We start from the raw sequence: 71269 nt of genomic DNA on the forward strand, positions 1-71269 counted from the left end.
AGTTTCACGAAGTTTGACTTAACAGTCGGCAAAAAATCCAAAATCCATCTGTATGTAAAATTCCACTTAAGTGATTGAAAGCTACCATCTTATTGATTGAAGAAACCCTGTATTACTTGTCTGCTTGCTGGACGACACACGAAGGGCTACGCGATCATGTACGATCATGTTTCGCGGGAGACACTTTGGGGGGAGGGTGCTTGCTGCGCTTAAGCGATTCCGCACAATTTCTCTCGGTCAGCCCACAACCACCCCCTCCCTCCTTCCTCCCTCCTTTCCCCTACCACCTCCAATCAGCAGCAGCAGACAGATGAGATAACGGCTTGTGTGCGTGTGTGCATTTGGCTTCTTTAGCTTTATCGGCTGGCCCGGTTTTCTTGGCGTTTTCGTGACGAAAATGGCAAAATTTGAGTAGAAAAGAGAGAAGCGAAACCAAAATTGCGTTCCGCGGTTTTTATTGTCCACACACACAGACGCATACGCACGGTACGGCAGAGTGAGCGAGAGAGAGAGAGGGAGAGAGAGATAGACACACACACAGGGGGAGCAGCAAAATACATAGGTCAGCATGTTGTTGACGGGCGTCGTAACATGCACCCCACAAACCCATTCCCAGCACAACGTTGGTGCAGAACGATCGCAACCAAATCCAACAACCGGCTGACCACAACAGACGTGTCTGTGCCAAACCAAACGGATGGATAGCTTTTTTTTTTGTCGTGTTTAGCCTCGGGCTGGCCTGTTGTCGATCGGTACCACCAATAACAGCAAAATTGGGCGTTGGGCTCCAATGGGGAGCCACAGTGAGAGAAAAGACCTACCAAAAGACACACACAGACAAAGAAACGTCCGGACGCCGGTAGTAACCACAGCGGAGCAAGGCAGACAAGAGCAAGTCAACGACGAAGGAAAAAAGCAAAACCAGTTTACACATCCTCCCCAAAATAGAGCCAACAAGAATACGAAGTAGAAGCGAAGGCCCAACACTTGGACGTCCTCCCCCCCAAATACTCTTCTTGGTTTTCTTTTTCTTTTTGGTTGGGTGGATGGATCTTCTGTATGGACCCTGATCCATACACACGGTACGAAGGCATCGTCAGCATGGGGTCGAGTGATGGGTTGGCTGGCACCCTTGGTACCTGGTCCTTTCGTCGAGAGTTGCAACGTGGTACAGCACACTCATTTTGGGTACGGAATTATAATTTACAAACTATTGAGTAAGGTTAATAAGAATCTCTTGTGGAGCTTAATCTGGTTATTCCTGGCAGTCACATTGATATAACAACACTCTAACAAATTATCGCTGAGCTTGGAAAATCGCACCAGCTGATATCACATTAGCATCCCGTTGCAGATGATGTCAAAATTGTGGCACATGATATCACATAACTGGTTAAAGATTTATGATATCATCTGACTGTCTTTTCGGGGGGGATCATACTTGGTACAAAATAAGGCAACGGCTAGCAGAAGGAAGTGTCATAAAGATGGCAAAATATGTTAGTTTGCTTTTGCTTCATTAGTTTCATCAATTTGGTTCGATTTGGTACAGTAAGCGTTTTGTTACTTAATACATTTGCTAGCACAGTGTGTAACACAAAGTTAAGCCTTTCGATAAAATTAACAAAAAAAAACCCTGGTAATGTATGAAGAATATGAAAAAAAGCTATTTTGTATGAGTTGAACTTATTTGTACAAAAAAAAACAAAAATCCACCATTAATATACAACCACCAACAAAAAAACACCATGATTGTCCTACTGCTAGTCTATTCTTCTGTGGCCTAACGACGACTTAGGTCATGCCATTTCTGGTTTACTGGACTAAACAACGATACCACGTAGTTGAATAGTCAGTCCTCACTACGGAGGAACGGTCGGAATGGGATTTGAACCCCGGTCCTGCCGTATGAAGACCGGCGCCGTTGTTGCCGATACCACCGGGCCGCCCCTTGGAACTCTATTAGTTGGTCTTTTATCGTCAATGATTATTGATCGATTGATATGTTAAGGGGCGGTCCGGTGGTAGATGCGACAGGGGCGCCGATCTTCCCACGGCAGGACCAATGTTTAAGTCTCATCCGAGCCGATCCCCCATAGCGAGGACTGACTATCCAACTATGCGGTATCGACAAGTCTAGTAAGCCAGAAATGGCAGACGTATGACCCAAGAGGTCGTTAGGCCAATAAGAGAGAGCGAGAACAGAGCCTGTGGCTGAGTGATTGATCAAGAAAAAATTAAAAGCTGTTCAAAAAACCATCTTATGAAAATCAATTATTATAATTAATAGTTCAGTTCTAAATTGACTTTAACACGGTGGGCCTGACATTTTGTCTTGTGATTTATAAGGACAAAATAGAAAGATTCATGTAGTATGGTTAAAATTTGGTTTATTTTAATTCTATTTATTTATTTATTTATATTTCTAGTTTGATTCTAGTAAATTTAAAATTTGCAAATTGGAGCGATCCGATGGCCGAGACGATAACGGCTTCACACGGCAGGACCGAAATTTACAATGCAATTAAAGCTATATAGCTCATGGTTTTATTAGAACATCATTCAATAAGATTATAAACTAAAAAACATACATATGCTGTCGTTATACTAATTATTTTAGGCTAAATATTACAAGGATAATTGATTGATAAGGTCTGTTGGCCGGTTTTCACATGGCAGGACCGGGGATCAAATCCCATTCAAACCGCCTCCACGTACGAAGAACTGATTACTTTAATACGGATAAATTCAAGTCACAGAAAGCCAGAAATGGCAGGCCGACCCCTTTGAAGGTTGTAGTGCCAAGCAAGAAGAAGAATTGATTCCTTGAAGGATAATTGATATTCCTTGAAATTTAAAAATTCAAGTAAATTTATAAATGTGAGTACAGTAAGTGTACAGTTTAATAATTAAGTATTATTATTTTATACGCAACTTCTCTTTTTTTGTCCCTTCAAAATCATACCACTCTTACTAGTTTTGGTAATTTAATCGTACCTTTTTTTCTGCAACTTTAGCCGAAACACATAACTTTTTGTCCACCACTGTGCCAGACAGGATGTATGGCTCCGGACCAACAAAACCCAATCCACTCACGAAACGATCATGACACAGTTTGGTGATTGGGAGCGAGCGAGCGAGTGAGAGAGAGACAGACAGGAATCGAAATTTGCCAAATGAAACCGATACGTTCCACCGCAACCGGACAATGATTTGGCTCGTTTTTTTTAATGCTCTCGACAGCATTAAAACCATGGCCCGAAAAAAAAACCAAGCATTAAACCCTCCAATAGCGTTGCCTCCCTGATTCGCCTGTTCGCTTGCTCAATAAATCGGCACCGGACAGAGCAGATATGCGAGTTGAAGCTGGAGCCCCCTGAAATGATGTGCGCGTCTGGAGATTGAAGGGGGGGTGTACTGCAAGTCCAGTTGTTCCAGGTGTAGCATGCGTCGTACCTTTCACCGGACACAGAAGAGACACCAGCGAAAAAAACCCATTTGCCAATCTTTGCCCAATAATCTTGCAAATATTCTTCCTGTGGATTTAACGATTTACACGTAAGACTGCTGAACAGCAGCAGTGAAATATGTGTACGCCAACAGTTGGGAATTAAGCGATGCAAGCGACCATAAAATATGAAGCATAAAACTATAAATTTTCCAACTTCCGCTAAGCTCCGCTAACTCCTCGGCTCCAATTCCAATGAATTATTCAAACAAGCGCTCTCTTCGCCAGCAGCTGCTTGTCCTTCAGTCATATTAAAGAGCAATTTGCAACTTCCCACCCGTTCTCGAGTCAAAACAAACACACAATCTTTGCGAAAACTCTCCCACTGCAAACAGGCCAATGTTTACCTTTTTTTTTGTTGTTGTCTGTGCCCTTGCTTGGGAGCAAAGCATGCTGGAAGGTGGAAAATGGCGATCCGGGTGTTCGCTTTTCCCAAGGGCAATCCTATCACTTTCACCTACTCGACGCGTATGCTTTATTGGGGCGAGAGTGCGAGCGCGCGCGCGCGTTCCTGCTCGTCCTCTTTCGTGGCGTCGTGGCATGAGAATGGGACAGACGAACAAGGACTTCGGGTGGCATCAGCCAGTTCTTCCAAGGATATTCAAGGTTTGCAAAGAAACGGGAACGACGGGTGTCCCGGGCAGGTACGCAGGTGCAGGAGTAAAGTGGGTAAAAAGGTTAAAGGATTACTTCATAGCCTTTGGTGCTGTTTGGGTTGCCACCAGGAGAACTTGAACTTGTTTCTCGGTGGAGAACTTTTGGACCGAATTCGTGTCCGTGCATGCGAAATTCCCGCTATTCTTTGAAGTGGAGGAAAGCTAGTTCAAAGGCTTTATAAATAAGTAATTTTTAATCTCGTCATAATTAACAGGATTGCCACTTAATAAATTCTAGAAGGACAAGCAAGTGCATGCCACCAAAATTTCCCATATTCTTATCCTTAAAGTTGTTGCAGCTTCAAATCCTTTAAGAAACGCTGTATCTCCTTTGTTTGTCCCTTAATGCGACAACCGGAGTTCTCCGGAGTAGAATCTTCGGACGACCAAAAGGAGGTTTGGTCCGCAAGAAGCGCCAACTTTGAAGTTATGGATATCCGCATGCAACTCTCTAGGGTCGATCTCTTAAGCACAAGAAATATGGTTCGGCTCGACAAAAAAAAAAGCCTGAAACTCCTTGAAAAGTTCATTTTCGTTGGCCTTGGAAGGTGCAGTAGATTGGAGGCTCTGCTTTTCCTCAATAAAACTGTATTACTCTAAGGTTACTTCCAGGAACAATTCACGCGTCCTGCCAGCACTAAAAGCCTCCGAATCCTTGGACGCTCCCTTCGAAATTAAGAGCTATAAAACTTCAAAATACTACTAACTATTCTAACAACTTGTTTGGCTCATGTTGGGCAATTGTTCGTGGTTCGCGAACGAGTCTGAGCCAATGCAAAAGACCGGCCGGTTAGCAAAATGGTCGTGTTTATGATGTGCAATGTTGGGTTAATGGTGGTTTGTGGTGGGTCGTTGTAAAATTTATTGCGTTGCAGAAAAACACATCGACACCCAGCACACACACACATTATGAGGGAGAGTGTGCAGACGGGCATGACTTCATCGTTGGGCGATGCGCTCCCGCCGGGTTTGCAAATTCCCGGTCATTGCTCAACGACGATTCGATTTCTGTATCACTCGGTGGGGAGATATGGGAAGGTAAGGGGGGGGGGGGGCAAGACGAGACTAGGTGGGGGAGATGCAACTGCATTTGCGGTACTCATTTGGTGCATTCGATTGAGAATGCATTCCATTGCTCTCGCGCTCAAATGCAACATCATCATCATCATCATCGTTGTTCTACGCGGTGAGAGAGCGTGTAGCTACACTGGAACGTTCACGCAATTTCTAGAAATTGTGGTAAGAATGTTTAAAACTAACTCCCTTTAACGAGTGAAATGATAGAATCAATGAAATGGGAAGAAAATATTCACATCTACATTATTGAGATTCAATAACACAAGCATTTCAACTCACTACAAAAAATTGCATATTGAGCTAAAACTGAGCTTAGTTGAGGCAAAAAATAAAATAATAAAATGCTTCTGAATAATGTATTTTCACATCAGAAATTGCTAATCTGATTAAAAATGTTTTTTAGCCCAAAATTTCCTAATTTATTTTAATTTATTATGGACTGATAGTATTTCTTAATGTCTTAATTTACAACTAAAAATAAGGAAAACGATGCTGAACACAGTGGCGTCATCGATCGTTTTAAGAATGAATCTTCGTACCTTGACTCTCCTGATGTTCTCTAAGAATTGAATACTGCTGTTTACCGTGCTTTTGAGTGCCTACATCAATTTTCCTCATATTAATGTAATAATGTAATTTTTTGAAACAATCCTCGATACCGCTCACGGTCCAGCGCCATCGGCTGCCAATCGACTATCCAGGCCGGTCAGGCAGACGCAGCAACACCATCACTCCATCTTATTTTGGGCCTACCACGCCTCCCAGTCGCCTCCTCGGACGTCAGCCTAAAAGGAGTTTACGGGCTGGGTCGTCCGGTGTCATTCTCAAGACCTGTCCAGCCCACCAGAGCCTGGCGGCTCTTATTCGCTACCTATTTCACAATTCTACTATTACCAATCGTCAAATTAAAGCATCCGATGGGCAAGCCTCTCATCACTCAACAGAACGAGTATCGAATCTCGATCGGACTGCTTCCCCTCTGATATGGACTGATTATTCAACTACGTCCTACAACTCTCATAGTTGTGGCGTCAATTGAGAGGAGAAAAAGAAGAAGGAGATTATCATGTTTTATCATCAGGGACGGTCTGGCCGTATTGCTAAAAGTTAATCATTTAAAGGTCCCAAAAAAGACTGTAAATCGCAGTAAGACTTCAAACCTCTCTTTGGTTTTATTTAAAATTGTCCTATAGTGATTCTTTTCCTTCCTCATACAAAACAACAACTTCACGCTCGCTCTCTCACTCTCGCTCTCATCTCACCACCCTCAGTGAAACACTCACTGACGCTCTTTCTCACCCCACTGGGCAGTGCGTTCGCTCCGGTCTTCTCACTTTTAAAACATTCCCATTCAGCTGGAGCATAAACCTACACCCAACCAACCCTCTTAGTGTGGGAAGAAAGGGGGTGGAGTGGTGGTAGGGATGGCGATGATGATGATGATGGGGGGATGCTTTTGGTCAAAACAGTTCGGTTTCGCTCTGAGAAGAGCAACGGGCAACCTCCCGCCCCAAACAGAGTCGGCGCATGTAAGTGTAGTGCTTTGGCTTGACATTGAACTTGAGACGCCATTTCCCAAATACACACTGTTTCTCTGGGTTGTGTTATTGTTATTGCTCCACCGTACCGGAAACCGTGTGTGCGTGTGTGTGTGCATGCACGAACCGTTGTGTGTGCGTATGTGCACAAATTTTGGTGCCGTAAAACATACTAACAGTGCCGCTGGCCGTTTCTGTCCCATAACACACGACCAGCAACCGGACCGCGAGCTGTTCCGAACTGTTGGTGAATCGAAGTAAGCTGGAAGTTTTTCCAGGCCCCGTTTGCCCCGGTTTGCAGTTTGTGTTGTGTGGGCTGTGCTGTGACGGGGTTTCTCCCCGTGCGCTTCTGTAAGGGTGATGTACGTGGCCAGAACCCGCGGAGTGCATGGGTCAGATCACGGGTAAAAAAAGGGTGCATTTAATATTTAACACCTTGTGAGTGCAGTTTACACCTGTGATGTGAAAAATCGCTCCTAAAGCAGGCACGCACACCTGTGAACCCAGTGCGGGGGAAACGTGGCGGAGAAAAGAGGCAAGAAAAGGGTTTTCAATCAAGTAGTCGTAGATTTTTGCAAAGTGTTTTTGCTGCTGTTAATGTGTGTGAGTGTGTGTGTGACACTGAAAAGTGAAGACAAAACACTTTACAATTTGTGGTGTAAAATTTGGATTTATAAAGTTAAATAAAATCTCTGTTTTTGTGGCAAAGCAAATGAAAAGTTTGATGAACAATCTTCAATCGATATCGGCCACCACTCGCACGGGTGATGATGATGTTGGGAGTGCACCGTCGTCGTTGCAGGTAATCCTTATCGGGCAGGTAAAGGAAATGGGTAGTTTTGTTTTGTTGTTTTTTTACACAGCTCAACACGAATCGATGTGTGCGTGCGCTTGATAAGATAATGCCATCCTTGCCGATTGTGATATAAGAAAGCAAACGAGTACTCAACGTTTCTCAATGCTCTCGTTCTAAACCCCCCAAAAACGCATTCATTCATTCTGGTCAGTTTTGAAGAGCTTTGCAAGCTTTATCTGCCTAGAATTTACTTACATTTCTCTCCTCCGCTTTCAGTCAATTGCAATAGGTAAAAGGGGGTTGAAAACCAAAACGACTAATCGACCGGCTTGAGCGTTATGAACCGGGACAGTACAAACACGACGGCTATGGTGGCGAGCACAAAGCAGACGGCAAACATGTAGAAACTTTCCTCCGTAAACACGTCCGTAAATGCCGGTATCTGATGGTACCAGTTCTCGATGATGGCCATATGGCCGCCCTTGAGCTTCTTGTGCGACATGTTCGACGCTCCGATGTACGGGCGGTTATACTTGACCTTCCTCGCTTTACCGACGCTTGCCACCACCGCTTCCACCGGCCTTTTTCTCCGACTTGGTCTTTACTACGCTGGTCGCGATTTCCTTCGGTGCCAGGGCGCTCACGTGCTTGTTGCAAAGCTTAAGCAGCTCGAGCGTGGACAGGTTGGCGCTGCTCAGTTCAATCTTTTTAAGCTTAGCTTCGGCTGGAACAAGGAAACAAATTTAGATTAGCTTGTTGTTGGTATGGGATGGATGCTTTCAAAGGACACTTACCCTGTACCGAGGGGATAAGCTGAAAAACTACGGACGGTGGCCTTCGATCGCACACTACCTCCGTCTTGAGCACGCAGGTTGGGTTGGTTTGCGATATTTTCGGTGCGGAAAGATGATGCACAAATTCCCTGTTGGAAGATCGAAAGCAAGATACGCGATTATTAAAGGATTGTATGTTATATGCCTGCGTGTGTGTGTGTGTGTGTGTGTGTGTGTGAGTGTATCTCTGCGCGAATCGAACGTTCTGGATTTCTGCGTTTTTAACGGCTGGTTCTCCTATTGCTCACAAACAATCCCTGCGCCATCGTTGCAGTCTCTCTTTCTCATACGCTCGCACGCACAGCCCCATGACCGTTTCCTATGCTTTTTTCCCTCTTTCAGACGGCGCACGATTGAAGTGAAGCAGCAGCAATGTCCACGGAAAGGGAACTAACTCCCGGAACGACGCAGCAGCTGCACCCACTGTCCTACTCGGATATGGCCACACACATTCAACTGAACGGAGTAATAATGGGCAAATCGTTTAATGGTAAGCTAAAGGCCGTCGTCTGATGGCCCGGTTTCCTCTGCCGTACCACATTTCATTTGTAAATACTTTCTCCCGTTGCAAAGGATGCTACACAGTTCCGAATCACTACGGCCCGATTTCTACTCTACCTGGTTAAAGATTTATGTAGCAAATGGACACCCGGAACGCACTGAAAATTGGTAGCAAAACGGCACGTTATGCAGCTGCTCGTGTAAATGGGCTTCCCAGCAGCTATCGTCGTTCTCAAAATACTTCATCGGTGCGTTATTTCATGTTTTTCGCAGTGTGTGACACACGCTTGCGCAGTGAGCACCAACTTCAACCATATTTTCCTGGCGCGTCGTCTTCGAACATGGGACACCACGGTTGGCACGGTTCTTACCTCGTTGCGATGGTGCTCTGGTCGAACGGATCGAAGGAAACGGTGATTCGTTGAACCGCTTTCAGGTTGACCAGCTTCAGCTGTTTTCCGATGGCCGATACAATGCCTCCCGAGCGCCGGAATGCTCCACCAACCTTAATGGACATGATGGCCGGGTTTTTATCGGTCCTTGAGAATTAACAAACAGGGAATGTTTTTGCCAAGTGCGGCTAGTTTCATAACAATTTGTATTGTGCAAAGGAGATTGACATTTCGCACTTGACAGCTGGAAGTTTCGCTCGAACTCGTGGCGAAACGTCAAGGCGAAAGCAATGTTCGAAAGTATAATATTTTGATTCAAACGCGATGTTCGAAAACCGGTAAAAACGATGTAATGTTGTAATGGATCCATTACAGCATTGTCGCTTACGGTTGGTTTGATTGCTCTGAGAGTTCGAACTGCATTGTGTGAGTTATAAAATGTTTGCTAGTGGCGAAACTCCATGATATACTAATTGTTCTTGTTTGAACTCAATCTTATGACGTCATTTAATGTAGTTTTGTTTATTTCATTCATAATTCCATTAGTTTCGGCTATACAAAGGCAAAGGAATGTTATTATATTGAGTGGAACCAAAAGCAACATCAAACCCATAGTAACGTGATGGTGTTTACTAAATCTAGTTTGATATACCGACTCTTACAGAATGTTAAATGTTCAATAGTTTTTCTGAAAAATTCACGTATAGTGGGAAATTTCTGGAATGCACACAATCCGATGTCTTAAAATAACAACTAATTGCATTTGAAATTCTTTTTTTTTATAAAGTCATAATGAAATAAGTGTCTTTTGCTTTATGGAAAGATCAATGCATAGATCTCCATGTTTAATAGTAACTCCAACAACGAAATTTTTTATTTGTTATAAATTTAGCCACCGGGTAAAATAAAACATAAAAATCTTTAAAAAATGCAATTCGATATTCGAAAACCACCTCAATTCGAAACTGCATGTGTTCGCACTTCGAACAACTTCGGCTGCCGTTCGGGTGGCGTTCCGTTTACAATGTGCACGTTCACAGATCCAGCGCTTAAGGGTGTTTGTGCGGAAAGAGAAAAGTTGTGGCGGATGCATCATTCTTTTTCTTCTTTCGATTGCTCAACGAAACGCGCGCTGTTTGCGGAGTGGTATCTAAGAAAACTGGTGAAAACTTAACCATCCCGCATCGGTCTGGGGCTGGGTGTCGCGTTTGCACAATTCCGTGCCGTGCGTGAAGTGTGGTCGTCGTGTGGTTCGCTTTTTTGGGGTCGCGCACTGGGCCCGTGTGGGGAACGGCTGTAGGCCCGTGTGCGTGTGTGTATGTGTGTGCGTGCGTCAGTGTGTGCAGCGAGTTCGAACGGGAAAAGAAGACAAGACCCCTGTCTAGTGCCGTGTGGCCCCGTAATTGAGTGAAATAAGGTGGTGTGTTGTGTCCCCACGGTGGAGGACGTGTAAGCGCAACCAGAGAGCCTGCCAGCCAGCCAACAACAACAACGGGAATTAGTAACAGCAGCACAACGTACATCTCACAATGTATCCAGTAGGCCAACGTAAGTAAAATGCTTCCGAAGGGTAAAGAAGCAATCAGCATTTCAGCCATCAGGAATCATTCACCATCATCTTCCCGAGAAGCAGTAACAGCAGCAGCAGCAGAATAAGCAGAATAAGGCGGTGTAGTGGTGTTGGTGTACCGTAGCATTAGTGTGGTGGTGGGCTAATTGTGTGTAGAAGATTCTTTCCGTCCCGTCCCCTGGCCGTCGTTGCCCTTCGTTTTACAGCAAAAAGAGAAAAAAGAAAAAGAATCTAAATCGGAAGATGTGTAATGGGGAATGGAAAATATTGGTGGAAAATCGTGGCAAAAGGAAATTGCTGTGAATCGGTGTGACGAAATAGATGTGGAATGAGCGATGCATGCAATTGCTGTGTGAGAAAATGTCCCTTTTTTCCACACACATTAGACGGGATTAGAGTTGCCATGGTATAGGAGTACGTGTGTATGTGTGTGCCGTCCGACTTGTGAAGAAAACCGTCAGTTGTGCGCAAGTGGCTGTTTGCTAACGTGTGTGTGTGTGTGTATGTGCGTGCGTGTGTTTTGAAACTCATTTGTGTGTGTGTGTGTGTGTGTGTGTGTGTATGCGTACGTCTTCTTCTTCGCTACTAATCAGAGCAAATGTAAAGTAACCAACAAAAAAAAACACATACACATACCCCCACCGAATGGGGTCGTCGTCGTCACACAAGGGAAAGAATTTATGCTTTCCAACATTGAGGAAAAATTCTGCCACTTTATTAGCATATGTTGCGCGTCCTGTTTGTAAAAGCGTGTAACACCACATGCGCTTGGAATTGCTGCACAATGTCGAAAGTGTGTGGTGTGTCACCTGCCCTGTGTGATTTGGATTTGTGTGCGTGTTTATGTTGTTGATAGGCATTCGGTGGACGTCGAAATGTGTGAAAACCGCCTCTGGAATGGTGCTGTGCGAGTGTGTGTGATTGGTGCTAACCACTTGCATATTACGCGGAATGAGTGTGTGTGTGTGTGGGAGCGTTGTCGAGTGGTTGCGAGCGAGAGAGCGAGTGACCGTGTGTGTAGGGCAGACAGAGAGAGCTAATCGGCTTTGAATAATACATCGCAAAACATCGAACGTGTGTGTACACGAGAAAACATAGCCCCCCGCACACACACACACCACCGTAAACACATTTTACGGATACGCACATTGATGATGGCGCCGCTTTGACAAAGCACAACATAGAATGTGTAGTTCGTCTCTTGTGTGTGCCGTTTGTTAATTTATTGGTTCGTTTCAACGCAAGCGACGACGAGTTTCTCTCTTCCGCTCAAAACGGTTCATGTTGATTGGATATTTAGCACAGTGCGCCGGATCTGGATATGGACTTTCAGGGAAAACAAAGATGGAGATAGGCAGCAGCGTGTGTGTTGCGCTCCCGGAGAATGTGAAATTCGTCGGCAAATGTCAACAACCTGCCGTTGTTGGGGGAGGCTTGATCACAGCATATGCCGGATAAAAGCGCCAAACTTTGTTGTCATGTCACTTTTTTATCCAGAATCCGGTGCGGAGTGCATTATGGTTGTGGTTCCGTTGTAATTATGATGCAATTATGTTGTGCATTTTGTTCGAGTGATGCAATTTGCATGGGAATAAGTTAATCAACGATAAGATCGAATTGGAAGAGAGGGTTTGCCTGCGTCCTGGTGATTGTCATAACCTTCCATCGCCTTCTGTATCATACCTTCTATTTAAAGACTAATTGGAGCAATTCTTGCCAGAAACCCTCTGCTCCAAACTGCTTTAGAAGCTTCATGCGATGCTATCCCTGCCGCTGAGCGAAGCATTCTAAAATATTGAGACAGTTCCTGGTCACTGAAACTGGTTAATCAAACGTATAAGGAAAAATAGTAGCCCCTTGCTGCATCCCCACCATGAAGAAGTTCCCTAGAGTCCCCAGTTAAAGCTATTCATATCGCAGTATTGGTCAATGACTCAGTATTAGAACGATAGATGAGACTTCTGAATCACCTCAGAATCGAACCATCGATAGAATTGTCGGCATGCTTCAATGGGAGAACCTTTTCCAAACCATTTGCCTATCAAGATGGAGGATCAACTGATCGTTAAGGCGTCATAAGCATTGATAATATTCCGAGATTCATGTTTACGATAGCCAAGGCCCTCTTCATTTTTGGATAAATTTAGTAGAATATATTATAAGCACAGAACTTTGTAATCTGACTTCTAGGAAGCAGGAAGAATCATATTTTATGAAGAAATCCTGAAGATGACATTCTTATCAATCAATCATGCTTCTCATAGCTTTCTTCTTCCTGTTTCATTAGCTCCACAACTGTTGGAAGTCTTGACCTATCATTGAGGCATCCTAGACTCAATTTTTCCTTTGCTAGATAATCAATCCTTCGAACAGCGAGGATTAAACTTAATTAGTTAATTTAAACGATTACTCCAAACCATTTTTTAAGAATGATAGCAAAGAGCAATGTTCAAATGGCTATTGAATCTGATTCTATCATCCCCTTGTTCCAGCTGCGTGATTTCCTAGGCATGATAGATTGATCATGTAATTAGAATGACACCAGACGAGTCAGCTCGCAATTACTTTTTAGAACGAATGAACGAAGGAAGTCGGTGTGATTTTCCCAAATCGAAATGGGTGGATGGATGTGATGCTTCCACTAGCGATGGAATCTACGAGGAGTAGGATTCACGAGGATCCACGAGGACAGCAGGTGTAGAAGGGCATGAGCAGGTGTAACACAAAGGAGCGAAAGTAGCTTACAGGATTCCTTCAGTCTTTCAATAAACGATTAATTACGATGCCCTTGCAACAGCAATCCATCACTAACAAATAAGCCTGGAAATTATTGATCGTTTGAAGCTCTTGATCTTACTTTAAGCTAATGATTTGTATCTATCAGGCTGTCCAAAACTTGAACGAGTCCGCACAAGTCTTATTTGAGGTGATCAAAATGGTCTTTTTCCTCACAATTCCATCTTCATCTGTTTTACAGACTAATGCTTTTTGTTCAGTTGAGGGTTAAATTAAGCTTAAGAAGCCAGAGACGGGCGTGCCGAGATTTTTTAAGGCTGCAGTATCAAAAAAGAAGAAAATCTAAACCTATTCTTTAGTGTAGATGTACAGAGCCTATGACACATTCCCTTGGCCTTGATGAGGCCATTATAGGACTTATCCATAGGACAAGGCCAAGCGTAGGTGATTATTGTAGAGCCAAGCATGCGGAAGAGCTATAGCTATCTACCCGCAGTGTACAATTATATTAATCATGTAAAATTAATTTTTAGTGCTTAAACTCTAAAGTTAGTGGACGGTTTTATGACACAGAATGTTATTTACCTGTGTCGTCTAACGCGCCACCTTCAGCGATGAATTGCTCCGTCATCAAAAATGAACTCTAGAAAACCCAACTAGCAGCTCTCATTGCCGTTCGAACTTATTCCAGTTTTTGGAGACAACCCTCCCTATCCCCCCGCAAAAAAGAATAAGAACCAAACCACCCAAACTTGATGTTTATTATTATGTTTACCAAAACAGACTCTCCAACGAAAAAAAGCCATACTCGCGCGATCAAGAATTCCGTCTTGCGCCTATAACGCACTAAACTTGTGTTGTGCGTTGTAACCTAATTTTTTCGGCGACGTCTACGTCACCTGCTGCCGCCACCACCCAAAGTCTTGCCCGCCCTGCCCCCCAAAGCGAAAATCGTCTGTTGTCGGTGGCCAGTGGCCCCCTTTAAGCTTGTTAGAGACTGGGTGTAAGAAGTACAAAAAAAAAAAAAAAACACGGAAACCAGCAACATATTCCTCAACCTTGCGGCGCGATGTTTAGTAACTCGCGGCGATGTTATTTCCGTTGCCTGCCCACAGTCAGCGCACACCCCCCAGATAAAGTGGTTGGCGAAGGAGCCTGTGGTACGGGATAGTAGTGTGGTTCTTTGTTTTCATAAATGTGCTTCGCGGTTTCTAGCGGTTTTTCGCTCTCTCTCACTCTCTCGCTCACTCGCGCTCTCTTTCTCGTTAGGAATGGAACAGATTTTTGTGCGGTTAAAAAAACATACATTTTGGTGTGGAGTTTGTGGGTCATCGACATCAGGTCGTCAAGCACGTTGCCACTGCTGCTCTCGCTCTTGCGGTCGTCTCATTCTCTCGCTCTCTTGATTAGAAACATTGCCGCTGTTTATGCTGCTGTGGAATGTGCGCCTGCAAGCATAAACCAAACATTTCGGAAGAAAGATTGGTTGCTTTGTTGGAATTCCAATGTAGTGTGCGCCACTACTTGTTTGGGCGGTTTTTTTTCTTCTTCTCTAAATTGGTTCTTTGTGACTGAATCCTCTCCCCCGTAATGTCACTCCACGATCGCAATTTAGGGATGAGATATGGAACATAACAGTAAAACATGCTGCGCGAAGGTTGTCCGGATTGATCTGTTGATGATGCTCCACGTGTTCGGAATGCTTGTTCAGCTTTCTACCGCGCGAGATTCATTCACGCTGAGCAGGTGTATTTTTTTCTGGAAGGCTTCTCCCGCACATTGTTGTGATTTATGCTTTCGCTCGAAAGCTCAGTAATACGGGTGTTGCACATATTATAAAACATGTGTCTACATGCTGAAAACAATATGCAGTTGACTATAAATTAATTATGGGGCGGCCGAGGCGATAATGGCGCCGGTCTTCTCACGGCAGGACCAGGGTTCAAATCTCATCGAGAACGTTTCCCCGTACATAGTACAGGTCACAGAAAGCCAGAAATGGCAGGCCGAGTCCTCTCGAGCTTGTAGTGTAAAGGAAGAAGGAGAGTATAAATGTCTTCTGATTCCTTGTAACATTCCATTATTTGATTGCAAGAATCCTTAGATGACTTGCAATGCTCCATTTTTTGTTTGAGATTCAAAATATCTATTACAAGGATCGTCCCTGTCGAATTTCACAGCCAAATTACAATATTCCTCTAATCGTATGCAAAATGCCACAACGGGCTTGCATACTGATATCGATTCCATCAGATGGATCGAACCCCTTGTAAATCGTGGATTACTTAGCTTGTTATATCGAAATCGCTCATTGGTTTTAGCATGTAGACACTTTCTTTAAAGGCCTCGAGAAACACTGCAAACACTTACTTTACCAATCCTTCCTGTAAATCTCCAAACCGAGCTGTGTAAATACATCTAATCTGTGCATGACGCTGCAGAAATAATGTTCGTTACTAAGGGTTGAAATACGCCACGACCACTAATCAACACCTAAATCAACCTAAAATCACTGTACAATAAAAAATATAGTTCGTTTTCTTCTCTCTCTCTCTTTCTCTCTACCTTCTCACCCTTATCTCACGCGTGCATCATCGTTTGTGCTACCAGCTTTCTGTTATGCAGTGTTTGCATCTGAACGGTTCTGTTCTAACATTCAAATTGTGCTTCGTTGCATTCTGGCGCTTTTCGATCACCTTTTGCATTGTAAATGACTCACACGATTGGGGACGATGGGAGGGTTGGGGCGAAAATGATGCAGCGCTAAACTGCTGCATCTATGCAATAGCGCGCCGGGGATGAATAATCAGTCGTCGCGCGAGTCAGAAACAGCCCACTGACTGACTCACCTCTTCGATTGACGTACCGAACAGCTTTGGAGTATGACTTAACGGGATTGTGGCATTATTTTTGTTGCAGTAGTAGTAAATGATTGGCGCACAATATAAATGATCGTTTTTCACAGGAACACAGGGGTACAGGAATGATCGGAGCATCGATTCGGAAACTGTGTAGCATCATTCGCTTCAAATTTTATCGTTTTTGTTTTGTTTTAGTAGCTATGAAACTTGTCCTCTATTGTAACCATTTTTTGTTGTCGTAGTAGTTATCCCACCCCGATAGATTGTACAAATATTTTCCCTCCAAAACGTTTCGTAGTTCCCTTGTAAAACCATTTGAAACAAAATGAAACTCTCCTTTGACTTTATTCCCACCCAATTTTTCTCCTTCTCTCTGGTACACTGGCATTACCAACCAAATCAAACCAACAAAAAAACAAAAGCCAAAAAGCGCAAAGAAAATATCGTTTTCGTTCTTTTTTTTCTTCTCTTTATTTTTAGAATCACCATGGACTTCTTCGCCGCCAAGGCCTCCAAGTCCGTCTCAGTCGCAGACCAGCTTCGATACACTCTCACGTAAAATTACCTGCTTACTCTCTTCTTGTTTCGAATACATTTTTTCGAATCTATTATTCATAAATTACACATGCGGGAAATGAAAAGAACATTTAAGAACGCGAAAAAACGGAACAAATCCTCGCGGCTTTGGGCCAGCCCAAAAATTCTTCATGTCATAGAAGCATGTCAGGAGACTGAACCACCTATGCGGGAATTGGAAATCATGACGGCGGCCGCCCAACCCCCGATATTGAAGCAAGAAAGCAAGCTCTAATTTATGAATACTTGTATTCGAAAAACGGACAAAATTTATCATCAAAATTTCAACTACCACCACAATGTGCCTTACAAAAATGAGCCCCAAAAAGAGGAAACACACACAGAAAGTCACGTTTCGGTTTCACTGGATCTCTCTCTCTCTCGATTTGTTGTGATGTTGGTTTTGTTGAAGAAGCAGAGTCGGGAAGAAACTTGCAAGCAGGATGTTTTGCTCCTCACACACATACATTGTTCTGTTTTTTGTTGTTGCTTTTGATAGATTTAATTTAATTTGTTCTTATGCGACCGTGACGATTGCCGTTTTGCTTACCACAAGATACCTCAATGTTCTTACAGATATGCAATTTATGTAATTTATGCTGAATGTTCTACATGCTTCGATTGTTGCACTGATGCTAGGTTTGCATTGCTTAACTATTTAACGTGCCATAATGGGAAATTTAATACAGAGCGCAACAAAAATTCTAATGTCTTATCGTGTAAATATGTTCCTAACTTTGTATGTATAATATTCGTTTAACTGTAACTAACTTCTTATAAGCAAATCTCTCATTTCATTAACGATGTTCTAAAAAGTTAAAAGAAAAACCCTGGAAAGCATTAACCAATCGTTGCGGTTGATACATAGATAGACGAGTCGTTTAATGTATGTCGTCTTCCCTCCATTTTTTGTTTTGTTGGCATTCTGACAGCTTTCTGTTCTGATTTTATTCAGCTAAACATTAAATTCAACATCGGTTTGCAATTGCTTTTGTTTAGTTTTCTCCACACAACAAAAACACGAACATCATCCCGTCGTTAATCTAGCTAGTAGGGGAGGTTGTGTTTAACTTGAAATTCAAAAACAAAAAGCTAGGGAAACGAAATTAGAGCTAAAATTGGCCCCAAACATTGTGGAAAGCAGCACAAAACACATACCACTCCTCCTTATTAGTTACTAGCAGTGAAACGAGGATTTATCGGACTATTACTATCATTGCTCTACATCATGTGTGTTTCATTTTACAATTTCTCTGTGTAAATAGTTTCAGGTGCAATATAAATGATCTATGGTTGGTTAGGCTACAGGGAATGAGAGGGAAGTCCTGTTAGGAAGGAAGAATATTGTCCAAGGATCGTTTTTACTCTGGCACGATCCTAGATCGCGCAGACGATACAAGTGCCATCATTGTTCACATTTTTCTCCATCCGTGTGTGTGTGTTTTTATGTACATCTTACGCGTTCACCCATTTTAATGTCTTTTTTCTTGTTTATTTTTCCTTTTTCCTTTTCATTGCCACATCGACCATCGTTTTAACTTAATTCTCTACAATCAAAACCTTTTTGATTTTTTTTCTCGATCATCTCAAAAACACCTATTACACACAATTCAACGATCGATCACTACTCTACTCACTGTGTTTAATCGATTGTGGAATTTTGTGTAAAAATTTAAAACCATAAAATTCGTTTTGCCAAAATTGCATCCCCAAATTGCATATCGTGCAGCACCACCAGCCGGTGCAACGGTCAACCCGACAACGGTGGCGACGACGACCGGTACGCAAGGGGCGCAGGCACTCGGTGTCGTACCGGCCACACCACCAGCACCCCCAGACCTGCCGGTCTTCACATGCCCGCGCCGGCCCAACCTGGGCCGCGAAGGTCGCCCGATAGTGCTGCGGGCGAACCACTTCCAGATCACGATGCCCCGTGGCTACGTACATCACTACGACATCAACATCCAGCCCGACAAATGTCCGCGCAAGGTCAATCGGGAAATTATCGAAACGATGGTGCACGCGTACAGCAAGATGTTTGGCGCACTGAAGCCGGTGTTTGACGGCCGGAACAATCTGTACACGCGCGATCTCCTGCCGATCGGGAATGATCGCGTCGAGCTGGAGGTAACGTTGCCGGGCGAGGGCAAGGATCGGGTGTTCCGTGTCACGATCAAGTGGGTGGCACAGGTGTCGCTGTTCAATCTGGAGGAAGCACTGGAGGGACGTACCAGACAGATACCGTACGATGCGATACTGGCGCTGGATGTGGTGATGCGTCATCTGCCGAGCATGACGTACACACCGGTCGGCAGAAGCTTCTTCAGTTCTCCGGATGGGTAAGTGAAGGGAAAGAGAGAGAGAGAGGGGAAGCTTTTCGCGAATCAAATAAAACTTATTAACGCCACTTGTCTCTGGCAGGTACTATCATCCCCTGGGCGGAGGACGTGAGGTGTGGTTCGGTTTCCATCAGAGCGTCAGACCATCACAGTGGAAGATGATGCTTAACATTGACGGTAAGATAGGTGTTAGGAATTTGCTAGCAGAAGGGCTCTGTCTCACATCGAATCACACCAAAGTTGTGTGCTATGAATTGTTTTAAGTGAGGCTAGGAGCAATTGATTCAAAATGAAGCATATAAAAAAACGGTCGAGTAGTCTCCGGACCGTCTCCGACCCTACCTCTCTGGGGCCGGTTCCGACTTTATCCTGGAGCCGACTTTGAGGGCACCGAAGCCGGAGCCGATTTTCCCATCACTACAGTTTTAAAGTAAAGGAGAGAACCCTTAAGGTCGTAAAAATGGAATGAAAGACAGAACGTTTCTGCTTGGAAATTTTACGAGAATCATCGAATTACTGAACAAATCGTTTAATTTTATCTTACTCTTCCAATCGCTCTCCTTTTGCAGTATCGGCCACCGCCTTCTACAAAGCACAACCGGTGATCGAGTTCATGTGCGAAGTGCTCGACATCAGAGACATCAACGAGCAGCGCAAGCCGCTAACCGATTCGCAGCGCGTCAAGTTCACGAAAGAGATCAAGGGGCTCAAGATCGAAATCACCCACTGCGGTACGATGCGTCGAAAGTATCGCGTCTGCAACGTGACCCGACGACCCGCACAAATGCAATCGTAAGTTTTTTTCCGGCGCCTCGGAAAGAGGGGAAGATTTTTTTTTTATTAATTTTTCGCTCTTCGACCCTTCCTCTTTTTACAGCTTCCCATTGCAGCTAGAGAACGGCCAAACGGTCGAGTGTACGGTGGCAAAATACTTCCTCGACAAGTACAAGATGAAGCTGCGCTATCCGCATCTACCCTGCCTGCAGGTTGGCCAGGAGCACAAACACACGTACCTTCCGCTGGAGGTATGCAACATTGTCGCCGGACAGCGCTGCATCAAGAAGCTGACGGACATGCAAACGTCCACCATGATCAAGGCAACGGCTCGATCGGCTCCGGATCGGTAAGTTGTGATGCGTGAAGTCCCGCCAGCTTGCTTGCGGCTTACCAGGACGGAATGACGAACCTGTGTTTTCCCCCGGTGTATTGTAGCGAGCGTGAAATTAACAACCTGGTACGACGGGCCGACTTTAACAATGACGCGTACGTGCAGGAGTTTGGCCTTACCATCTCGAACAACATGATGGAGGTGCGAGGCCGTGTGCTTCCGCCACCGAAGCTACAGTACGGTGGGCGCGTATCCAGCATGAGCGGACAAGTAAGTTATCCGAGTAGTGTGACGTGTTTCGTGTCGTCGTGTTGATAGAAGATGGGTGATTTGTTACTACGATTGCGCTCTGTTGCGGAGAGGGTTAGAAGGTATGCTCTAGTGTTGTTAAAAGTAGTGTAGCTTGAATGTAGTAGGATCGTTAGCGGCGTGCTCGGTCGTAGTAAGAAATTGCCCAGCCAACCAGTTACAAAACACACAACACCCAACACAGAAACACCACAGAAAGGCCGAGCAAACGTGTTGCTCGGCAGTGGCCATCGGCCGTACGCCCCCACTCTGCAATAGGCATATTAAAATAAGTGAAAAAGTTACTCTCCGGTCCACAGAACAAGGTGAGCTTAGCATTACCAAACCAAGGGGTTTGGGATATGCGAGGCAAACAATTTTTCACCGGCGTCGAGATACGCGTGTGGGCTATCGCCTGCTTCGCACCGCAGCGCACCGTCCGGGAGGATGCACTGCGGAACTTTACCCAGCAGCTGCAGAAGATTTCGAACGACGCCGGCATGCCGATCATCGGGCAGCCGTGCTTCTGCAAGTACGCGACCGGGCCGGATCAGGTCGAGCCGATGTTCAGATACCTGAAGAGCACCTTCAGCCATCTGCAGCTGGTCGTCGTGGTGCTGCCCGGCAAAACGCCCGTTTACGGTACGCAACGAAAGGTTTTTGGGGACTGTAATCGATGGTTTTTAACGAAAAGCGGACTTTTTTTTAACTTTTTTCTCTATAGCGGAAGTGAAGCGCGTCGGTGACACGGTGCTCGGTATGGCAACGCAGTGTGTTCAGGCTAAGAACGTTAACAAAACGTCACCCCAGACACTGTCCAATCTCTGCCTGAAGATCAACGTCAAGCTGGGCGGTATCAATTCGATCCTGGTGCCATCGATCAGACCAAAGGTGCGTTGGCTTAGTGCGGAAGAATCGTTGGATCAATTTTTGGATTACTTACTTAAAATTAACGATATTCCTCGTATCTGAAGGTGTTCGACGAGCCTGTCATTTTCCTTGGCGCCGATGTGACCCACCCACCGGCCGGTGATAACAAGAAGCCCTCGATAGCGGCGGTGGTCGGTTCGATGGACGCTCATCCTTCCCGGTACGCGGCAACGGTGCGGGTACAGCAGCACCGGCAGGAAATCATCCAAGAGCTGAGCAGTATGGTGCGCGAGCTGCTCATAATGTTCTACAAATCGACCGGCGGTTTCAAACCGCACCGCATCATACTGTACCGGGACGGCGTGTCGGAGGGCCAGTTCCCGCACGTGCTGCAGCACGAGCTGACCGCGATCCGTGAGGCGTGCATCAAGCTGGAGGCGGACTACAAACCGGGCATCACGTTCATCGTGGTGCAGAAGCGCCATCACACGCGGCTGTTCTGTGCGGACAAGAAGGAGCAGAGCGGCAAATCGGGCAACATTCCAGCCGGTACGACGGTCGACGTGGGCATCACGCATCCGACCGAGTTCGATTTTTACCTTTGCAGTCACCAGGGCATTCAGGTGCGTATGGGGAGAAATCCGTTACAGCAATGAGAAGAGAGAGAGAGAGAGAGAGAGAGCGGAGTGCTAATTGCTTTATGTCCCATTTGCTTTTACAGGGCACGAGTCGCCCGTCCCATTACCACGTACTCTGGGACGACAATCACTTCGAGTCGGACGAGCTGCAGTGCCTAACGTATCAGCTGTGTCACACGTACGTGCGGTGTACGCGATCCGTTTCCATTCCAGCTCCTGCCTACTACGCACATCTGGTTGCATTTAGGGCGAGGTAAGAAACAAGCGGATGCAAGCAATGGGTAACAGTGCTGGACAATACAGTAGGAGAGTCATCCTTTACTAACCGCTTTGAACTATGGCTTTCGGGTGTACTGGAGTGGAATTATAGAGAATCGAAGTTATTTGGCCAGCGTTAACCGAGCGTGTTATGTCGCAGTATGACGAATTCATTTCTTGACCCAATTTACCATAGGTTCGGGACGTCCCGGGGGTGCAGCGAGTTCGAGTCGACTGGTGAATTCAACGAGTTCGGTCTTTCCCATAGGTCGCCCGCAACTCACTCTCGTTGCACCCACGGATCTATGATATCGGCCAAGTAGCCATCTCAAACTTACTTTGTTACGACTTTTTTAATATTTTCTTTTTGCGTTTCTATAGAAGCTATTCCTCAATTTTTCTGTGCATAATGGCTTAAAGTTTTTTTTAATCATTTATGTATAAACGTTTATGTAAGCTTTGGGTCTTTGAGACCTCATTCACCTCCTTCCGTAGTGAAAACTGACTATCCAATTACGTGATCTCATTAAGCTCAGTAAGCCAGAAAGGGCAGACCTAAGAGATCGTTAGGCCAATGAAGAAGAAGAGAAAGAAAGCCAAATAAGATGAGCAAACTCATGTGCATAAATTCAAGACAAAACTAATCGCTTTATTGTTATGTCCGGCACTGTAAACCCTTGACGATGTTGAATTGTATTCCATTAACCCTTGCTTGTTCGCTCCCGTTCTCCCATTTTAGGTACCATTTGGTCGAGAAGGAGCACGATTCTGGCGAAGGATCTCATCAAAGCGGCTGCTCGGAGGACAGAACACCGGGAGCGATGGCACGTGCCATTACCGTACACGCGGACACCAAAAAGGTTATGTACTTTGCTTAAATTGTACAAAGCCTCCCAACAAGCATACATGCATACAAAAAACAAACAAAACCAAGACGACAAGACACACACACATACACACGCGCGTGTCGTGTCTGAGAAAAGGAGTCGAAATCAAATCCCAAAAAAGCGGAAACACATTATTATACATCCCCCCCAACACCATGGTCTCGTTCTGCTGATGGAAGAAGAATCGTCGCAACAGCAGTAGCAGTGTAGCAGGCTGTGCCAATGGTCGAGTCGGCAATGCCCTGCTACTACGATCCAGATCTCGCCCTTTTTAATAGTTGATCGCGCCCATTTGATGCTTTAAGTTTTCGACCGTTATGCTTAAACAGGTGTGTGAGTTCCGCGACCGTTGCTCCATATTACCAAATTATCACCGACAAATGCTACACACCATGCACAGTGTTTCTCACCATCACACTTCTCAAAGAAAAGTGTCGCTCATGAGTTTGCAACACCGGACCCTCTCGGACCCAACCCCCAAATGCATGCAGAAATGGGGGGGGGCGCATGCAAATATGTATAGATTTTCGAAAGGTTAAACATTTTATTTTTATACATCTAATCTAATCTATAGTTGCTTTGTGGTTTTTGCGATTTATACACCGAAAAGCAGAAAAAACAAACTAGTTTCCTAAAGTAGTTACTGTTTCTTCCTGAAGAAATCCTGTCACATCTCCGCCGGTAGTGTGAGGACACCAAGAGGGGGAAAAATCAACTGAGCTTTAGTTGTGGTTAGAGTTTAATTATTTACGGCTCTTTTTTTTTCTCAATCTGATGATATCAAAAGTTTTGATAGAAATCCACACACACACGTGCACACACAGAAGCAATAACATGTAACAGTTTTACAGTGCTGAGCATGTTCTTATGTGTATACTTAGTCCTTTTTACTAGTTTAGTACAATTGAAATACAAGGGATTTTTTTTACGTCTAAACGCGCGAGCAGCAGGAGGGCACGATCATCCTGCAATCAAGTGGATTAATTTAATTATTTGAATAAGCTTCCGGTTTTTCTTTTGGTTTGCTTTATTAGCAGCAAGTAATGTTGTTTGACAAGATTATTGAAAACACACTCACACAACGACATAAAAGTATATGATTGTCTGCGAAAAGCGTCCTCCAGTTACGATTCTTTATCACACTGTTCCCCTCCTGCGAGATCTCTGTGCCGCAGATTTTTTGTTTTGTACGTGCAGCCATGATTCTATCCCTCGCCTGCCACACCGGAACACAACCAGAAAGGATGTGCACATATTATATGGTTGTTCTGCTTTCTACAATGAAAAGCAAGCACAAGCTCTCGCCCCACTACTTATGCAAAGCCAGGTAGGACGATTCTTTTAGCCAACCAACACGATCATCAAGCTTTAATATACGGTGTAAATAATATAGTTCAAACAGGTGTGCACTGCTAGATGTGTTTTGCGTTTGGGGGGGTGTAAGCATAATATGATTTGCCCGCCCCCCACCTACCTTTCCGTACGCCGCTTTGTCTACTACTACTACTACTACAAAGTAAGGCGAGTGTGCGCGTTTGTTGTTTGTACAACAGCAAACACAACGCGCGCCGCTCCATTGTGCCGGGAATTCTTTCATGGAAGATGATGAACACACAATCAAATAAGCAAGTTTACAGTACATTTTAAGCACGAAAGAAGGTGAACGAGCGATGAGAGAGAGAGTAACGGGCGCGCAGGTCCGTCTGTCGGGGATGATTATTGTATCGAATAACCTATTTGCGCCAACGAAAATGCATCAAATCTTAGTGCAGAAAACACATGTATAATTAGCTCTGAGATAAGGTAGATGGATGTACGTTTTTGTGTGTGTGTGTGTGAGTGTGTAAAAGAAGATTCTTAAGAAAACACAGATTCAAAAAGAAAGCTAGCAATCGGTGTAATATGTCGTCAGCTTTATTGTAATATATTTAAAAGGATGTAACAATTTTACAGGAACAAGGTAAAAAACAAAACGATCCCAGAAACATTGCCATCTCGATTGCGATTGTCACGCCAATTATAAATCCACCAGTTTCGAACGTCTCGAATCGAAGGAGGCTTTTATGAAGGCAAAATGTGTCAAAAAGTAAACGATGTCCTTAATCAAAGCGAGAGAGAAGAGAGAGAGAGAGCGAGAGAGGGATAAGTGCTAAATGACAGATACACAGCTCGGGTGCAGCTGCAGTTAAAATCGGGCTGCTACACTTAATCGTACGATACTTATAGTGAGGAAAAAGGAACAATCTGCTATTTTTGTTTGTCTGTTTCATTCTTTTTTTCTCCTTTTTTGCGATCGAAATCTAAATACACGAAAAAACCCACCCAGAAAAGAAGAACCAGCAAGAGGCAACACCTCGTTTAGTAACCCCCCAAGTGTTTTCATATCGCGCGGATCGCTAAAGGTTTCAATAAAACTGTAAAAAAAGGCGCGCGTACCAAACTACGCACCCGGGATTCATACAAAATGGCCGACTTACAAGCTCTGTGTGTACTAGATCGATTAAAATCAAACCCCTTCTACCTATTTTACTGTCGGTTGATCTTCTTGCGTTAGCCATTTTGGGTAATTTTTCTCTTCAAACCGGTTTAGGATTAATGATGGCCAATGCGAGCAAGCATCAAGGAAGAAAATTGTAGAAAACTATTTATCACAAACAAATTACTTGGCTAGAGGAGGAAGCAGAGCAGCATTGATGGATTTTAATGAAGGTTAGCTTTGTAGGAGTGCGATCCGTAGTCAGCCGTTGTTTTGCTCGTGTGGATATTGGGCATGTGGCTTCCTTATTTAATTTTAACCAAGCCAAATGAGAGAGAGAGAGAGCGAGAGCGAGAAGGAAAACAGAACGAAAGACAGAGCAGCATGATTCTAAAGAAAACCAAGGTGAGGTTTTTGCCGTTTTCCTGTGTGGAAATATAATATCACTTGGAAGAGATGTGAGGATGAGTATGGCAGGCTCAGGCAGTTGCTCTCTCTACACGCAACACTATCATCGCAGCTAGTGTTGGTGTAGCAAGGGTACGTGCATATTCATCAAACCAAACCACAGACATATTAGTACGGCGGTCACTGTGTGCCACCAATAAGATGAAACTTCAGTCCGGGAATTAGTATGTAAGGAAACAAAACAAACAAAACAAAAACTAACGAGTACATTATTATAAATGATTACATGTAAAATATGATGGCGATCACCAAATTGCTAAGTTCTCAGCAGCAGTAGCAGCAGCGTATCGCTCGAAAGAAATGTTCATGGGACACTAACAACACAACAGACACACACACACAGCTATAGTGTGTAGCAAAGTGACGCCAATAAGTTAGAATTGTATGTGTGTGTGTGCGTGTTTTAGTTTTTATATTTATTAAGCAAAACTGCACCATGCGCAACTGAGAAATGGTTTCGCCGAAGGTAGATGAAACACAAGCCACACAACCTCAACGTGAACATAAATTCCACACCACCACATAAGCTACACACACTGATCTTATTTGAAATCCATGCTGCGGGGGCTGCTGCGTAGTAAAACGGAACAAAATGGTTGCTGAAAAAATGGGTTTTTAGCTGTAATTACAATGCATAGGCTCCTTTTCGTGTAGCGCGTCACTTAATACACATTTCACGTACACATGCAAACACATGCAAACACCATCAAGAGTAGCTCCCATGAATTTTACTTAGTGTAATTTAACAAAAAAAAAAAAAACAGAATCCGGGAAACACGGTCGCCGCCCTAGATGGCGCGTCGTCCTTGGGGCCCCCACAGTTCTAATCTCTCTTCGGTAAGCAGGTAGGAAAACGAGTGAACGAGTGACCGTAAACGTAACACAAATGCGGAAGGGTATGCATAAAACTAGCGAGAAAGCACATCGGATCGGATGGGTAAGGTGAAGTGGATAAAAACAAAATGGAAACCAACACACAACACAGTGACCAAACACACAAAAGGGAAAAAAATGAAGAAGAACGAAAACGAAAGAGAGAGCGAGAGAAGGTGAAACAAATAACTATATTCAACTTATACAAGGGATTTATAACATATTAAGGTAGTCAAACGAGAGAGAGAGAATGAGAGAAAATGGTAAGAAAAAAAGCTAAGAAATCCAATCTTTAATGGTAAGAAACAAGAAAACACACACACAAACACTTTAACAAATGAAAATTGTATTTTAGATAAAAAGGAAAACACGCAAACTAAAGTAATGAAAAAGAGAGCGAAGGTGGGCGAAACAAAAACCACAACTCTAGTGAGTAAAACACAACAACAACACAAAAAACAAAAACGCATAAACTTTAAGGAAAAGCGAAGACACCCACAGAAACAAAACCCCTTAAGAGAAGAAAAAATGGAGCTGGCTGGTGTGAATACAATGTCAAAGGCACATATACACACACACTCTCAAATGAATTATGATGGTTGGAGGGGGAAGGAGCATACCAAACATTAAAATTAAAAAAGAATTCCAAAACTGATTGCAAAGTGTTAAGAAGGGCTGGCGAAAACAAAAAAATCCCTTAGATAAATGTGTGTGTGCGTTTGTTTTGCGCAGACTAAAATGGAAGAATGAACAAGAAACAAAATGGTGTACTTGTCTGAATTTTAGCAAGATGTCGGACAGAAGGATCCAGTTTTCAAATTCGATCACGCAAACGCACACACACACACATTCACACACATTGGTACTATGAGGGGAATGTGTGTGTGTGAGAAATGATAATAAATTAAACACACCCCCAAAAAAACAACAATTTATGAGGATGATAACATTTAGGACATCAAGCACACTTGTGTTAATGAATCCTCCAATGATGATCATGGTTTAGCTTTACCGAACGTTTCGTTTTTTATTTGTTTCTACATTCGGTTCTCCAAAAGAAAAAACAAAAAAATGTACCAGATTTGTATGACCACACTGTAACACACAAAACGTTGAAAACATTAAGTTAAGTTGTAAAGAAAACGGGGGTCAAAACATCAATCAGCTTTCTCAAAGCAGCAGCAGCAGCAGCATCGCCGCGACAGCAAGAGTGTAGCCGCCGTACGCTTGTGTGCGTGCCGTCACACTCTTCACTTGCCTTTCTCTTCTGTTAATTTTATTAATTTAATAATGCAAATACGTTTAAAAACACATACAAAGAAATCCATTAAAGCAAAGATGCCTTTGAAATTGTATGCGTGTGTGTGCGTGTGTGCGTGTGGGGTGAAGCTAGTAAGAGCGCTCGAGTAACCAGGACGACGATCTGCTTCTACGCCTTTCCCGCGCATACACGCATACAAAGAGCAACAAAAAGAAAAACAAAATGCGCGAGATATCTCCTTCACACAAGTCTAAATAAGCTGGCAGAAGAATGCCTTAGGTTTATGAAACTGTTTATTATATTTTTCTGCTGCTCTCGTATAAGTTTTTTTTATAGTGTTCATAGCTCACCTACCGCGCTACCCCTCACCAATCCCATCCCCTTGGTTAGCGCCAGGGGGGAATGTAGTGGATTCTGGGAGAGGGGAAGAGTGGTGGCTGGACGAAGTTCGTTAATAATAATGATACATTTTCCAGTTAAATTGGCCTCCCCTTTTCTGTTTTTTTGTTGTGCGTTGTGCTTTTTTTTATTGCAATTTTCCCATTTGCTCTGCGGTATTTGTGAAAGTTGTAACAGCCACAATAAAGAATATATTAACTGTAAAGCGATTCACACAGTTCAGGTGTGCTTTATTTTTTTCTTTAGAGATACAGCAAGATGACATTGGTTTGTTTGTTTATAGAATTTTAAGCTTGCGTTGGGTTTTGATTAAAGATTTCTATTATCTTTCTGTTGACGCGTGCGTACAGTCGATCGGAATAGACAAAGCCGATGTGGTTCAGGTCGGGGATTTCGAGGAAGTGTTTCACATTTCTAAGTTCGTCCTTTAGCCGGAGAGCATCCTGTTGGTGTGAAACGGAAGTGAGTACAAGGGGGATCAGTTCCACCGCGAAATAAGTTATTATTGGAGATTGGTCTACTGGGGCCTGACTTCCCAACTTGAAAACCTTAGATGATCTTATTTCGTTATGAGTTTGGGGAATGCTTGTGTCCGAGACATTAAAATGAAAACTCTGTTATCTGTATGCAGCCCTGCTGATTTTGGTGGGGCTTACACATTCTCAAAAAATTCCCCAAGAGTATTGATTACTCCAACAAAGCGTCGTCTGCCCCAGATCTTGTTCTGTAGACTTGCCCTCCTTGCTACGGATTTCGTCGGAAGATACCAAGCTGGGTTTGTTGGAGGCAAATCCACCACCGACCAAATCTTTACTCTTCGGCAGATCCTCCAGAAGTGCCGAGAGCGCCAGATCCCTACGCACCACCTCTTTATCGACTTCAAGGCGGCCTACGATACCATAGATAGAAATGAGCTATGGAACATCATGCAGCGGCACCACTTTCCTGGAAAGTTGATACGGCTGTTAAAGGCCACACTGAACGGGGTGCAGTGCAGAGTGAGAGTATCGAACATGCTGGTGGAGTCGTTCGAAACTCACGCAAGGGTTCTGACGCAAGGGGACGGACCCTCCTGTCTACTGTTCAACGATTCTCTATCGGTCTCTCCAATTTCTTGGCTTCGCGGACGACATAGATATCGTTGGCAAGACGACAGCGAATGTGTGTGAGGCGTACACCCGACTGAAACGTGAAGACGCAAGAGCTGGACTGATGATCAATGCGACGAAGACGAAATACCTGCTTGCCGGAGGCTCCGATCGTGATAGAGCCCGATCCAACCTCGAGGTGGTAGAGGAGTTCTGCTATTTTGGGACTGTCGTTACTTCGGATAACGATGTCAACAGCGAAATTCGGAGACGCATTGTGCTGGGGAATCGTGCCTACTGCGGCCTTCACCGTCTGCTGAGATCCAGAAGACTTCGAGACCGCACGAAATGTGAGATCTATCGCACACTGATTCGCCCGGTGGTCCTATACAGCCACGAGTCTTGTCGACCATCCGAGCGGAGGATGCAAACGCTCTGGGCGTGTTCGAGCGACGCATCTTCCGGACCATCTTTGGCGGTGTGTTCGAGCATGGAGTGTGCAGGAGAAGGATGAACCACGAGCTTGCTGAGCTGGACGGCGAACCGGACATCCTGACGGTGGCGAAGACCGGCAGGATACGATGGTTGGGGCATGTTATGAGGATACCGGACTCATGCCCGGCCAAGAAGGTATTCGTCAGCGACCCTCAGCGTTGGGGAGCACAGCGAGTTCGTTGGCAGGATCAGGGGAAGGGAGACCTGTCGGAGATCGGGTGCCTACACGGATGGGAAGCTGCAGCCAGGGATCGAGTTTCCTGGAGATCTATTGTTGACCGGGCCATGTCACGACGACGTGCTCTTTAAAAGGATAGGCCAACATGATGATGATGATGATGATGAGATCGAAGCTTTCCAAATATTTTTTTAATCTAATCAACCAAGTATCAATCATCCAGAATTGGTCCTATTTTTTGTGTTCAGGTTGAACAGAATGATTGGATAAGGTTCTCCGATGTATTTTAGTAGTAATCTACTTGTCCCTAACTGTGATCAGGTCGACCCAGCAGAGACAATCTACGAAACGCTCAAATTTGATTACTGATGTGATGAAGGTGGTTGTCACATCGACGGTTCCATCTCCGATATGGACTACTAGATTTGTACAACTATGCCCATCTTGTCCAGGGTATCTGTGGTTATCTTCTGTCACCTGGAATGACTACAGATCCTTGGTTTTCCGTGTACAATTCTGTTGCATTTGAAGTTGAAGTTGAAGTACAATACAATACGGGTTAGTGGCAGGAATCAGTCCTATAAGAGATGTTTAGTAAATGGCGCCGGTCTTCATACGGCAGGACCGGATGTCTAATCCCATCCGGACTGTTCGTCCGTAGGGAGAACTGGTTCTGCAACTATGCAGTATCAACAAGTCTAGTAAGCCAGATATGGCGGGCTTGACCAAAGCGGCCAGAGAAAGAGGAAGAAGAAGTCATATCCAGTAGCCAGAAAATGCCACTCTCTTTCGAACTACTTCGGTCAAGATTCGAACTCATTCGGTGTTGGATTATTGTTTACAATAATCTTCTTCTTTTTTCTGACTTCACTTGACCTAGCCAACGAGCTCGGAGCCTCTACGCCTCGTGCCGAACGGGTCGCTGACGAGCACCTTCCTGGTAGGGCATGAGTCCGGTATTCTCATCACATGTCCTAAACAGCGTATCCTTCCAGCTTTGGAAACTGTCAGGATGTTTGCATCACTAAGTGCATTGGTGTCCTCCGCCAGCATAGTCCAGGGCTCGTGCCCGTGCTGTATTAGTGTGCGACATATGGCGCATTTCGTTTCATTGTAGGAGTCTTCTGGATCTCAGGAGTCTATGGAGCCCATTATAGGCACGATTCTCCGATTTCGCTGCTTAAGTTGCCGTCCGAAGTCCAAAGTCTGATCGTGCCAAGGTAGCAGTACTCCTCTACTACCTCAAGATCGTCGCCGTCAATCAATACTCTGCTTCCGTGTCCGTGCTCTATCGCGGTCAGAGCCTCCAAGCAAGCAGGTACTTTGTCTTCGTCGAATTGATCCTTAATCCAATCCTATCGGCCTAGCGTTTTAGTTGGGTGTAGTACACCTCGGGCCCCTGATGTCGAAGCCTGCGCTTCGCATGACACCTTCGAGAGCGATGTTACACAGTAGACAGGAGAGTCCGTCCCCTTGCTACAGTACCCGACTTATATGTCCTCACTATTTGTCCCGACTTTAATATTCTGTCTATATACAATACACATGGCATAAGAGACGATGTACAGTTGGCTGAATCAATCGCCAGAAGCCTTCTTCTTCTTGAGCCCTTCCTTCTTCTTCCTTGACACTACAAAACCTTGAAAGGACTCGGCCTACCATTACTGGCTTTCTGTGACTTGATTTTACCCGTAGCAAGAAGGTAGTCAAGCCTTGCGTACGTGGAGACGGTTCCGGATGGGATTTGAACCCCGGTCCTGCCGTGTCGTGAAGACTGGCTCCGCTGTCGCCTCGGCCACCGAACCAGGGTTATAGTCAGGTTAGTTTAGTACAGGTATAGGTTAGATATAGGGAATTGAACCAGGGTTATGGGTTAGTTTAGCTTTACCTTTGTCGATGTGATGAAATCATTCGTGCCGTGAAACAACGACACCGGCAGCAGGACGCGCGATAGGTTATATTCCGGCGGCTTTGCTTGTCCATACTTTTGCGTGTTGAGCATGTAGTTGCGATAATCAAACTGCTGGAACTTCTCTGCAAAGAAATAAGCGAACAAGCTTACTTTACCCATTTTCGATCGTACACACCCTTGTGACGCCCTTACTCGTTTGCATCAGCTGCCCGACATGGATAAGCTGCCGTGTAGAAACACTCGTCAGAAGATCATCCACAATGTTCGGCAGCAGATTGCGCGATCGATCGACGGTCGTGCCCAGAAATCCACGCATCATTTCCACACACAGTTCGTTCATATCGCTAGCACACACGGTCCCCGATAGCAACCGCACAATATCGGGCGTTGGCTTCAGCTCGTGGATGTTGAGCGCCCGCAAGGTAGCGTACAGTTTGTCCGTCAATTCGGCCGCCCGTCGTACGACACGGTTTTCCGTCGTGCCGAGGTATGCGATCGACGCCAGTCCTACCGCGTGCTGGAGCTTGCGGTTGTAGCGCGGTTTGGCGGACAGCAGCACGAACAGATCCGTCATGCCCTGGTTGTGGCCAACGAAGAATACTTTCTTGGCATTCGTTTCCCTCAGGATGTAGTCGATAATGGCCGGCAGATCGATGGTACCGATTTCGTGGAAGCTGTTGCAAAAATGGAAGCGAAAACACGTCGTTGGTAAAGGGCAGGCAAGATAATCGCTATTCTTTCGGGACGAAAAATTATAGCCGGATTAGCCAGAGGGAACATTATCCCCAGTCTGCCAGCCAGCTGGACCGTCTCACCTTAAATCTCTCCACAGGTTGTTCGAAAACACCTTGGAATAAATTTACCACAAGCGAACCGAAAAAAAGAATCCGGAATCCAACGCTAGCAAAATATTGTCCAAATGCCCATCCTCCACAGGGCTCGCCGCTCACCAGGATAACCGAGCAAGCGCCATTATCTGGCAGCGATGAAATATTGCACGCTTAATCGCACGGCAAAAACTCCCCGTTGCCGTCGTTATAATAATCCCCTTGCTTTTCCATTCGGGTGGCCGGGCTTTAGGTGTGGGTCGACGACCGCGGAGAGTGTTGTGCCACCCGGGGCGCGGCGACATCTTTATCTCGGCCCCAGTCGCCTGTCTGGCGCCCTTTCGAAAAGGCAAACGATTGCTGTTGCGGTATGGCGGCAGCGTATGGAAATGATATTGGTCTGGGTTGAGTCTTTTGGCAACGTTTTCGGACTTAAAAAACTGTGTGCCCAGTCTCTGGGTTTGTCTATTTGAGATACTATTTTGGTACGAGTTCTTCCTATTACTTTCACAAAGTCGTATTTTGCAGGCTTGTTGACATGAGTGGGTTATTAAAAGAATTGTCCAATTAAAAGGGGTGTTCTGCAGTTTATCGTCCGTTCATTATAAGCAGCAGCTTCGCATCACTTGTGAGAGTGATTGTTGATACAATTTTTAATAAGGTATTCATGGCCGTGTGCCATGGAGCTAACGCCATGATTGTACTTTATGGCACGACATTAATTAAGGGTTGATTGTTAACATATCCCTCCCACTTTTTGGCATGAATTTATTTAAAAATGATGAATAGGACTAAAGCTGTATCGTATTGCTTGGTAAGCAGATAATAATTAGTAGACTCATAGCGGCATTTATGGTCGAGATAGGTCCAGGAGGAAGTCAAGACGCCTTAACAGTTCTTAATAAACTGGTGAGTGTGGTTAAGGACATAGTTGCTTTGACTCCGATCGCTTTGGTTGTAGGGATCATTGAAGGTACTGTTGAAATATATATGTATGCCATGGAGCGAATCTGAAATTGTTACAAACGCTAATCCTTGAAGAGTAAGACCTACTTGATGCTTTAAAGCGTAAACCTGGTCAGATGATATGCCTTTTCCCTATTGACCGCTTTTTAAGAATTGAAATCAAATTTGCCTCTTTTATAGCTAGATCCTTTAAGAGAGTCCTTGAGAGTCTTTTGGGATTATGTGGACATATAAGGTAAGATATGTCTGTCAGCGAAGCTGGGACTGTACAGAACATTTGTGGTCCCACTGCTCATATATCCCTCTGAAACAATTGACGCCTCTGTCCAAAACTGACGAGAGGAAGATGCTCGCAAGGATTTTTGGGCCCGTATAAATGGAAGGACAATGGAGAAGCCACTAAAATGACGAGCTCTACTAGCCGTACGATGATCTCACCATCGTATAGCGAATAAGACTCGTCAAGTCATGTCATACGAATGACACCGTACGACCCAGCTCGTAGAGTCCGTCCACACGGACAGAGGAGGACGACTCGGAGGTGGAAACTTCAGGGACTATCTTCTATAAGTCAATCCAGTTCCTGGCATACGCTGATAACATAGACATCATTGGTTTGAGGTTCTTCTACGTAGCAGAAGCTTATCAAAAGATCGAGCGTGCGGCACAGAACCTCGAGCTGGAGATTAACGAGGCGAAAACCAAAATGATGGTGGCTAACAAACACTAATTTACGCAGGGGTGATGTACAGATCGGTGACCGCACCTTCGAAGTCGTCCAAAACTTTAACTATCTGGGCTCGAAGGTCAGCACCGACAACAACATTGATGTTGAGTTACGCGCGAGGGATGCTGGCTGCCAACCGATCATACTACAGCCTGAGGAAACTTCTCCACTCTAAATACCCGTCGCGACGGACGAAGCTGGGACTGTACAGAACATTCACAGTCCCAGTACTCACAGTACAAACTCCAACGAAACCCTCTTAGCCGCGTTCGAGAGGAAGATGCTCAGAAGGATTTTTGGTCCCGTATGTGTGGATGACTCGTCAAGTCATCTCGTGAGAATGACACCGGATGACCCAGCTCGTAGAGGCCGCCCACACGGACAGAGGAGGCGTGGTACGCCGAAACTGAAATGTAGGTTTGGCAGACGAAGGTGCTGGATCGTGAGCGCTATCGAGGATTGCTACAGCAGTACAAGACCACGAAGCGGGGTAAATAAGTAAGGGTCTGTAAAAAGTGGCTGATCTTCCCAATATTAATGACTATAGTGTGAAGTGGAACCTCATGTCTAACTACCAGAACTGGCTCTTGACATCAAAAGCTCACTGAACGATACGAGGATTAGCTTAAGAGAAAAAAAAAATTAAGATTTTTCTGATGTTCCTTAATAGCGTAATGAATACAATACTTCAACCATTTGGTGGTCAAAATTGAAGTTCATCAGATCGCAGATCAATTGCTAAATGATCAACCAACAGCTAGAGGCTCCACTAGCGGATGATATCATGCTACTGCCACCTAACATTGATGAGACGCGATTGGCTATCGGTCGGCTCAAGCACAACAAGGCACCAGGCACCGAAGGAATAGTAGCCGAACTGATCAAAAACGGTGGTGTAGCACTCGAACAGGAAATTCATCAAATTATTACTGAGGTATGGGATAGCGAATCGATGCCTTGTGATTGGAATCTTGGTATCATCTATCCCATATACAAGAAAGGAGATAGAGCTAGAGTGTTCTCCCTAATATTACAAGATCGGCTTGTCCCATTCGTTGAAGATCTCTTAGGAAGGATAGGATAGGATAGGATAGGATAGGAGTAGGATAGTCGGAAAACAGGAAAATAAATCATTGATCACTGAATTAATGATACCACATAGTTGGAAAGTCAGTCCTCACTATGGGAGAATGGTCCGAATGAGATATGAGCACTGATCGTGCCATATGAAGATAGGCGCCGTTATCGCCTGTACCGCCCCTTTGGCTAATATTTTGGTTAATATTCTGTAGATAAGTAATTGTCCATACACTGAGTGAAGGCTTAGTACTCAACTACGTGGTGTTAAGAAGTCTAGTAATCTATAAGGTCTTCATGACCTAGCAGGTCGTTAAGTTAAGCTGAAGAAGAAGTTATCCCCAGTTTAAAGCTCCCAGATTTAAAGTTTCTAAAAGACACTCATCGGTAGCTGAAGATTTAAATCAAAACTGTTCGCTCCTTACTGACAAATTGCTGCGAGAAAAGCATCTTGATTGCCGATACAGATAGCCCCCAAATCAAATTGTTTGGAAAGCAAGCAATTAGCTTCGGTTCGGAAATGATCTGATTTGATTTGCTGTGCCCTCCAACAGGTTTGTTCCAGTTTCCGGCCAAACGACAGTTTTCCACACCGTTAACGCACATCGACAAATTCGGTTGTGCGATTATTCGGGAAGATTTACGGGCAACGGAATGAGGTCAAAACTTTATCAAATGGGTGTGGAAGCTTACCTGAAATCCCAGAACTCACTGTCCGCCACACTTAGTTTGACATTTTTCCGCGAAAACCGTGATCCACGCACATTCGCCAGCCACACATCGTACCCGGCGTCGGCCAGCACAAACGCCAATCCATTTTCCGGCCCCGTTACGACAAAATCGGCTGCCGTTGAGAACAGTCCCGGCACGAGCAGCACCGTCCCACGGAACGTTTTGTTTGGGCTGAAGCGTAACAGTTCGTCCGGGTCGGTGGAAGTTTCGGTGCCGGTGCTGGGGAATTGGACGGGATCCGGTATACGGTGCAGTTTCAGGATGTAACCATCGGGTGTGGTGAGGACATGCTTTTCGATCGGATAGTCTGCCGCCTCGATGAGTTCAATCTCAGAACGGAAAGGGGGTAGACTGTCTCATTAAAAGATGTCTGCCAAGAGAGATGGACAACACTTACCACCAGATCTCTGTCGTACGCGATCGGTGGTCTCTTCCAGACGGTGGCCGGTGTAGTGGGGACGGTAGTGGTGAGTTCAACTTTATCATGTGTCCCATTAAAAGCTGAGGTCGTCGGACGATGTAGAAGGACCAGCATCACAATCAATCGCTGGACAATCTCTGCGGTCCCCAACTTGCTGGACATGGTTCTGATGCACAAATCACTGAGCAACCCTGGACCGGCGGCAACAGTTTGAGTTATGAAGCTTGATGTATGTTTAATAAAACGGCCAACCCTCGCTTGTTTTTTCGTTTCCAAAACACTGAACAGCTTAATTAGCATTTGCTGGTGGGGAAGCGTTTATCCAAATTGGACCTTGGGGGAGCATTTTAATGTGTATGGATATGAAATTCGGTGTAGCAGAACGGGAGGGGATTGCCGGCTTGGGCAGCTTCGTTTTTCCCGGTGACTTGTCTGCATGCTCATCATGTGGTCGCGCTTGGTTTGTTGTGGCAAAGGGCCGGTGTCAGGTTAAACGGTCACTGAATAAGTAATGAAGCCCGGGATACGCTCTCGGAACGCACGGTGGTGTGCCGCGTGTCGTGTTACTGTTTTTAATATTTTATTCCAAATCCCTTTAAAGGGGAGCTAGACTTTTGTAACCAGCTTAACCCGGTTTGCAACTAATCTGCTTGTAAGATAACGCCATTTTTTCTAGTATTTAAATTACGCTTTAACGTTAGTTGTCAAAGATTGTCGGTGGTATCTTTGATGACTGGAAGTGTTCCAGTTTTTCAACGCCTGCTTTGCTCCGTTTGTACTGACTGTCTGTCAGCCGTCGCTCGGTACATCTGTCAGACGCACGGCGAATTTCTGACCGAACAAAGCAGGAACTGTTTCCCACCACCACCACTGCATCGCACTGCACTACCCTCACAGCAAATGCATCACCCCCCCTTCAACTCCCAAATGTTTGATGTAATGTTCCAACAAAGTTCACAACTTGAGCATGAGCGTTTTTGGCTTCCGGTTTCTCATGGGCTCTCACATTAATTTCGTCGACTGGCACACACAAACCTAAAAAAGTTGAGCCAAAGTTGCAACATTGCAACCGTCAGAAGTAAGGCAGAAAACTTTCACCATTTTGCGTTCCCAAACCCCTTCGCTCCTGGTGGGAAACAGGCTGAACGAGCTTGATGAAAGTTGGAGAGGTTTTTTTTTTGCAGAGTGGTTTTCCGGAGTTGGGATCACCAGCTGCAGTTTGGTTGGGTGGTTGGTAAGTTTGCAACGGCAATTGTTTCGCATGGTTTTTGTATTCACATCAAGGGGAAAATTATTTCCACTAGCTGCTACGGTACTGGGCATGATGATTTTTTTTCCTGATAATGGCAAATGTTCCTTAGACGATGAGATTGGTTTGAGAGATTGGAAAGGGGTTGATTTGAATGTGAGTTAATCGGTCTTTGTGTGAATTTAATAAAAAGTTGTTTTTCACTTTTGCAATAATTTATTAAAAACATATCATGAGGAGAAATTCTGAATATTCATGATATTATCCAAAGACTAAGTATAGGAGGGGTTAAAATTTTGTATTGTCACTGTATTCCTCTAGGTTTCCGCCTCCGAGGGATTCAGACACCTCAAGCAACTTCGAACAAGACGACATCTTCAGAGATTCTTAGCAAATGAGTTGTCCAATATGACACATGGCGGAGTCTGTCAACAATAAATAACAAATTGGATGGCGGCCACAGGTTACAACGAACATTTAAAGATCTCTAAGTCGATCACTTCATGATTGTATGATCATGTAGTTAGCTTACAAACGAGAGTAAGGGTCCACTTCCTTTCACAAATGTTACTTAGTATAGGTAGGCGGATCGGGAAGGAATGTTGGAGAAAGATTGGATACTCTGGGACCTGACGTATACTTGTGTTCCAGAGTATCCACCAGTGAACGCTCTGTGTATGCTGTAGTTGCACGGTTCATTCGCTGAAACAGCTCTCCACGAGCTAGTTTTTTTGAGCCCAAGACAATAAGAGGAACCTCTCCTCTGATCTGCTGTCAATAGTTGGAAACTCTAGTGTTGTTGCAATCAGCAGTCGCCGAAGAACTTTTGTAGTGATGTTGGCTGTTGATGTTATGTCTGGGATGTATGCGAGATTCTGAGCAAATTTCCTCTAGCAGAGGTACATGGTTGTGCTTGCAGTGACATTGTGGTTAGATTTTCGGCAAATGAGATGTGTTGTACCCTTATTCTTAAACAACTCTGTTCTGCGACGTATCTGCAGGTTAAAAGCGCCTGGAGTGGAGAGCCTTCCTGGGTGCACGGCAAGGCTAATTGAAGGAGCGGTACTCGTATGCCTCCGGATCCATTCCGTCTATGGCGATGGCGCCACATGCAGAAACCAAATACCATAGCTTAGGGAGACCGTAGTGAGGACTGACTATCCAACTAAGTGATATCATTAAGTCTAGTAAGCCAGAAATGACAGGCATAATCCAAGAGAATTACAAAGGAAGCAGTTTAGTAAGGCTAACTTTTGCAGGAGATGAAGAACGCTCACTCGATGAAGTCAGTTCAGACGACTAAACATCACGGTGTCCCAGCTGTGTCCCATTGGGTCGCGAACTTTGTTGTTATAAAGACGTAACCTCACAACTATTCTTAGCCAAGGAATTATGATAATGTTTTCAGAAGTGACGTATCCAATATCTAATCCTTCGATCTTCCTGATATTCAGCTTGGCTCCGGAACATAAACCGAATTTCTTTATCGCCTCTTCGATGCACCAGATCTTTTTGGAATGGGTAGTCACCACGGAGATGTGGTCAGCATGTGCACAGAGCAAAACATTTTGGTCAGGAGGGCATATTGCTTCTAGTCTCGTGATGAGGGATTGAAGGAAAAGGGGAAAAAGAAACATTGGGAGAGGATCACTCTTTCTACATACAATTTTTTATCGAATCAGAGAGGAGATGTTAGTGTTCCGTTGATGAGGATACGGGAAAACGACTGCTCACCAATTGAAACCCATCAAGAGCATGGTGTTGAGGAGGAAGTTTCGATCAATGCGATATCAAAAGCATGAGAAAGGTTAAAAGATATGAGTTTGCCATATCTTCTCTTCCTCTGAAATCGTCAATCGCTGATGATAGCTAGAAGAATAATCATGCCTAGTCACCACAAAGCATAATAGCGAGCTTAGCAAGATGATCATATTTCTAATTTAGATTCTTATGGGGTATACACTCCTACGTAACTACTTCTACATCGCTCCTGATCGCAGTTCCTCTGTGGATGTGTTCGACAATCAGCATGACAGTGTAAGTGACATTTCTGAACGTATGTCGTAAAACGACCTACTGTTGCTGTTTGGAGACTTCAACTTGCCAGCTATTACCTTGCTTGCCGCCACCGACCCACCACGCCAATTCGTGCCCAACTATCCATCGTCCGGAAGCTCTCTCATCGATGGTATGACCTTCAATGGATTGCTGCAATTGTCAGGGGTGAAAAATCATCGCGATCACCAGCTGGATTTACTTTGCGCTAATCCTGCCGCCGCTGAAAGCTGTTCGTGTGTTCAATCTGCACCATGCCCCTGTCCTCCATCTGCATCACCCCGCACTGAAGGCCACTATTTCGGTTCCGTCTCCTCCAGCCGCTCATCTACCCTGCAGCGACCGTGGTTTTCGTGGACTCAACTTCCGGAAAATGAACCACCCGAGACTTATTAACGTCCGGTCGGATGTCAACTGGTCTTTCATCGAGGAATCCTGCAACATGGATGCCGCTGACTCCATGTTCAACGAGAAGATCACCGCTGCCTTTCCTTCCTGTTGTCCCTTCCTCTACCCTTCTCCTCACCCCCCGTGGTCGAACAGATCGTTGCGCACTCTGAAATCTGATAGGAATTGAGCATTTCGTAACTATCGTTGCAACCGTAACCCGACTACACTTCGCATTTTTGAATATGCATCCAGCGCTTATCGCTCTTATAACCGTTAGCGCTACGCGTCCTTTGTAGTACGGCTACAAGACCGCTTCACAACCCACCCCAGATCTTTCTGGCGGTTCAGTAATGCGCGTCGTCATCCTAAAGGCATCCCTTCTATCTTATCCCTGAATGATGATACCGCCTTCAATCCTCCCGAATGCCGCCTTTTTGCCAAACACTTCTCGAGGGTTTTCGTTGATCCTTGCAGCAGTGCGGTGCCTTTAGTTGATGGTCTATTGTACACCCCTTGTGACGTCTTCTCCCTAAATGCTGTTCATGTAGATGTTTTCTCTGTGCTGGGCAGAGTCTAAGCTCAAGTTGTCCTACTCGCCAGGTCCTGATGGCGGGCCGCTCTGTATGATACAATTACCGTGATATCTCACTGCTCTCCCCATTTCCAAAATCCTTGAATCAATTATTCTCTCCTCCATCCTTCCTATCATTGTTGACTATCTATCCCCGCGCCAACATGGTTTCATTCCCAAACGCACAACTTCCTCCAACCTTATGTGTCTTGTATCCTCTGCTCTATCGAACATGTTATCCGGTCGTCAAACTGAGGTCTTATACACCGACTTCAGTGCTGCCTTTGACAGTGTTCTTCTCGATCTTCTGATTGCCAAACTCGAAAGACTTGGTTTCGGGGGTCGATTACTGTCCTGGCTGAAGAACTACCTGGTTTCGAGATCGTAAAGAGTTAGAGTTTCGTCTTGTCTGAGGTTCCTCGGGTGTTCTTCAAGGTTCTGTTATTTTTTAATGACTGTATTTCTATCCTCGTTTCAAATTTGACATTTCAGTTCAACCTGGCCATCCTCCACTTCAACCTAGCCTGTGTCTAGTTCAACTTGGCCATAGTCCAGAAAGGGTAACAGATCGCCAGTTCTACAGGGTAACAGATTGCCCAGAAATGGTTCGCACATCGTTAGTTCTTCTCGGAAACCCTCGGCATTTGGCGGTATCGGCATTCAATCACCTGCTATCACCTGTTCGACTATAATGTCCCCCTGTTTCGCTTTCGTGTCCGTCTTCGTGACGCCTCTTTCCTTGCCACCTAATCCTACTGTCATCCTTGCTTTTCCTTTAAGTGTTAAAGAAAATTGTTAAACCATCATTGGCGAACAATAAATAAATAAATAAATAATAATAATAAATAATAATAATATTAGAACCTTAATATGGTCAGGAAAGTTTGAAGGACTCTGAAGGTAGATTGAAGTACCTACATTGTATAAAAAATCTCCAAGGTCATTTAAATTAGCTACTCTCGTGATTCAAAGGAACTAATCACTCTAGAAATCCGAATCAAAAGTCACCTTAACAATCCAGCGATATTTACGACATCAAATCAGAATTTCCTCCCCCCCCCCCCCTTCATGTTTAAGTACGCCAATTTTTTGCAGCAGCAAAAGTGGCACAAAAAGTAGCTTGAAACTGTAATAAATTCCCCATTCCCGCGGAGTGCACAAAGAGCTCGACAAGAGGTTGACCCTGCATGGACGTGATTAAATTTAATTACAAAACTTTTGCCTTCTGCACACCACTCGGGGTGTACGCCATTCGTGGCGTGTTTTTGTGTGCGTGTGTGTGTGTGGGGAGCATTCTTCTGCACACCAGGTCTCGTTCTCTATTAGAGAGGTTAGCTGGGAACTTTCGGAAGTTCAGAACGATTCTATAAAATCCAAGTGAATGTTTCCAAGGTGAGCACTTTTTCTGCAGGGTCCTGTTGTTTTTTGCAGTAGTTTATCCCACCTTTCCACATCCAGCTTGGGGAACAATTTTCTGCATCCGTAAAGTTTGTTTGCTGCTAGTTTTGCGCGAGAGGCAAACGAGGCAAAAAAAAAGATGGTCAAAGTTGCATCCTTCGTTAAGGCATCTGCTGATCAGCATACGTCTTGTGGCTGCTGTTGACCATCCGCCATTCGGTCGAAAACATGATTGCAACTGGGGGCTGATTGATGGGACCCGGGACTCTGCACTCTCTTCCATGGGTGATCACACTTCTGCCGGGAGATAAAAGTTTGGTGCGAAGCAAAAAATCCATGCCATAAAGGAAGCATGGCATAGCGATCCTGCAAACGGTGTAGCATTGTGCAACAGCAAGGGCAAACAACGGTGGGAAACAAATACGGTTCCCGATCGGGGTTTTCCGCGCACATCACACCAAACCGAAGAGAACAAAGCGATAAAAGTGCTGGATGTGCGTTTTTTCCCTCTTCTATTCAACTCCATCTCTCTTATCACAATCGATGGATGGAAATGCGACGAAAGGTACTGATTGATTGATTGGCTGTGTTGCAGTTCCACTGAAAACCTAGAAGCAAAGAAACAGGACGTGGCAATTCAATCCACCAAATCAAAGGAATTGAACCCGAAGAGTTGTAAGAGACTTTTTTATGCTTGCTGTTTTCCACTGGCGTGACCATTTTGCGGGAACAAGGGAAGAAATAGGAACAGTGGGCGAAAAAAAAAAACAAACCCCCCCCTGTATGCCTGCAAAAAGGCTTTCATTAGGTTGATTGAACCGTTTACCGATTGTTTGGTCGTGCGTTTCTTTCCGGGGCGTTTTTGTGTGGCGTTGAATCCGGAGGCTTACTGTTTGAGCAATTTATTTCTTTCTTCTAAACTGTCGCTGTAAAAAGGCTTCTAAGCTACGTAAAGTAATTGCTTTTGGGAGGGTAGTGGATTTGAAATTAAATTTATTCGTTTCTAAATCTTTTTGAATGGTATAAATGTTCTTTATAAGCTTAATATAAACTTACTGCGTAAATATTCTATCTTCTATGCAAATATAGAGACCACTGAAGTTTAAGACCTTTTTTTCTTATACAATAACTTTATTGAACTGCGTTTTCTTCTTCTTTCTAGGCCTAACGACCTCTTAGGTCATGCCTGACATTACTGGCTTACTAGACTTGTTGATACTAGAGAATAGAGGGTTAAGTCAGAACTCACTATGGCGGTACGGCCGCGGATAGGATGAGAACCCCGGTCTTGTCATCTGAATACGGACGCCCCTATCACCTTTGTCACCGGTGCGTGCTTGTTTTACGATATTTTTTATACGATTCTTCTTTGTACATTTATTTTTTCTTTTTCAAGACGAAGTCTAAACGAGTTCCTTTCTTAGAGAGTTCTTACGACGGCTATTGGATGAGAACCTCCGTGTGAGGCTCCTTGGTGAAAGCTCTTTGAACGAAGACCCATGGACGAAGATCCTTGGACAAGGGCAAAGACAAAGATCTTTTATGGAGGATTTGTGGATTTATGTGACGCCTTGGACCAAGCTCCTTGAACGAAGACTCATGGATGAAGATCTTTCGACAAGGAACCATAAACGAAGATCTCTTGACGAGGGTCTATGGAGGAGGCGCTTTGGTCATTCCTATTAGACGATGGTTTTAGTATGAGTTCCCTTGGAGGAGTATGAGTTCCCTTGGCCCTTCTGTAGAAGATTCTTGAGCGAGGCCCTCTTGTACGAGGCCATTTGAACGAGGCCTCTTGGAGAAGTTCCGTTTTAGTAAACTCCTTGAATGAGGTCCGAATGATGCCATTTCGTGGAAAGCTCTTGGACGAAAACTCCTATAAAAGGTCCTTTGGACTAGGCCACTTGGACGACGGACATTGGACGAAGCCCTTCGGTTGAGGCTCCTTGGGAGAAACTGTTTGAACGAAGATTTAAAGATGAAGATCCTAGGACAAGGACCCATTGATGAAGATCTTTGAAAGACAATTTATGGATTCATGAGATGTCTTGGACCACCCTCTTTGAACGAAGATTCATGGATGATGATCTTTGGACAATAAAACATAAAGAAAGATCTTTTGAGGAGGGTCCAGATCTTGAAGCGAAGATCTTGAGCGCCCTTTGGTGGAGAGTTCTTGGACGAAAACTCTTAGACAAAGTCCTTTGGACTAGGCCGCGTGGACGGCGGCCATTAGGCGAAGGCTCCCGAGTGTGGCGTCTGGGTCGAAGCCCTTTTGAACGAAGACACATGAAGATCTCTTGGCAAGGACAATTGGACGAGGCTATTTGGTTCATTTCTCTTAGACGAGTGTTCTTGAATGAAGTCGATTTGTTCAGGCCCTTCAGTTAGCGATCCTTGTACGAGGCTCCTTGAACGAGGCCTTGGAAAAGTTCCGTTATACTTAATTCCTTGAATGAGGTCCAAACGAGTCCCTTTAGTAAAAAGTTCTTAGGCAAGGTCCTTTGGATTGGGCCGCTTATCCTTGTCCTTTGGACGAACATCATCGGACAAGGAACCATAGACAAAGATCTTCTAAGACGAGGTAGCTTCGACAAGGCCCTTCTCTAGTGGTCCTTGAGCGATACTCTTTGGACAAAAACTTATAGATGTACCTTTAATTGAGTACACGTAAGTCCCCTTAGACGAAGATTCTTGAACGAAAAGCTTTGGGCAAGGCTCCTTGAACTATTCTGCTGACACGAGACACACTGGACACTGGACACTGGCGATCCTCCTTAGACGAAGACCCATGGGCAAGGATCCTAGGACATGATATTTTAGACAAACCCTCTTAGAGCATTATTCTTGCACCCCTTAAGATGAAGCTCCTTGAACTTGGCAGCTTGGCCGAAGAACTTTGGTGAAAACGAGAGCAGAACAGATTGAGCTTTTTCGATTGGAAGAGCCTTTTCTTTACGATTTTCAATATGTTTTGCATTTTACCAACTCAATTAACTTTACTTCCAAATTTGTTTTAATTTATCTCACTTTAATTAAAACATTCCCTTCAGAGTACACTCTAACCCTAGAGAGGTTAGTTATGCAGAGTTTCCCGCTGTGTCCAAAGTAATTATTTTGCTTTTGGCTTCAATCTTCCTAATGCATTCTCGTCACTCGTTTTGGGAAGTTTTATCTATGCTTATGGACATTTTTTTTGTCCGAAAAGCACAATTCCCTCGACTGGCGCCTTTTTATTGGCATCGCAAACTTTCCCGTATGGAAGTTGAATGAGAACCGAATGAATAAAAGCTTTTAAATTCTATTGCACCAACGATCATTGGCCGGACGATTGGACGGTTAAATTGAGTCACCAAGAACAACAAACGGACACGTTGATGGTTCTGGACTGGACGGGGTGGGTTTTTTTTTTTGTTGGCGGGTGTGAGACGTTTTTACGCCAGGGCCAAAAACCACAAACCAAGACCGATACTATGAACTGAAATTCAAGCAGCGGGAAGGCTAGGCGGTGGTCGGTTGGTGAAAACCGAGAAACTTTATCTGATTAGCATAATGGTTGACGAAATTGTTATGCATAGACATAACGTTCCGGTAGTACGGTCGCCAGCGGTTCAATAATCGGTAACAGTACGTTTTGGATTGTCCCCAAGAGAGAGAGAGAGAGAGAGATGCGGTTTGTGGTGGAGGTTAAGACACTTTTAGTCGAGACGACGACGACTGTCCGCCTCCCTATCGAATCTGCACTTCCTGGGATGACGTCTGGTCTGTATTTTCCGTGCTTTGTTGTGTGTGTGTGTGTGAGGGTAGTTTGGAGAGTTGGGGTTTTTGTTCTGTTCTGTTGCTTAATACTATTGTTCACTCACTGTCGCAAACGCAGTTGGGGAATTTGAGGATTCTAAGTGTTGTGTACACTTAGCTTGTGTGCAAATTTATTCTAAACGGACCGTCGCATAAGTAAGTGTTTCGCTTGGTAGCATTCTTTTTTTTTCTGTTGAATTTTGTACTAGTTTAAGTATTTCATCACAACTTTTACATTAACCAGTTTTGCATTTTCTAATAGCTATTTTTTAATACTTCATTTGTGATTTTGTGTTTTTTTATTGAATATGTTTTTGTTTTCTCGGATTTTATCAACGATACGTTTTCTTACCTACGCTACAGGGTTTTTCAATTTATAAGGCAATTGCATCCATTTTTATGGCATACCTTTTATTGTGATTTCCTCAGCTGACATGGTCTTAGTAGCCGTTGATATTGCACGCACTTACCCAAGCGCTGAAGGACGTGTACAATATCAACGGATACTATGAGAATATCATCTGAGGACATCACAATAAAAGGTATTTGATTTCCCTGTCATCTGAAGCCGTTTCCATATCAACTAGCTTTGTTTGCCATTCCATCTAAGAAGCCTGCCATAAAAATGGATGCTATTGCCCTATCAACTGAAAACCCCTGTAATGATTATTCTTAATTGTTTAATTATATTCTTAACTTTTTGTTCGTGAGTTACTTTTTCCTCCTTTTCTGTTTCGATTTTAAAATAATTTAGTTTATCTATTTTCTATGTGTCTTTCTTTATGTTTCCATTAAAGTTTCTTCTTAAAGTGTTACAAGATTTATTTTTTTTTGTGTACTTTCAATGTTCCGATATTTTTAGTTTTATTTGCAGGGCTTTTTATGTATCTTTGTACTGCAGTATCAATTCTCATGTAGTTTTGTATCAGGGTCGCTGCGTGGTATATAGTTTTCATTATCTTTTATCCACATTTGTCTAACTATTATGTAGATTGGGTATGTTTTACCCAACAATTTTTCATATTTTTCCAGACTGACTACTTTCCTTATGTTATGTTTTCCATGAAATGTTTTATTTTTATTTCTGATTTCATTATTGTATTGTTAGTATTGTCTCCATCGCATGTGAGAATTTTAAATTCACGAGAAGATACCAATGTAACAAACTTAACAAGGCATTTTCTCTTCGTTTTTTTGCCATATCACGGACATGCTTAGTTGTGAGCGGGTAATTTGGTGGTCGTTGTCCAGTTCTACTGTCGCTGCGTTAAGTGTAGTAGGTTTTTTTGGTCCGGTTTTATTGTTGTGGCTATGGCTTCGATGGGGATTGGTTGGATCTGGTTGTCTACCACTCTAAAGGAGTGGTTCGGCGGTAATGCGACTACGGCAGGACCGGAGTTCAAATCCCATCCAGACCGTCCCCCTGTAGTGAGGACTGACTATCCAACTAACGTGGTACCATTGAGTCTAGTAAGCCAGAAATGGCAGACATGACCCAAGAGGTCGTTAGGCCAATGAAGAAGAAAAAGAGACCAAGGTGGTCCTTAGACCAGGAAGAAAGATAGAGAGAGAGAGAGAGAGAGAGAGAGAGAGAGAGAGAGAGAGAGAATGCTTTATTATTTATTCTCAAGTACTGTAACCCTCTTCTAATTTTATACTAAGTTATCTTTGTCCATGTTTTATTTCATGATGGTTCTTTTTTGTTTGACTTATAACTTTTCTCAACCAAATCAATTTGTGTAACTTCTTTCTCATCTTAGTTGTTTATGTATGTTGGTTGGTATTTGATTTTTTTTCAACTATTGAGTGTCTAAAAAGTGAAATTATCATTTTGTTATATTATATTTTGTTAAGAATCAATGTAGATAATGATAACTAGAATCTATTTATAGTATGAGAAGATTGCTGTTAGAATCATAGTTGGTAGTTTAGGTTTTTTAAATGTTTCATGTTCATTTTTCTGTTTGTGATGTTGTGATATTGTGTCAACTTCATCAAGCTTCATTTCTAAAACAGTTTTAATGCGTGTCTTTCGTAGTTTTCATTGCTAAATAGATGTAAATTTTTATTTTTTGTAAACTTTATTTGAATTTATTTTTATATCCTTTTGCGAAGCTTGCATTAAACGTAATATGAAGCACAGCAGGATAGAACAGATTTATGATTAGCGCTTAAATAAATTCTTCTGACCCTTTGTTTTAGCTTTTTATCATTTTGTTTATCTGCTGTGATAGTTCTGAATAATTTTGTTGATTTATATTGTAGTTTCAAGTGAATTGTGCAGATTTTTTGAAAGTACAAATATCGACCAGTAAATCAACGCACCGTAAACCATACCCAAAATCCATTAAAATTCCAAATCACCAAAAAAAAAAACAACAAAATGTGCCGCAAACCGTTTTGGATGTATCAATTTACTAAAACTCCCGCTGATTACTTCCCACAGCAACGACCCACAACAGCTTCATCCGGTCCGCCCGTTCCCGGGATCGGTGCTTGCACTAATGAAGTGCTGTTTATTTGAAAACTAAATTTATCCCACATAAAATTGGTATAAAAGAACCAAACCCACCTCAATCGTACTGTCACACAGCCAAACACACACACACGCGCGTGAAACGTGCCTGTGGGCACGGACCAAAATACCAAGGCAGTTTCAGGGACACAGTATCGATGAATCGATACCGTTTTTCGGATGCTCGGTTTCGCACCGAAGCCACCATAACAATAAAGCAGGATAATTTGAGCCAGGAAATATTTAAACTAAACCCACAACCTACCCGGCTCCCGTTTTCCGGTTTCGGTACTACCATCCTCCCACCGTCGATCGATGATGATGGGGCCATAGAAGAGCTAAAGTGTAAAAGACCGGGTCGTTTGATCCAATTTATGTATGCAAATTGTGTTTACCATCCTTATCGGCGGAGTGTACGGGGATGCGTTTCTGTGCACGGGGCTGTGGCTACAATTTCCGTGTTAAATGTTGATGCTTTTTCTCGTTTGTCGGTAGCTTTAGTTTAGCTTCAGTGCCCTTCAAATACGTTTGGTAGAGACGTTTACGGTTCGGTTTGGTTCGTGTTTGATCCCCGGATCCGTTTTCCGTTCATCGATATTATTCGGGCCACGTATTTGCTCGAACCGTTTGCAGCGTTTGCAGGCAGGCGAAAAACAAACGACCAACACACATGAACAGCACACGGGACGCTCAGTCGAGTGTAAATTAATTCATTCCCAAATTCCAGCCGCCGGTCAACGCTGGAGGCAGCTTTCCGGCTGCATCGAAACGGCCCCGAGGGAATCCTCGCTTGAGGGGGGGAGCATTTCAGTATTCTGCCATGCCACAGCTTACATCTATGTATTCCGATGTAAATTAAAATCAAATTACGCTTTATTATCGTATATAATTGATTTTAATACCCATCCTGTACACCGGTGGACCGGTGGATCGGCTGTTGCAGAGAACCGGGCCGGTGGGGCACTGTGGTAGGTTTTTCGGAAAATCGCTTTCTGGCGTTCTCTGGCGTACCGCAGTATACCACCACAGAGGAACTGAACCGCTGTAAGCGCACGGCCGCGACTGAAGAGCCAGTTGATTATAATGGTGGAAATACAGGGTAATTCACTAATGAAAATGAGCTTTTTTGGGGTTGGCCAATTGTTGTAAGGCTAGAAATGTAATGAATTTAATTCGGTTTAATGTGGGACATTTCTCTGCTACTGAGCAATATTTTATGGTGGTAATTTTATTGGAAAACAGTTCACCTTAATTTTTCTATGCTGTTTATTATAATAAAGAGAGGTAATTGATATCTTCAGCTCTTGAAGCGGATATGTTTCATATATAGTAAAAAACAGATCAAAAATTTGAAGAAATATTTTGGGTGAATAGAAGCATATAAATATCTTGTTTTGTTAGTATAATGTAATCAAATCTATAAAATTTTGTTTAAATTCCACCTTCTAGAAGCATTCTTTAGAAATATTGATAACAAGTCTGGAGTGACATTACGGCAATTACTTGACACATTGGTAATACATAACTGCTTTCAGTGCGCTACAAACGATACGCCTAAGTGGCTTGGTCCATAAATCCCTGAAATCGGTTACGGTCTATCGCTCACGTCTATTTGCCTTCCTGATGGAAATATCAACGCCATCACTCCATATCAATTTGGGTCAACCATACTTCCCCCAGTCCATGGCTTTAAATGGCCTAAAAAGACTTTATATACCGCGTCGATCGGTGCCATTCTCATAACATGACCAGTCCACCGGAGTTTGGCGAGTCTAGATGTACAATTGTGAGCTCACCGATCAGCTCACCCTAGCACAGGATTTCTTTTAAAATAGGTGACTGTATTACTTGAGCTTTTATTGAATCGTAGGAGTAAGTTACTAATCTTCAGGGATACATAATCGTTGAGGTCATTTTGGATTGCCATTTTTAGTGTTTTTGTAGTGGCTCAGACATGGATGGTAAGTTTTGTAAACTTATGTCCATTATTGATACGAGATTTGCTCGCAGCGAAATCAACGAAGATGTGACGAAAGTATCTAGTATGAGTATGTCCAGGACATATTGGTTCTCCGAGAGTTAAGATCAAAGTTTCTTAACCATGACATGCTCTTTTTTTTGAGTCACAATCTTGAGAGATTTTTTTTTCTGTCATTTCTGGCATGGATGAGGGTAGGCGGTCCGGCCTGCGTCGGATTAAACGATGCGCGGATTGATCGGCCGCGGGAGGCTCAAAGCTCGCAGGGGGGCACGAATTCACCCGATCAGCGGATTCGATGTTTCGTTTAGGGCTACAACTTGCATTCCGACCTTCGAGAAGTTACGACTGCTTCCGGCTCCTGACGAGATTTGGAAACCTGTCCTGCCGTGTAAAGACAAGCGCCGCCATTGTCTAAGTTATAATCCCAACCCCTAGATTAACAAAAACTGCCGAATCTGACGGCGTGCTTAAATACTCTGTAAGTTAAATTGATTTGGTTGTGGCTCACCTGTGCGCCACGAGCAACCAGGCGCCTCCATCAAGGGCGCCTCCACGTGGCGAGTGGTAAACAAATTTAAAATAATTTAAGTTACGAATGGGATTTATTGTTCGTATCATAAGTATACGACCTACTAAAAGTATTGAAAAAATAAAAAAATAGATAATCCTAGCTGAGAACATATTTTTTTCTTCTTGATAGCTAAACGGCGTATTGCTAAAACATGTAGATTTATAAATGAAACAAAAACACTCATGCTTTTATTTTGTATCCACCCTGTAAGAACACACCCCCCGGGTATCAATGTACCGTTCCCAACTAGCAGTGCAAACTGTATGACCGCGGGACTTACAATCAACCTCCCCAGGCTTCCCCGCCCGGCATTCACGACATTCGACACACGACCGGGCGGGGACTGCACATAATTCGCTTCGCTCCGATTACTGGCTTGTCGCTGTTGTTGCAATGGCGTCCAGTTCCAGGCGCGCTCGCACATTGTCACATTCGGTTGGCAGCATTGGATAGCGCGCTCAGCTCGAACGCACGGGTCGAAGCCAGTATTTATGTAGCGGATAATCGCTCAGTTGATTTATGTATTATGACATCTGTCCCGGAATCGGCCGCAAATTGGAAATAGGTCACTTTATGAACATTTAGCGAGAGGGAAGAGTGAGAAGGGATAAAGGGGAGAGAGGGGTAATCCTGGAGGACCACCACACGCATCGCACAGGTCAAACGTTTCGCCGTGTCAAAGAGTAACGCGGCATTAACATTGTGAACGTGAATTAATTGCTCCACCGGTACGGAAACGTGCCTGTGGAGATTGTACGCTCAATTTGCCCGTGTTTTGGCCGGTTGGAATGTTGCACCGATACTAAATCTGGTGCTTACTTGGCAGAAATTAAGAACATCACTGGACATGTTAATTTGTAGTGCCGTTGAGTGGTAAGTGGAGCGAAATTAATTTGGTTGTGGCTTACCTGTGCGGCACGAGCAACCAGGCGCCTCCATCAACGGGGGTTGCACGTGGCGTGTGGTAAACAAATTTAAAATTAATTTTAAATTACGAGCTACGGGATTCGTTGTTCGTATTATTTTGTTGTTTTTGTATTGAGTTGAATAAAAAATTTTAGGTCGCGAATTTCTTCTTTGTCCTACAGCGTCTAACTTCAGTCCAAGTCCGAGTAATTACAATCTTCCTTCCCGTTAAATGAATGCACAAAGTAATGGTACAATAAAAGCCATTAGCAAAGTAAAGACGTAAAACAAAATGGGCGTTGGTGAACTATTAATAGCTAAATTTATTTTTATATTTTCCAACCAGCCAGCGCACACCCATGGATTATTCAGTTTAATTGCCAACTGAAAGCAAACTTCAGCACAGAATGTGTGTGTCCCAGTCGTGCTTACCAGCTGCTCGGTAACAACGATGAACCATTACCCTTACTTCGTTTATTGAGCTTGATTTTTCGTGGAAAAGAAAGGGCGGGAAAACCATTCCCACCCCCAGATTAACATTTCCCTCTTCCCTAGCGATAAAATTGGTCATCAGGGTGTCAGGTGTCCGTTTCATTGCCGCACCTGCTGCGGATAACTCGCCAGCATCGTGTTACACAAGGTTCGCTGTGTGTGGCACCCCGGCGCTGGGTACTGCAGTGGGTTAGTGCCTCGCTGGGGTTTCGAATGCACCATTTACAGTGAAACCTTCCCATAGGTATGTTGTCAGCTTTTGCAAATAAAATCACCCCTTGTTTGGGGAGTGCGGGAAAGCGAGGAAAGTAAAAAAGGTCAGTCTGGAAAATGCATCAGATTGCATTAACGGATGCTGTGATTGTGTGGCCAACGTGTGCGTTTGGCCTTTCCCATTGTCGAAACTTTGATGCAGCAGCAGCGACAATCGAACTGCACTCGATCAGATGTAAAACGCTAATTGATAAGTTATATGCTTTTAATTAAACCGTAATGGTTTGCAAGCAGCGCGAGATTTCGCCCATATTGAGCACAGATTTTATGCGTGTGTTTGTATTAAAAAAAGCGCAATGGAACGATTGTATGGGAAGTGGTGGTACGAGGAACGGAGTGCATGTAAAGTTTTATATGCTTTTTACTTGCCTTTGATTGAGCCATTTTTGTGTAATGAAAGTTTGTCGGGTGGGTAAATTTGTTTTTTTGCAGTGAAAACATAATAGCTTGTAAAGTATTAAAAATTACTGGGATGCAATGAAGTGAAACAAAGGGAGGCATTTTATTTCAAAAAAATCAAAATGAAACCAATTGTTTAGCTGGAAAACATATAGATAACATTTATAAAAATGTCTTTACTACGGGTAAAATTAAGCCGTAGAAAGCCGGAAAAGGCAGACCAAAGACCTCTCGAGGCTGTAGTGCCAAATAAGCAGAAGAAGAAGAAGCATTACAATTGTGTTTGGTAACTTTTAGTTTTCATAATGCGAGAAACGAGCTGGTCGTATTGCTACTTGTCATAGACTATCATAGAAACATTCAAACGTACGTGTACACTAACTACCCAGCTACGGGTAAACTAAGTGCCAAAAAGACAGGCCAATGCCTCTTGAGGTTATAGAGTCAACTAGGCTAGGTTATAGACTCAAGCAATAAAAAAGGCGAGTGGATTCTTTAGTATACTTTACTTTATTCTGTGAAACTAAAAATTCGTCCGCTGGTCAGGATCAAAAAGAAAGATCCTTTCCTCGTTTTATCGATCGTCACGCCAGACCACGTCTTCCTTCGCTTCGGGTCCGTCCGCCGATGTCGTCCGCAGCAACGCGCCCCCTCGTGGCCGGTAGCAAAAGCTGACAATAGGCGCGCGTGCCGTCCTCCAACGATCGCGTCGAAACCATAAAGTAACAGCAGACTTCAAATAATTGCCTGATCGTTGAATGAATATAGAATTTGAAGAATTTAGGAAATGTACTTAAAATTTCGTCGGAAGCTACCAAGCTGGATTTGTTGGAGGGAATTGCTACGACAGACCCTACGATACGATAGATCGAACTGAGCTATGGAACATCATGCGGCAGTATGCTTTCCCTGCGAAGCTGGTACAGCTGTTGAGGGCTACTATGGACGGTGTGCAGTGCAAGGTGAAAGTGTCTAAAATGCTGTTGGAATCGTTCGAATCTCATCGGGGATTGAAGCAAGGAGACTGATTCTACTGCTTACTGTTTAAAAGCTCTCTGGAAGCTGTCATGTGAAACGCGGGCTTCGATATCAGAGGCACGATTTTCACCTGGTCTTTCCAATTCCTTAGCTTCGCGGATGATATCGACATCATCGGAAGGATATCTGTAGCGGTGTGCGAGGCGAACTTTCGACTGAACGCGAGGCCGATAGGATTGGATTGAGGATCAATTCGACGAAGACAAAGTACCTGCTTGCTTGGAGGATCTGACCGTGATAGAGCACGACTCGGAAGCAGAGTATTAGTTAACGGCAACGATCTTGAGGTAGTAGAGGAGTTCTGCTACCTTGCGACGATCGCAACTTCGGACAACAACGCAACCATTGTTCAGGGGAATCGTGCCTACTACGGGCTTCACAAACTCCTGAGATGCAGAAGACTTTTACATACTAACTTATCAGGCGCTACAACCGCTTTGAGGTCTTGGCTTGCTGCAACAATCCTCGTTACCGCTCACGGTTTAGCACCGTCGTCTGCCAATCCGTTATTCCGGCCATTCTGGCGGACGCATCAACGCGTCCGTGTGGACGGCCTAAAAGGACTTTATGGGCTGGGTCATCCGGTGTCATTCTAATGACGTGACCAGCCCACCGGAGCCTGGCGAGTCTAATTCGCTGCACGATGGTGAGATCATCGTACAGCTCGTAGAGCTCGTCATTGTAGCGGCTCCTCCTTTGTCCTTCCACACATATACGGGGCCAAAAATCCTTCTGAGCATCTTCCTCTCGCGGCTAAGAGGGCTTCGTCAGTTTTGGACAGAGACCATGTCTCAGAGGCGTATGTGAGTACTGGGACTATGAATGTTCTGTACAGTCACAGCTGCGTCCGTCGCAACAGGTATTTAGAGTGGAGAAGTTTCCGCAAGCTGTAGTGCGACCGGTTGGCATCCAGCTTCCTTGCGCGTGACTCAACTGATGTTATTGTCTGAGCTGAATTTTGACCCCTGTTAGGTGAAGTTTTGGACGACTTCGAAGGTGCGGTCACCTATCTGCACATCACCCCTGCGTAAATCAGTGTTTGTTAGCATGGCCGCTGGTGGTGCTACCATCATTTTGGTTTTCACTTCGTTAATCTCCAACTCGAGGTTCTGTGCCGCACGCTCGATCCTTTGATAGGCTTCTGCTACGTAGGAGAGCCTCAAACCGATGATGTCTATGTCATCAGCGTATCTACCAGGATCTGGATTGACTTATAGAAGATAGTCTCCGAAATTTTCACCTTCGAGTCGCGGATGGCTCTCTCAAGCGCCAGGTTGAAAAGGAGACAAGCAGCCCAGAAGACTTTTACTACGCAGGAAATGCGCCATATATCACACATTGAAACGGCCGGTAGACCTCTACTAGCAGAGTCCTGGACTATGCTGGTGGAGGACACCAATGCACTCTCCGTCTTCGAGCGGCAGGTGCTACGGACTATCTTTGGCGGTGTGTGCGAGCAGGGCGTGTGGAGAAGGAGAATGAATCGGATGAACTAACAGCGACCAGTTTGACACTAGACGTAAAGGAGCACAGTGAGCTCGTTGACTGGATTAAGTGGAGTCCAGCCTGAAGGAGATCGGATGCAGCAGGGAGTGGAGGATTACAGCCATAGACCGGATTTCCTCGAAACAAATTGGACACCAGGTTATGTCTTTTAGACGTGGTCTATAGGAGCAGACCAAGAAAGAAGAAGACTTGATAACAGATTGAACTTTATGAGCCAGCCTTCTGTAGCTGAATGACAGTTATAGGTAGTTGGATTATGGTTCATTGATCAAAATATAATATCGAATCAATAATGATGAACTCTTTCTTATACCTCATCAAGCCACACGTCTTCAGGATATCTTGATCTTACGATTGACATTTTTTGTATCTTCTTATCTGTTGCAGGACCTGGTCATCATAAATCAAAAGAAAACTCCTTGCTAGTTGGAGTTCTTGCTGGTCTTTTGTTAATCACTCAACTCAACTCATTAACAATCGCTTAACATCACATTTAGCATGCAAAAGACACTTGAGTCATTAATTAAATCCTCTCTATCTCAGTATCTTGATGTCTCATTCGGCTGCTTCTAATCCTTCACAAGCAATATTTCATGAAGTGATTTAAAATTCGGCATAACATCAGTGAATCATCCAGCAAGGGCACGCACCATGTTGCCGTTGTGCTTAGTAGCTGCGAAACAAACGGGCAATAGTCTGACAACCACGGTTTTGCACCCGGCAAAGATCAACCGAATGTGCGAAAGGTTGGTGAATTTTATGCGTTGCGAGCGGCTTCGAGAGCGCTTTATAAAACCAGTGGCGAAAAACGGAGGATTAACAGCGGACCGAAAATTTATGGTCCGACAAGTGGGTTGATGTTTGTTTATGAGGTATTGGCTGGGGTTAAAAGGGGGGAAATGGTCCCTTTTAAAGAGCGATCGAGAGAGAGAGAGAGAGAGAGAGAGAGCGAGGAGGATAAAAAAGGTGCAACGAGGATGATGAAGAACAGCCCCATCACCTCCGGATGGTGGTTGCTGCTGTTGCACACCGTCTCTTAATTGCAGTTGAAATCCGTAGCACCCGGATTAAGGGACCGGTGCATGAGCACGGGAAGAATGGGAACCAAAAATGTAATAAATAACTAGCCTGGTAATGTAGAAATAAATTCTGGTTTGCCTGTCATAGTTCCCCCCCGGAATGAAATAGGATAAGTGTGGTTGGCATAGTTTTGCGACCCTGACAGCAAAAGCAATTAACTTTATAAAATATGTTTCGCACACTTTCGTCCGCAATCCATCGAAAGTGTGGCCAGGGCCAACATCAGCAGCCATCATCCGCCACGCCACGTGTTTCTAATAATGTTCCCACGAAATTGTGCAAAAAAGCAGCTCATCATCGTGGAGATGGTGCTGTGTATATTTATGATTTGTTATTTTCCATTCCGGCGAAATCGTGACTAGCAGCGCCGGGAGTAGCGCGTATAAACAATTCATGCATTATTTATTTCACTTTACATTTATTTACTGTACACTGTGAGAGCGGCCGAAAGCCCGAACCCGGGCTAGTAACGATGTGTTTACACATTGCCAGTGTGCAGTGGAAAATGGCGTGCCCTTTTTGGGTGGTGCCGAGGCGCCTTCAATAGCGCGTCTCCACTAGCACGGAGCAGCAACCAATAAGACGCTAGGACTTCCAGCTTCAAGAGCAAAGAAAAACGCACGACCTTGCTGACGCCGGCCGCATTTGCGAGGGGATGTATGCGATGAGTGAAATTTATGTTCCGACAAGTTCCGACCCACACACAAGCGTCGCCGGCACGACACGGCTGAACATGCACATACACAAACGGTTGCAAGTAAAAATAGCTTTTCCCGTGAAAAATCATCAAGATTGTGTGAGATCGCAAAAATGGGAAAGAAAGACCTGTGAGTGGAAAGGTGGTTCTGCTAACGAGAAGCATAATTTCAATTTTTGGCTAACATTTCAATTTCAAGATGTTTGACGGTAGCGTGCTTCAAGGAGATGAGCTTTTCATACACGTCGTGGTGTATATCGTTGGAGAGTGTTGAGGAAGTTGATGAACGTATAATACGTCTATCGAATAGGATGGATGGTTATTTATGGCCGAGCATGATCTTGAGGATTTCTTTTAAATTACTCAGCAAAGGAATGAGTGAATTTGGTATATTAATATCCTCTGGGGTTCTTCAGGGCAGTAACATCGGCCCATTGCAGTACATACATCTATGTTCATAAATTCAGACGACAATTACCTATTATCGAATAGTGTATAACTGTGATCACTTTCAGCTAATCCCGAGCTGCAGTTGTCGTCCATTACGCGCTATCCCATAAGGCTATCCTTCAAACAACAGCTCGATCTGGTCGTCTCAAGATGTACTGCTGCTTAGACTGGTCTGGTACTGTTGATTATTCTGACATAGTGTGGTGGCCTGCCAAGCCACGGGCTTCTTGAGCTTACCGTCTTGGATACAGGATGAGATGTCTGATATTTGGATGTCTGCCTTTTCTGTTCTGTCCAGCGCTAAACACCACTATAAACTGGGACTCGAGGTCCACTGGAGCAATGCAGGCTATTAACGAATCACGGCACGGAATTTCGAGCCTGATATTCGCGCTACAGAGTTCGTCAACCGTGTTAATGACCAGCGTTTGTCCAAACCTCCGATCCCGATCTCCGATCCGAGCGTGTAAAAAATTGGGCTATCGAGAGGGCAAGGATACAGCTGTATGAATAGCAGTTGATATGGTTTGTTTACTGACAACTTGGTCAAGCGAAAAAAGATGATACGATAAACCTATAATTAATTAAATATTATTGTTGGCCCTAAGGGTCCTCTTCTGCCTCTGTAACATATGTGTATTTATTCCCAAACTTATGCTGACCCTATTGTCTTTCATTTCTATTCAAATGATCTGCTATGGACGGACGATGGAGAATTTGAGGATAAGTCAGAAGCTCCGAGCGTTCTGCGTAATGCTGTTAGCTTCGGCTAGATTGCTGGAGTTACGTTCTATTACAGCGTAGGGTCACCATCATTATCATCATGTTGGCCTACTCTTTTAAAGAGCACGTCGTCGTGACATGGCCCGGTCAACAATAGATCTCCAGGAAACTCGATCCCTGGCTGCAGCTTCCCATCCGTGTAGGCACCCGATCTCCGACAGGTCTCCCTTCACCTGATCCAGCCAACGAACTCGCTGTGCTCCCCGACACCTCGTGCCGAACTGAGGGTCGCTGACGAATATCTTCGCACTGTTTGCTGTGAGGCACTTCGTCTTCTGCACTATTTGCTGTCACTGATGTTGTTGTTGTGTTGCTGCTGCTGTTGGCTTGTTCTGCTACTTGTACCAACCTCTCCTGTCTCTGCTCCGTTCAGGTGCCCTTCGAATCACCTTTCGCTCGTCTGTCAGGAGATTTTCGTCTGCGTCCCGGCACATCGCGGTTTTAGGAGCAAATCCACTCCGTGCCTCTTTCAACCTTCAGTAAAACGAGTCCCCAACTGAGTGAGCTGCTCCAGCAGCTATTAATTTACGTAATATGGTCAGATCGTTCTCGTACAATAAAAAATTCGATTCCTTTTTCTTGTGTTTAAGAGTGCATTGCAATGATTAACAGCTGTGCAGTGTTCTTTATTGAAAAACAAATTAGATCATAATAGGGTGTGCCTTACTGAATGGCAACGAAAATGAATTAGTAGGTCTTTAGGTTAGCGAGTGATAAACATTTTGAACATTTTTCATGCTTATTATCTTGTTTTCAGTACATCAATGGCAGCCCCATAATTAAAATGGTACACTATTTAGGAGCTTGTGTTTAGCGTCACAGTATACGTAGCACAAGACTATTCAACTATGGGTAAAATCAAGTAACAGAAAGCCAGAAATGCTCACTCTTTGACTCTGATCGTCTGATCTCTGGATGTCTGATGTTTTAGTTTAATCAAAGTAAACATATTCGCCTACAGAATTCTATGTCGGAGCTGTCCAATAGGCAAGGTTAGCAAGAATTTTGCGTTGCTGGGAACGGAGCATACCGATATACCGTACGCTCCAGCAATGTGTACCAGCTTGATCGCTGTGATACATTACATATGACCATTTGCTCATGCCTACCTTATGTCTATCGCTGAGGTTATCAAAAGATGCCTTAAAGTTTCATCTCTAATCTGTAGTAATAAAATGATGCTTACTTTCTATTCACTATTCAAGTATTTGAAACCAGTTCTCGAAACTAATAGTAATAGTTCTTTGGTAGTACAACCTTACGAGTTTATAGATTCCAATTGAAGGACTTGTAGTTTTTTTATTTACTTATGTTTTAGTCAAGCTGCAGGATACCTTTCGTTTTGCGATCAGAAGTATCCTCTTTGTTACAGAAATTAGTATGAATTGTCACTAGGCCTTTTCATGCAATAAATATGGTTGGTTTATTTTGAATTTTAATGCAACGTAAGGAAACTTTCATGAATTATAATAAACTCTTACTATCGGATGAACTCTGACTGACTGACTGGATGGCGCGGTCCGGTGGCCGAGGCGATAACGGCGCCGGTCTTTTAACACGGAACGACCGGGATTCAAACCCCATCCAGACCGCCTCCCCGTAATTCAGTCACTGAAAGCCAGAAATGGCAGGCCGCGAGGCCTCTCGAGGTTGTAGTGGCAAGGAAGAAGAAGAAGACCACTGACTAATGAATTCTGTAAGACGGACAAGGAATAGACAGCAACTAACTGAAACGGAACCGAGCAGAATAGGTTTGACTAGACCAGCGCAAATATCACAGGCCCGTTCCCGATAACGATCATTTAAAATTCTACAAAGCTCAATAATTTAATAAGTTGACTAATACTTAACTAATTCTAAATTGCCTTTCACAGAACAATGAATAGCTACCAGTTCGGGCTACAAAACGCAATTTTCAAATTCAAACAGAAAAAAAATCAAAATATGTCTTTCATTCTTCCGTTTCACCTATCAGCTCACTTTCCGTTAAAACATTTCTGTCATCTTGAATGACATTTTGCTTAACACAGTAGAAAAAAGAAGCGAAGGGCTTATATACCATGAGGTCCCACAATACAGAACCCCACAAGGAAAAAAAATCCACACTGTACAGATCAGAAACATAAAACAAGCCTCAAGTGTACCGGTAAAGGGTTGATATTGCGCCTTTTCGTTCCAGGTTTTTCGTTTTGCAAAATCACTTTACCAGCGACCAGCGACGTGGACTTGGTTTGGTTGTCACGATAGGTGAAGGTTGTTGTTTTTTTTGTCGGCCCTCTGTCTCTTCGCTACTTTCCATCTATTCAAGGGCCAGGGCTTTTGTTCTCGATTCTTTTGCCCCCCTCCCTCCCTGCCTCCCTCCTCCAGCGTATCACCTTTCCCGCATTGCGCCCGGCGTTTTTGGTTGAATGTCCATAATCGTTTGTTACACTTCGCTGCGTACGGATCTCGTTATTGAAATTGGATCATCCTTTTCATTACAATGTGCGCCGCTGCGTACCCGGGCGGCAAGAGCGAGAAAGAAAGCGGGAGAAAGAAGAGTTAAAGGGCTTGTACCGTGAGACAACCTTCATCGGACACACACAAACACAACCATCCATCAGGCTGGTGACCGTTTTACCAGCAGCGAAAGGGAATTGAGCTTGCTGCAAAATTCATTGGTTTCGGATAATAGGACAAAACTTTTGCTTCGTAGGCCTATCTTGTTATTTTTTTTCTCTTCTTCTCGTTGTTGCCTTTTGCACTCGTGCTGCTCGACAAGCTGTTCCGCTGAAGCGAGAGCAAATAATCCTTGCCTCTAGGTCCAGAATAAACCGATGGATGGATGGATGGAAGAAGCAAAATAGAAAAAAACAGAACTCCGGGTGGAAAAACACACAACTCACCCCATCGTTCCCTGCAGGAAAAAGAGACCTTCCCCCCCTCAAGATTTTGTAACAAAATATGACAACGTCTCAACAGCGGACAGGCGACCGGCTTACCGTCCAATCGTCGGTATTGGGTTCCCTTGTGTGTTTTCACTTCCGAGGTGCGTTTTTCTGTGCTATGAAATATGAAATAATTACAAAAGAAGTTCGGAGTTGACAGATTTTGTTGGTTTTTGTTGCCTTTTTTCACTCTTGTCATTTGTGTTCGTAAACCTGTACATGACAGTAGGAAAATTTCGACTTGTTTTTTGTTGACCTTTTTGCTTCAACTGTTTGGGAAAGGTTTAGTCAGAAAGAAATAAAAAACAATGGAGTATTCTCATGCATTACGAATTTTAAACCCAATGAATTTAATGATGAGCTAGCTTTTAATTATAAGCGCAACTCCTCCGGATCAGTATTTTATATTCACTGACAACCTAAGCGCTGTCGAAGCACTTAAATCCGTAGAGGCAGCAAAGAGCTCTGATTACTTTATCCAAAAAATATTGGATATTCTGAGCTCTCTATTCGGCAAAGCATTCAGAATATCGCTTATATGGCTGCCTGCTCATTGCAGTATTTCCGGTAATGAAAAGGCAAGCTCCTTGGCCAAACGAGCTGCCTCGGAAGGCAACTTTTTTTGAGAGATCGATTCCCCCTCACGAGTTCCTCCTTCCCCACAAAAGCTTTGCATAGCTAGCAGAGCCAGTGGGATGAAGATGAACTCTGGAGGTTCCTGTACGCAATCTCACCACAGGTATCTCTGCGTCCCTGGTTTCATGGGCTCCTGGTGGATCGTGCGTTTATTCGCATGATGTCTATGTGGCGCATCTTCATCGTGCAGGCAGTGCCGACAGCAAGGTTTGTAGCTGTAGCAACGGATATCACGACATCCTCTGGTCATGCGCGGAATTCGATGCGGCAAGACCCGGGTTACTATCAGCCGTTCGGGCATCAGGAAGATCCTCCGCGGTGCCAATAAGCGAAATCCTGGGTCAGAAAGATTTCTTCCCACTTCCTATCGCGTAGTAGTACGCACTATTGATTGTCCAACTTAATATAGTATACTATGTGTTTGTTGATCCTCGTTTGTCCCGCTCAATAACTCCAACGTGCGCCACTCGCATTTTTGGCTTAAGCTGGTGTCAAATCAGTACTCAAGAGATCTGAGGTCGCTATTGGTGGTCGTGCTGGCGGCGGAGTGTGTGTGTGTCTACTGCCACGATCGCTCAAATAAGCTGTTATGGTGCTCGAATCCAGGCATTCTGCCGGCGGCATGGTCGCCCGGGACAACATCAGAACGCAATCCGGAACAAACGGTATGGAGATTCGAAGCTTCATCGAGGGAGTTCGATGCAGAGGAAGCGATCATCAAATTCCCGAAGCGCCAATACCACAAAGGCTGCCTTCCATCCCGAAAACACGTACAAGTGATGACCGGAGTGATGCCGCTAAAACTACGCTTTGAAATGCTGTCGCTTCGCCTTCTAGTCCGTTCTTCAGTATCAAATCCCTTGATCGAAGAAAATTTTAAAGCGCTTCTAGAGACAGGTTCTAAGAGCAAGATCTTGAAAATCTACGAAGATTTTGTTGCCCTACAAGTGCATCCTAGCGCTCCACAGGCATTAAACCGTGCTGCCCTTCCTGAGACCTACAGTTCCCTTTTAACAACAGATTCCTCGTTGCACGAGGAAATTAAGACCATACCGAATGATCTTCGCCCGATGGTAGTTCCGGGCATTTTCAGGGATAAGTATGGCCATTTAGACCAAATAAGCCAGAATGACACTGATGGATCACCCTCTAAGGAGGGCACCGGCTTCGACGTTTTTAGTGAGTCCGCCGAAGCATTTTTCTAATTGCGGGAGCTGTGTAGTGTCTACACCGCAGAACTAGCCGCAATCTTGTACGCACTATTGATTATAGCAGCGAGACCTTCGGATCAATACTTCATCTTTACAGATAGCCTTAGCGCTATCGAAGCACTACGATCCCCGAGGGCTGTTAAGAGTCAGGATTTCCTTGTCATTAAAATCATAGAATTGCTTGGCTCCATGTTCGACAAGGCGTTCAGGATTTTGCTAATTTGGGTACATTCTCATTGTGGAATTCCCGGCAACGAGAAGGCAGACTCACTGGGCAAAACAGGCGTCCACTAAGGCGCCATTTACGACCGTCCAATCTCGGCCGGAGAGTTTCTTTGCCTACCACAGCAACTTTTCCTGTCTCGCTGGCAGAGCATGCGCGAAGCGGACGATCTCGGGCACCTTGGTTCGGTGGGCTCTCTGTTGATCGGGCATTCATACGCATGATGTCTTGACTAATGTCGAATCATTTCGCGTTGAATGCTCATCTTCAGCGTATAACTCTGGCTCAGACGAAGGTGTGTGGCTGCGGTGACGGATTTCACGATGTGGATCACCTTCTGTGGTCCTGCGTGGAGTTTGAAACCGCAAGACCCTCCTTGTTGAGCGCAGTCGAGAGCATCGGCAGACGACCGGGTATAGAAATAAGAGAAGTGTTGGCAACTAGGGACCTCGCCTACATGAGGCTCGTCTACCGATTCGCCAGAGACAACGGTCTTATCCTTTGATTCCGCATCCCCATTCCTTTTTTGTTATTCGGTGTGTTGTCTTTGCTATAAGTGTTTTATGTTGTGCAACGTGCGATCCGTTGACGGAGCAATTGCATTTCAGGGCAATTTTCATACTGCCGTTAAAAGAAGGCAGGCTTTTTCGTCTGTAGCAGTGTGCTGCAAGTCAGTCCAGCTTTGATACAGCGGGTCCACCTGTGTTAGCGTTGAGTTCGAGAGTGGTCGGCGGGTACAGCCTCGTAAACAGTGGAGTCACTCCTGCTGTTGTGAGATGGAATTCGCCGATCGCTTTTGAGTTCGATATTGACTTGGTCAATCATAGGCTGTGTCGTTGCTGGGCTACTTGGAGAACATCTTTTCTTCTTCCTCGGCACTACAGTCTCGAGAGGTCCCGATCTGCCATTTCTGGCTTTCTGTGACTTAATTTTACACGTAGTAAAGTAGACAGCCCTACGTACGGGATGGCGGTCTCTAGAAGGGATTTGAACCCTGGTCCTGCCGTGTGAAGACCAGGGCCATTATCGCCTTGGCCATCGGACCGCCCTTTGGAGAACATAGCACGCAGAAATTTCATGTTTGTACGTATTAATAATTGTGATTGTTTGTGGAAATTTCAAATTGAATATTCGAAGGAAACACTTTCCAATTGTAAGTAGAGTTTCCCTCCATTACGACATAAAACCTTCCAAAATAAGCCTTGAACAACTTCGGATGAAATTTTTTCTCCTATTGAAAACCTGAAACGCACTTAAATCTTATTTGTCTAGATAAAAGGAACACTTTTTCCCGAGGGTGACTTTTGCATTTGAAACACACTTTTCCGCTCATAGATTGTGTGAGTGAAAATGGCCGTGCCGTTAGATCCATTTTCAGTTTGAACGATTCAAGTGCAGAGTAAACAGATTGGATTGAAAGCAAACGGTTGCCTCAGTAGATTCAGCCCACTTTGCATGAAGAATGGAGGAAAATGGATGAGCTTCGTGTTGACAGAGGAGAGCGACGATAGAAAAGGTTCATTCTTCTCGGGCGTAGCCTTGAATGAGAAGGGATAATTTCTTAAAAAGGTATTACGAAACATATCCATCGATGCGTTACTAATTTTGGCCATTCATCGTTTAATGCTCTTATTAATCGTTTCAAATTCTGCGTAAATGAGCATCCAATCAAGTACAGCACGTGGGATAAGAATGTTTTTTGTTCCCCCCCCCCACGCTAATCAAGAACCGTCCCCGTAACACGCGGGTCAAGCTTGAATGGTTCTTAATTAACTGGTGGACAGCGAAAAGGGTGGTTCTCCGTTATGGAGTTAGCTTTATTTAGGGTTCGCACAGAAAAAACTACGTTGGATAATAATATGATTAATTAAATGTTCCGGCGATGTTTCCCGAGCGTGCACGAGCCCGTTCGCTTTCGGTAAAAATGACTGGGCGCCTCCATCACATCGAAGCACGTGGCATAGAGCGTATGGCCCGAGTGCTGGATCGAACAAATTGGCTATTGATTAGTTTCATTCAGGTTTCAACACACACACACATAAGTGCAACGGAGATGCTGGTAGGAAAAATGAGTTGCTTTTTTTTTGAGATGTGCTTTATGATGTTTTGGTGACAGATTTTGTTTTTCTTCTGTTTTCCTGTTTTTGTGTTCAATTTGGCGCTTGTTGGGATGCGAACTACCCGTATGGGTTACACGCTAGGTACGGGGAGGGTAATTTGATCACGTATTGTTTAAAAAATCCGAGATTTAAGCCAATGCGGCAACCAGCATTATTGGGAATGGAATTTTGTGTTACGTATTGAGCGTTAAATCGATTTGTTATCAAATCGAAGGCTCGCTTTCTGCAATTGGGTGAGGTATTTGCTTATAGATGTAACCGTACACAATAAATGGTATAAAATATATTCGTAATAAATGCAAATTTAAATTGAATTGAAAAAAAAAATCTCAGCTAATGTAATGGTTATGAAAATAGTTAAAAAAATACAAGAAGTTTAAAGCAACCTTTATCAACCTCAATACATTATTGATTTTACTTAAACACTTCTTCGGCAATCTGCTATACAGATTTTTATGGAAATGATACGTTTTTTGGTATTTACCTTTTTTTTTACTAATCGCATTACTTCCATCTCTTGATGCTTTATGTCATTTATAAAGACCCTTTAATTTTCTTCCTCGAAATGTGTGTTTGACTATGTTTTACAAATTACTGAACAACAATTTTAGTTATCCCTTCAATGTCACTTTTTAGTAAAAAAAACAGAAGTAAATGTAGTGGTATTAAGGATTGTATATTTTATTTTCCTATTTATTTTATTTGTGCTTCAAATACTTCTTTGTTATTCTGGCCATGTCATCGATCGTATTTGTAAAGTTAGATTTTAACTTTTTCTATAACCTGGTTCTATATTTTTTGTGGTTATTTATTTTTTATACTTTTAGTACTACGGCTTGACGCCGTATTGTCACCACCGCATGTGTTGACTATTACAAATTCAAAAATATTAACAGGGCATTTCCTCCCTGTTATTTGTATTATCCCGGGCATGCTCGGTTGTGAGTGTGAGGTGGTTGCGGGGTGTGTATCCAGGTTGTTGGTGTAGATGATGGAGATGTTTGTTATAGGGATCCGGTTCTATTGCTGTTTCTATGGATGTGGTGGCTGGATTTGGGCTTCAGGTGTGGGTGGATCGGAATTGGACATCGTCCTTCCGTCTATCGGATCTGGGCTGAAACATTTACTAAACAGTGGACTGGACATTACAAACATTTGTCTGCGGACAGTGTTCTACAAGCATCCCAGCAGAGAAGCTCGTCTAGGCCAGCACCAAACTCAGAAACTATCGGCGAATTCCATCCCGTAACAGGAGGATCTCTGCTAACAACTCTGATATTGAACTCGCCGACCACCTGAGAACCCAATGCAAGCAAGGCCGAACTCATTCCATCAAGGCTGGACTGGGATGAAGAACACTGTTGCAGAAAAGTCTGCCCCTTTTTTAACGACAACGCTGTCATTAATCGCGAATACAATTGCTCCGACAACGGATCACCTGTGGCATTACAACAAACACTTAAGACAAAGACAACACACCGTATAACAAAAAAGGAATCGCGGATATGCATTGGAAGGATAAAAGGGACGCGGAATATAAGGATAAGACCGTTGTCTCTGGCGAATCGGTAGATGAGCCTCATGTAGGCGAGGTCTCTGGTCGCCAACACTTCTCTAATTTCTGTGCCCGGTCGTCTGCCGATGCTCTGGACTGCGCCCAACAAGGAGGGTCTTGCGGCTTCAAACTCCAGCAGGACCACAGAAGGTGATCCACATCGTGAAATCTGTCTCCGCAGCCACACACCTTTGTCTGAGCCAGAGTTATACGCTGAAGATGAGCATTCAACGCGAAATGATTCGACATAAGTCGCGACATCATGCGTATTAATGCCTGGTCCACAGGGAGCCAACCGAACCAAGGCCGCAGGGACACTTGCACCAGATTATTATATATGAAATAATACGTTTTTATCCAAAAATTTTAAGAAAGCTCTTTAAAATCCAGTAAAACCACAACTCTTCAATAAATTTCCTAGCTTCAAAATACACGAATTATATTTGAGGATAATCTTTAAAATGCATGTCCTGATAGAAATTTTCTCCAGTGTACTTCTTAGCTCTCCGTTACTGAACACGCAGAAACGACCCAATGTAAACAAATGCTCCATTTTGGAAATGAACCAGATGAACCAAACGGGGGGAAAAACCCCTAAACCAAAACCCGAAAAACCCGAAGCGACAGCACCTGCGCAGTTTTTCCAAACGTGCCGTTTCCCCATCAACCTCGGAAAAGCCTTCGTGCCATGCTGTCAGTTTCAGCCCGTTCGCATGTTTTGCTTTTCCACGGTAAGCCGAGCCTCTTTGTTTGCGTTTATCATCGCTGTTATCGTGATGGCCGTCCCGGCCAACCGTCAGCGTACTATTGTCGAGAGTTTGATAGTAACTTTCCGATGACTTCAAGAGATACTCGGCGACCGGCTCAACGCTTGTCGCTACCACGCGCGCCTGTCCGATTCCGATTGGGGCGATAAGTGCTGCTGCCGGTTGGAGTGTTCTGTGCGGGACAGTTAGGCATTGTTTTGCCGAGGATTGCTGATAGCATCAAGATGGGCGAAGAGTGTTTGTATCCTTTCCGAGCCGTGAGTGGTCTGTTGTTGTGGTGGGCTTGAGTCGCAAATGCTTCAGAAGAGATTGGAGCTTTGTTTGTGACGATGACAACGATTGTGACAGTGTAGCGTAGACTATGAAGACATTTGATTTAAATATAAGTGTGATAGAATAATTATTTTTCCTTACGTTAGTACATAAATCAATCATTGTATTCCACTTCTCACGATAACCTTAATCACTATTTTAATACGTCGCGGAAACAGAATCAATTTCCACGCTCATTTAACCATGACTCATCCCATTTAGACCTACCGAGCAAAACAAAAAAAAAGGCGAAATAACCACGGCCTGTCGCTGACTTTTCATTAAAGTTTGATAAATGATCATACGATTGGGGAAACAGAAAGTTAACCCAAAACGATAACAAGAGAGGCAAACAAACACGGAAACACAAAATCACTATCATCGAGCATCATCCTCTTCGTGGTGGTGGCAGCTGACGCACTACTACCAATAGGAATGAAAAAATGGAAAACACTAGGGTGGACTTTGAAAGCGCTTCAGTGGGAATGGGGAAATTGTTTTGCTGCTCGGTTGTTGGCACACCCGGTGCAATTTCCGTGGCCGCCGGTCAGAAGCGAAAAGTCATGCTCTGACCGTTAGTGATTGTTTCGTGTGTAAGATTGTTTTTTCCCTGGCTATCGTTGTTGTTGTTGGTAGGGTTTTAGGGCGATAGATTTTTTGACTTGTGTGTGTGTGTGTGTGTGTGTGTGTGTGTGTTTTTTTTGTTACTGATAGAGAAGATGTGGAAAGCTATTTTCCGGCTGCATTTTAATGGCTTTTGATGGATGAGAGCGTTTTGGTGAGACTAGGAGAGTCAAAAGATTGTATGGGGATGGGGATTTGTAATTATGAGGATATTGATTTTTTTGTGAAGGAAAATGATTAATTCTGTCTCGTTTTGTCCCATTAGATCATGCCAGCAACATAAAAATTTATATTTTTTATTGCGTAGCGATCAGCCTTAGCAAGCAGAGCTCATCCTCGAGTTGTTTGTTAGACCATTTTCTGGCTCAATACATATAGGAAAACACGTTTTAACAAGAACAAAAATATGCGGATAACGTATAATATATATAAAAAAAAAACAGTAATTTGATCATTTTGTACTAATAATTTTTGCAAAGGAACCTTTTCGATTAATTTTGATTTTCGAGAATGAATAACGAGGTAATATATGCTGGGTATCGGTGATACATTTTTCAATAAATGTATTTTATATGAATTCTCTTTTTTTACTTATTATATTGTCACATAAAGCCAGAAATGGTAGTCTACGAGACCTATAGAGTGTGGTGTCACGAAAGAAGGAGATAATAATAACTTGATGAACTGTTAAGCCCTCTTCATAACACATTATGCGCTTTTTGTACATCTTACATGGGATCATGGTAGCATGAGCTGGCCCGGTAGAAGATGCGGCAACGGCGCCGGTCTTTACATGAGCAGGACGGATGGGGTCCCATCCCATCTGAGGTTCCCCCATAGTGAGGACTGATTGTGCGGTAACAATAAGTCTAGTAAAACAGAAATGGCAGGTATGACCCAAGAGGTCGTTAGACCCTGAATTAAGAAGACATGGGAACACAACAGAGAACAACGTTCAAGGGCAGAGTTGGACACACATTAACACGCCTGATCAACTCAGTAACGAAATACCAGGTTCGAAGAATTCACAGACATTGTTAAATTATCGACGATTAAGTAGACATAGGTTGCAGGAGCCAAAAAAAGTCCTTGGTTCGGTGATTGCCTGCATTGCTCGAGGGCGAAGCGATCTGGCTGGCACATACCAGTTCATAGCGATGAGTAGCGCTGGACAGTTGATGCTACCTACGAGGATGAGCTATGATGCCTGAGATGAATAACAACCGCGCTTGCTCAAGACTTAAGATTAAGATGAGGCCGCTCAAACATCAGACGCTTAGTCCTGTACTCAAGACGGTCATCCCAGGAACGCAAGATTTAGTGTTATATGGACTCCAGCCGCGTGAGATCCCGGGAAGTGGCTGACCACTTCACTATGTGGGTGTACTCCATCACCGACCCAATACAGAA

The 71269-nt window shown here is 44.1% G+C and overlaps 4 protein-coding genes across 6 annotated transcripts; 1 reads left to right on the forward strand and 3 right to left on the reverse strand.

Annotated features, from left to right (window-relative positions):
- Window positions 1-6726: 6726 nt before the first annotated feature.
- LOC118505941 (protein argonaute-2) lies at window positions 6727-29122 on the forward strand. Of its 3 annotated transcripts, none has more exons than XM_036042463.1 (13): window positions 6727-7581; window positions 8751-8898; window positions 16949-17023; window positions 18774-19383; window positions 19466-19560; window positions 19953-20175; window positions 20261-20506; window positions 20596-20761; window positions 21100-21421; window positions 21504-21670; window positions 21754-22272; window positions 22371-22540; window positions 23285-29122. In XM_036042463.1, exons 2-13 carry the CDS (start codon window positions 8781-8783, stop codon window positions 23421-23423), a joined length of 2850 nt encoding a protein of 949 aa, XP_035898356.1. In that variant the 5' UTR covers window positions 6727-7581; window positions 8751-8780; the 3' UTR covers window positions 23424-29122. The 3 variants fall into 3 exon arrangements, with proteins under 3 accessions (XP_035898356.1, XP_035898355.1, XP_035898357.1); XM_036042462.1 differs by having other exon boundaries at window positions 6927-7581; window positions 21082-21421; XM_036042464.1 differs by lacking the exons at window positions 6727-7581; window positions 8751-8898 and adding an exon at window positions 9809-10849 and having other exon boundaries at window positions 21082-21421; window positions 23285-29118.
- LOC118505944 lies at window positions 7783-9414 on the reverse strand. Its single transcript, XM_036042468.1, has 3 exons — window positions 9281-9414; window positions 8370-8497; window positions 7783-8299 (listed from the first exon to the last, which is right to left on the reverse strand). Exon 3 carries the CDS (start codon window positions 8075-8077, stop codon window positions 7892-7894), a length of 186 nt encoding a protein of 61 aa, XP_035898361.1. The 5' UTR covers window positions 8078-8299; window positions 8370-8497; window positions 9281-9414; the 3' UTR covers window positions 7783-7891.
- LOC118505943 lies at window positions 7783-9727 on the reverse strand. Its single transcript, XM_036042467.1, has 3 exons — window positions 9281-9727; window positions 8370-8497; window positions 7783-8299 (listed from the first exon to the last, which is right to left on the reverse strand). The coding sequence occupies exons 1-3, from the start codon at window positions 9424-9426 to the stop codon at window positions 8124-8126; spliced, it is 450 nt and encodes a 149-aa protein (XP_035898360.1). The 5' UTR covers window positions 9427-9727; the 3' UTR covers window positions 7783-8123.
- LOC118505942 (lipase 3-like) lies at window positions 25250-37527 on the reverse strand. The gene is made up of 5 exons (XM_036042465.1): window positions 37309-37527; window positions 36873-37240; window positions 32775-33256; window positions 32559-32704; window positions 25250-29352 (listed from the first exon to the last, which is right to left on the reverse strand). The coding sequence occupies exons 1-5, from the start codon at window positions 37492-37494 to the stop codon at window positions 29197-29199; spliced, it is 1338 nt and encodes a 445-aa protein (XP_035898358.1). The 5' UTR covers window positions 37495-37527; the 3' UTR covers window positions 25250-29196.
- Window positions 37528-71269: the final 33742 nt, after the last annotated feature.

This window comes from Anopheles stephensi, chromosome 2 (genome assembly GCF_013141755.1).
Source record: "Anopheles stephensi strain Indian chromosome 2, UCI_ANSTEP_V1.0, whole genome shotgun sequence".
In the NCBI taxonomy this organism is placed as follows: domain Eukaryota; kingdom Metazoa; phylum Arthropoda; class Insecta; order Diptera; family Culicidae; genus Anopheles; species Anopheles stephensi.

Bases quoted from the DNA above. Each gene is read 5' to 3' on its own strand.
- LOC118505944 (XM_036042468.1), bottom strand. From the start codon at position 8,077: ATGTCGCACAAGAAGCTCAAGGGCGGCCATATGGCCATCATCGAGAAC.
- LOC118505941 (XM_036042462.1), top strand. From the start codon at position 8,781: ATGTCCACGGAAAGGGAACTAACTCCCGGAACGACGCAGCAGCTGCAC. The intron at 8,899-16,948 runs GTAAGCTAAAGG...CTTTATTTTTAG, and splicing joins AATGGGCAAATCGTTTAATG to AATCACCATGGACTTCTTCG. The intron at 17,024-18,773 runs GTAAAATTACCT...CATATCGTGCAG, and splicing joins CAGCTTCGATACACTCTCAC to CACCACCAGCCGGTGCAACG.
- LOC118505943 (XM_036042467.1), bottom strand. From the start codon at position 9,426: ATGTCCATTAAGGTTGGTGGAGCATTCCGGCGCTCGGGAGGCATTGTA. The intron at 8,498-9,280 runs GTAAGAACCGTG...ATCTTCCAACAG, and splicing joins CAGAGCACCATCGCAACGAG to GGAATTTGTGCATCATCTTT. The intron at 8,300-8,369 runs GTAAGTGTCCTT...TCCTTGTTCCAG, and splicing joins GCTTATCCCCTCGGTACAGG to CCGAAGCTAAGCTTAAAAAG.
- LOC118505942 (XM_036042465.1), bottom strand. From the start codon at position 37,494: ATGTCCAGCAAGTTGGGGACCGCAGAGATTGTCCAGCGATTGATTGTG. The intron at 37,241-37,308 runs GTAAGTGTTGTC...TTCCGTTCTGAG, and splicing joins CGTACGACAGAGATCTGGTG to ATTGAACTCATCGAGGCGGC. The intron at 29,353-32,558 runs GTAAAGCTAAAC...TCACACCAACAG, and splicing joins ATTTCATCACATCGACAAAG to GATGCTCTCCGGCTAAAGGA.